The sequence below is a fragment of the Coregonus clupeaformis genome, chromosome 7 (assembly GCF_020615455.1).
Source record: "Coregonus clupeaformis isolate EN_2021a chromosome 7, ASM2061545v1, whole genome shotgun sequence".
Taxonomy (NCBI): domain Eukaryota; kingdom Metazoa; phylum Chordata; class Actinopteri; order Salmoniformes; family Salmonidae; genus Coregonus; species Coregonus clupeaformis.
Window position 1 is genome coordinate 20099231 of NC_059198.1, and position 72089 is coordinate 20171319.

General features: G+C 43.5%; 2 protein-coding genes across 6 annotated transcripts in view; one reads left to right on the forward strand and one right to left on the reverse strand.

The window, feature by feature from the left end:
* Nucleotides 1-8891: 8891 nt before the first annotated feature.
* On the forward strand, nucleotides 8892-53782 carry rbm33a (RNA binding motif protein 33a). Of its 5 annotated transcripts, none has more exons than XM_041881092.2 (19): nucleotides 8892-9046; nucleotides 9598-9676; nucleotides 11433-11481; nucleotides 12038-12108; nucleotides 12237-12486; nucleotides 14103-14207; nucleotides 20005-20185; nucleotides 20410-20642; nucleotides 33471-33810; nucleotides 36043-36107; nucleotides 39737-39872; nucleotides 40504-40883; nucleotides 41585-41890; nucleotides 42123-42434; nucleotides 45215-45886; nucleotides 47952-48119; nucleotides 50847-51053; nucleotides 51501-51589; nucleotides 51756-53782. In XM_041881092.2, exons 1-19 carry the CDS (start codon nucleotides 9028-9030, stop codon nucleotides 51802-51804), a joined length of 3711 nt encoding a protein of 1236 aa, XP_041737026.2. In that variant the 5' UTR covers nucleotides 8892-9027; the 3' UTR covers nucleotides 51805-53782. The 5 variants fall into 5 exon arrangements, with proteins under 5 accessions (XP_041737026.2, XP_041737029.2, XP_041737028.2 ...); XM_041881095.2 differs by having other exon boundaries at nucleotides 41651-41890; XM_041881094.2 differs by having other exon boundaries at nucleotides 40504-40871.
* An 11831-nt stretch (nucleotides 53783-65613) lies between these two features.
* The window catches only part of LOC121569851 (sonic hedgehog protein A), an 8363-nt gene continuing 1887 nt past the window's right edge, over nucleotides 65614-72089 (reverse strand). The window contains exons 2-3 of the mRNA XM_041881091.1: nucleotides 69297-69558; nucleotides 65614-67243 (exon numbers count right to left, since the gene is read on the reverse strand). Coding sequence (XP_041737025.1) covers nucleotides 66549-67243; nucleotides 69297-69558 — 957 coding nt within the window. The 3' untranslated portion in view covers nucleotides 65614-66548. The remainder of the gene's footprint in view (nucleotides 67244-69296; nucleotides 69559-72089) is intronic.

Genomic DNA, 72089 nt, shown 5'->3' on the forward strand with positions numbered 1-72089 from the left:
TCCATCGCTCTGGCTTTCAGATATTGACCTTGTGGTGCTACAAAATGGCCTCTTCCTCACTGCGGGACCCCATAATAAGCCAATACAATGAGGCTTCACTTCACTGCTCACCTGTCTTTGGTGTCTCTAGGGGTCTTTGTTGACGTTTGTCAGCCCTAGAGGAATTCGGGGGTTAGACTTTAGCAGTAGCTGGGTCATTCCACGAAAACAGTGCCTTTTGCATCCCTTTGATATTTTAAGTAGAAATTGTGCACCAATATTGCATTTTAAAAGCCTGATATATTAAATGAATTGCCCTTTAATATAGACCACATGGATAATTCAAGAAATAATTTTTTCATATTTTATTCATGTTTTTAATATGAATAAAGATTTGCTAAAGTGCCAAAATTTTGCATTTTGACAAGTCCCTCCGTGCACCCTCTGTGAATTCTAGGAAGATTTTAACCCACTTAACTCCAGATTTTCTGTATGTTTTCACCATCATTGTAAAGCCCTAGTAATTTTGTTTGACGAAGTCATTACATCATATAGTATGAAAAAAATAAATAAATGTATGCACTCACTAACTGTAAGTCGCTCTGGATAAGAGCGTCTGCTAAATGACTAAAATGTAAATTACTAAAGATAATTATTTATTTAATGTGATTAGTGATTCATTTACATCTGTCCCTTATTTTAAGGTCATCCCTGTTACGTGAACTGAACTCTCGATTTAAAATGGTGAAACCATTAAATATATTTTTCCAAAGAAACATTGAACATCTAATAGCAAAATCAAGTGAGCTGGTTTAACTATTTTTGGCAATTTTCTGGTGTTTGTGGTGGAAAACTGAGTGGGTCGAGCATAACATGTCAACCTTGTTACCCGTAGATAGACATGCTAGAAATGTTTTAACAGTAAAACAAATTGTGAAGCTTGCATTAAATTGCCATTCCCTGTTGCACACAACAAGCTTCCATTCCCCCTGTCACAAGGGGATTCATGGGTGATTTAAGAGGAAATCGTCAACCCTGTTGCGGTCAATTTTGTTACAGTCAACCCTGTTACTTTATTTGGCACTTAATAGCCACTTACTATAGTCATTTTTTTATTTAACCTCTTGAGATGGGAAAACATGTTTTTTATTAAGATGAACATGTGCTCTTTATGACTAACTAGGTGAAATCAAAAGTTATTTTTTGACCAAGTTACACTTCTCAAAAGGCACCGAATTGGTGAAACGACCCAGCTGCAAAGTCTGGCTGAAGAGTCAGGCAGACAACTACTTGGAATCCTTCTTCAGAGCTTAATAGACTCCAGAATTTAGAATGGAAACCAGAAAAAAAGCATGATATGCCAAAACCTTTGTAACGTTAACTGAAAAGGCTTTGGTCCAAAAAGAAGGAAAATCTAAGAACTGACTTGAATCACTTCATGTCACGAACAGAAGAGGACCCAAGAGCGCAAGTTCAAATTCAGAGTTCTTTATTCAAGGTTACAGGCGGGAAGAGGAGTCCCAGGGGTGTCAGGGGTCTTTCAGGGTCCTCCTGTGGGTACCTGTGCTCCGGGGGTCACCAAATGTCCGGGGGGTGTCCAGTCCAAGTGCTTAGTGTGTGTGTTCCCCAGTGATGGAGCGGCGTATCGGGCTGAGGGTGGTGAAACGTCTGGGCACGCTCATCTGGTGGTCGGAGACCGGAGGGGCTGAAGATCGGAGAGTAGTCGAGGTCCAGAAGGCAGGTTGGGATAGACGGGGCAGTAGAACAAGGAGGCAGTCAAGAAAGGATCGGTATCACAAACAGGAGTCAGAGCGCAGACAGGCAGGTTACTGGTCCGGGTTTGAAGACGATCTGACAGGGCTTGGCTGAAAACCAGGGCTTGATATACTGGGAGAGGTAGTGGGGAAATGCAGTTCAGCTGGCAGAGTAATTAGAACAGAGTGAGGCAAGGTGAGGATGGTGAGTGGGAAATGCAGTGCAGCTGGCCAGGTAACAAGAGCAGAGCAGGGCAGGTGGAGCTAGTTAGGCTGAGTAGAGAGAGGGAGGTGAGCAGAGTGGAAGATAATTGAATGCAATTAATGTTGCTACCAGGGAGAGAGAGTGCTCATGACAGGACCCCCCTCCAAGGGGACGGCCCCAGAAGTCCCAAGAACAACATCATGCCGGGAGGGTGGAGGGGAGCAGGCGGCGGGTCAGAACTCCTCCGAGCGGTCCGAGTGAATCTCCTCATCCTCAGAAGGAGCTGGAGGGTCACGGTCGGGAGACAGGACAGGCACTGAGACAGGAGCAGGGCGGGCCGGACGGCTAGGAACCCCTCTTGGACGGCCCCCTACGGATTGCAGGCTGATCAGGATGTAGTCGGTGGAAGTCAGTGATAAGGGTCCGGTCCACTATCCTCCTGGCCGGGATCCAGGTCCTCTCCTCTGGACCATATCCCTCCCAATCAACGAGGTACTGGAGACCCCTACCCCTTCGCCTAGAGCGGAGCAGCCGCCGGACGGTGAAGACAGGACCGCCATCTACGAGGCGCGGGAGGAGGTGGCGCCGGAGCTGCAGGGACCAGGGGACTTTCATGGACCGGCTTGACCTTGGAGACGTGGAAGGTGGGGTGGACCCGCATGGAAGCGGGCAACTGAAGTCGGACCGCCGTTGGACTGATGACTTTCTGCACAGGAAAAGGACCAATGAAGCGAGGGGCCAGCTTTCGTGATACAACCCGCAGCGGCAGATCCCGGCAGACAGCCAGACCTTCTGACCAACCCGGTAAGTAGGTGCTGGGGTCCTCCGTCGGTTGGCACTGACGGCGTAGCTGGTTCCAGACTTCAGGAGCACAGTGCGAGCCTGGGCCCAGAGTGCGGGCGGCAGCGGCGGGCATACGCAAGAGCAGACGGACAGGTGGCATCCGCCTCCTGGCTGGCAAACAGTGGAGGTTGATACCCGTAGACACACTGAAAGGGGGAGAGCCCGGTGGAGGAACTGGTGAGTGAATTATGGGCATATTCCACCCAGAGCAGGTGTTGAGCCCAGGCCCGGGGATTTTGGGAAGCCACACACCTCAGTGCCTTCTCCAGCTCCTGGTTCATGCGTTCAGTCTGGCCGTTTGACTGCGGGTGGAATCCAGACGATAGGCTGGCGGTGGCCCCAAGGAGATGACAGAACTCCTTCCAAAAGGTTGCTGAGAATTGCGGGCCCCGGTCTGACACTATATCCTGGGGTAGGCCATGGATACGAAACACATGTTCCAGGACCACCTGGGAGGTCTCTTTAGCAGAGGGTAGTTTGGGAAGGGGCACGAGTGGGTCATCTTACTAAAGCGGTCAACAATGGTAAGGATGACTGTGTGTCCGTCAGAGGGCGGAAGGCCCGTAACAAAGTCCAGTGAAACGTGGGACCAGGGCCTCTTGGGTATGAGTAGGGGTTGCAGCAACCCAGCAGGAGGCTGGTTGGGAGTCTTGTTTCGGTTACAAGTGGGACAAGCTCGGATGAATTCTCGGACATCCCGTCTCATCCCCCGCCACCAGAACCGCTGGCGGACCAGATGAAGGGTGCGAGTGATGCCGGGATGACAGGCCAGACGGGATTCGTGCCCCCACTGAATCACAGGTGACCTGAGATTTGCTGGAACAAACAGACGGTTGGGGGGCGCTGGTGCTTGGACCTGGCTGGTCCCGAAGAGCCTCCATGACCTGCTTCTCGATCTCCCAGGTGAGGGCCGCTACGACCAAGTGGCTGGGAAGAATGGGAGCTGTCATGGCGGTGGTCTCGTCCTTCTGAAACATCCGGGAAAGAGCATCAGGTTTGATGTTGCGAGATCCCGGCGGTAGGAGAGCGTGAAATTGAAGCGCGTAAAGAACAGAGACCACCGCTGTTGACGGGAGTTCAGCCTCCTGGCTGTTTGGATATACTCCAGGTTCTTGTGGTCTGTCCACACTACGAATGGTTCCTTTGACCCCTCTAACCAGTGCCGCCATTCTTCAAGGGCGAGCTTGACAGCCAACAGCTCGCGGTTCCCAATGTCGTAGTTGCATTCGGCAGGGGTTAGCCGACGGGAGTAGAAGGCACAGGGGTGCATCTTGCCATCCTCAGCTGCTCTTTGAGAAAGCACTGCACCCACTCCCACGTCCGAAGCATCTACCTCCACCACAAACTGCCTTGCTGCATCTGGCATCTGGAGGATGGGAGCAGAAGTGAAACATGTCTTGAGGATATTGAAGGCCTTATCAGCAGCTGATGTCCATTGGTACGGTTGTTTAGTGCTGGTTAGCGCCGTGAGGGGTGCAGCCACTGTGCTATAGTTTCTGATGAATCTCCTATAAAAGTTGGCAAAGCCCAGGAACTGTTGCAACTTCTTCCGAGACTCAGGAACTGGCCAGGAAGTGACAGCCGACACCTTCGTGAGATCCATCTGAATGCTGCCCTCGGTCACCACATACCCCAGGAATGAAACGGTCTTGGCATGGAACTCGCACTTCTCTGCCTTCACGAAAAGAGAGTTCTCCAGCAGGCGGCGCAGGACCAACCGGACGTGGTGCGTGTGTTCTGACAGAGTCTTTGAGAATATTAAAATATCGTCAAGGTACACAAATACGAACGTATTTAGCATGTCCCTGAGGATATCATTCACTAGGGCTTGAAAAACTGCTGGGGCATTGGTGAGGCCGAAGGGCATGACGAGATATTCATAGTGGCCGGTTGGTGTGTTGAACGCTGTCTTCCATTCGTCTCCCTCCTCATCCGCACCAGATGGTAGGCATTGCGAAGGTCCAGCTTAGTGAATACAGTGGCTCCCTGCAGCAGTTCGAAGGCAGACGAAAGTAAGGGCAGTGGGTAGCGATTCTTAACCGTGATGTCGTTCAGACCCCGGTAATCTATGCATGGACGAAGAGAACCGTCCTTCTTGCCGACAAAGAAGAATCCCGCTCCCTGCGGGGGAAGACGACGGTCTAATTATCCCGGAGGCAAGAGAGTCATTAATGTAGTCCTCCATGGCCTTTCTTTCCGGGGCTGACAGTGAATACAGACGACCCTTGGGAGGTGCTGTGCCAGGCAGGAGATCAATCGCGCAGTCATAGGGTCTGTGTGGGGGTAGAGATGTCGCCTTGGATTTGTTGAACACCTCTTTCAGGCTGTGGTAACAGGCCGGAACATTGGATATGTCGGAGGTAGCGCTAGATCCTTCCCGGTGAACGGGCAGGGTGGCCCCCCTTAAACAGGTCTGGTGACAACTCCTTCCCCACTCACGGACTGTTCCTGTCTCCCAGTCGATGTGGGGGGTTGTGCTGACGGAGCCACGGGTATCCAAGAATGAGTGGTTGGCCAGGTGAGTGTAGGAGGTGAAACTGGATGGACTCCTGGTGGTTTCCTGACAGCAGGATTGTCACAGGGGCGGAGATATGAGTGACAGTGCCAAGATGATGCCCATCCAGGGCTCGTGCAGGAATGGGTTGTGTCAGTTGATGATGGTTCACGCCCAGTTGCTGTGCAAGCTCAGGGTCCATGATGTTTGCTTCGGCCCGGAATCCACAAGGGCGGCCAATGTATGAGTCTTGTCAGAAAGCTGAAGGCGGAGATGAAGCAGGGTCTTTCGGATGGAGGGAGACTGAAGGCTTGTTGAGCTCACCCGGATCTCCCCTACACCTGGTGAGCTGCGGCTTTTGCCGGACAAGTAGCGACACGGTGATTCTCGCCACCACAGTAGAGGCAAAGGTTGGAGCTTAGACGGCGCCGACGCTCCTCGGGAGTCAGAGAGGCACGGCCAATCTCCATGGGCTCAGGCTGATTGAGTTGGCTATGGGACTTGACAGGCAGGGGCTGGACAGAAGCGGTATCGACCCGAGTACGGATGGCAGGTTGACTGAGACGGCCCTTCTCCCTCCTCCGGGTCTGTATACGGCGGTCAATGCGAACGGCAAGGTCAATGGCGGCATCAAGCGTTGAGGGCGGGTCATGGGAAACAAGCTCGTCCTTGATATAGTCCGCCAGGCTATGGAGGAAGGCTTGCACCAGTGCCTCTGGGTTAAACGAGCTTTGACTGGCCAGGGTACGAAAGTCAATGGAGAAGTCTGCCACTGTCCGATTGCCCTGACGGATGGTGAGCAGAGCTTGTGACGCTTTCGGCTGTTGGCGAGCCTAGGTCAAAGACCTTTAACATCTCCTCCTCAAAGGCACTGAAGGAGGCACAGGCTGGGGTTTGCCGGTCGAATTCCGCCGTTCCCCACAACCGAGCTCGACCGGTGAGATGTGTGATGACATACCCCACCTTGGCTCCCTCTGTTGAGAAAGTCCTGGGCTGTAGTGCAAACTGGATTCGGCAGCTGCTCAAGAATGGTCTTACTTGCTTCTGGTTGCCATCAAACGTTCCGGGTTCCCAATCCTTGGTTCAGGAGCGTGGGGATCTGGTGGCAGCACTGCCGGGCCTGCAGCATTGGGACCTCCAGCGGAGGGATGAAGGAGTATCGGTGGTACAGGAACAAAAGGACCAGGGGGGTGCAGGTGGAGTAGCCGGGCTTGAGAGTAGTTGCAGGGCTTGGGCTAGCTGTTGTTGCTGCAGTTGGAACTGTTGTTGCTGCTGGTTGAATAGCTGGAGAAGGGAAGCGATGTCGCCAGCCATCCGATTTATGTCTCCCTCAGAGCGTTCCAGTCGCTGTAGGGCAGTCCTCTCTGGCTCTTCCTCCATCGTGGTCAGGAGTGCGCTGGGTCCATGATGGTCAGATCGTTCTGTCACGAACAGAAGAGGACCCAAGAGCGCAAGTTCAAATTCAGAGTTCTTTATTCAAGGTTACAGGCGGGAAGAGGAGTCCCAGGGGTGTCAGGGGTCTTTCAGGGTCCTCCTGTGGGTACCTGTGCTCCGGGGGTCACCAAATGTCCGGGGGTGTCCAGTCCAAGTGCTTAGTGTGTGTTCCCCAGTGATGGAGCGGCGTATCGGGCTGAGGGTGGTGAAACGTCTGGGCACGCTCATCTGGTGGTCGGAGACCGGAGGGGCTGAAGATCGGAGAGTAGTCGAGGTCCAGAAGGCAGGTTGGGATAGACGGGGCAGTAGAACAAGGAGGCAGTCAAGAAAGGATCGGTATCACAAACAGGAGTCAGAGCGCAGACAGGCAGGTTACTGGTCCGGGTTTGAAGACGATCTGACAGGGCTTGGCTGAAAACCAGGGCTTGATATACTGGGAGAGGTAGTGGGGAAATGCAGTTCAGCTGGCAGAGTAATTAGAACAGAGTGAGGCAAGGTGAGGATGGTGAGTGGGAAATGCAGTGCAGCTGGCCAGGTAACAAGAGCAGAGCAGGGCAGGTGGAGCTAGTTAGGCTGAGTAGAGAGAGGGAGGTGAGCAGAGTGGAAGATAATTGAATGCAATTAATGTTGCTACCAGGGAGAGAGAGTGCTCATGACACTTCAATAAGATTAACTTCAGTTCTGGAATTGCATAATGACTAGACCTCAATGTAAATTGCATGTGTTTATCTAGAAACATCAAGTAAAATACAATCTATTTACATTGGTCATGTTTACACCAGTCAGTTACTGACCTAAATAGTATAGATCTGAGAGTGATTGATAACCTCAAGTTATTCCCAAGGGACTGAGTCCTTTGTTAAGGATATTTCACTTTTTATTCACAATTCCACTCCAACATCATTGTGACAAACCCAATATCCTCAAAGTATTTTTGTGACATTTCCCCTCTCTTAATTCCTAAAGCTGCCAGTGAGACTGATAAGCATTGTCCGTTTCCTATCCAAATCACAATCCCAGAGGAAAGTCTCTATGCAGTCAGACCACAAATTAAATTGATGGGATGCTTCAACGCAGCACTAAGCATGATACAGAAAATAAGACAAGATCGATGGTGCTACTGCATGGTTTTGATGAGAAAGCATATTAATCAGTCACAATAATGCTATCAAGCAATAGTGAAACCTGATAGCATTGAAAAATATATATTCAATATGCATGTTGGAAAACTGAAAGGTGCCATATCTTCGGTAGAAAAACAATATTTTAGAAGAATGGGAAATTGGGGTAGAAGGGTAACGTGGGGTAAACAGCCCCCCCCACCCCACCCCAAGGTTAGTCGAGGTAATTGAGGTAATATGTACATGTGGGTAGAGTTAAAGTGACTATGCATAAATAATAAACAAAGTAGCAGCAGTGTAAAAGAGGGGGTTGGGGTGGGGTGGGGTGGGGTGGGGGAGGGCAATGCAAATAGTCCGGGTAGCCATGATTAGCACTTTCAGGAGTCTTATGGCTTGGGGGTAGAAGCTGTTAAGAAGCCTTTTGGACCTAGATTTGGCGCTCCAGTACCGCTTGCCGTGTGGTAGCAGAGAGAACAGTCTATGACTAGGGTGACTGGAGTCTTTGATAATTTCCAGGGCTTTCCTCTGACATGTAAGAGGGACCTTACATCAACATCTCATCATAGTGAGGATATTAATAGTGAGACGTGCAATGCCATTTTGTAAAAAGTGTAAACTCTACCCACTTATTTCCCTTCATAGTTTGTTTGCCTAAAGCATGACCATCATCCACATACCTAATTTTTTTACCAAACTTTGTTTTTTTGTGTCAGCAATTGGACATTGTTCTTAGTTACCCCACGTTACCCAAATTACTGATATTGAATAGCTAGTGTATTGTAGGCTATATTTCATGTTATGGTATCTCCTACTCTAATTAAGAAAATATGTGTACTTTTACAGTTTCATGCATTATTCATACATGTAATTAGATCTCATGCATACTTATTGGGTCTCATGAACTGCAGAGGTTTACCAAAAGATCTAAGATCGGTTTATCCTACACACAAAAATTAAATCGATAGGTAGTAGGTAAGATAAACTGACTTTGGTTCAGCGCTTAGGAAGAACATTATTCTATCCCAGAATGCATCAGATCTCATTCACTCTGCAATGGTTATGTTCTGATTCTCTGCGGATTGTGGTAAACAACGTTAGCTGTAGCATTAGCTTGATTTTAACACAAAATAGTAAAGATTTCAATGTATTCTTCAATTGTATAGAATTTCGCCTACACTGAGGAAACCGTCTTGCGTAATGGCGGACATCCCCGGAGGTATAGTTACCACAATTATTTCGGTAGACGTTTGGTTTGCTAGCAAGATGAGATAGGCCGCATTGGCCTAAAATGTAGCTAGCTACGATAATTAATCTGTAAACACTATGACTAGGCGTCACACGATACAAGTTCATTCTGTGTAGTATTTAGTTCCAACGTTTGAATGTGCATGTTACCGTGTTGTCTAGTGTGCTGATATTTTTAGCTAACAACTAGCTACCGTTAGCTAACTAACGTTGCATTTCTTGCAGTTGGCTAACGTTAGCTTGTTGCTACATTTTCATTGCTTTGAACTATCTAAAAGAGCCTAAATATCATTAAAAATACTAAACCCTTGTTGCTTAGTAAGCTGTTATAGTTAGTTAGCTGACCACATCAGTCATTCATTGAAACAACAGTGGTTGTCAATTGCGGGATTTCGTTTCTCTAATTGATCAATTCATGTTATTGATTGGCCTGAGTTTTCACACCGGGTTTCCCACGTCTTAATCATTTGCCAAGACCCTGACAGCAAACAAGTTAACAGAGCCTTGTCTTTTTGTTTTCAGATTATGACTTTGAAGATTATGACAAGCCAGGTGCAGAGAGATCACGCAGGAGGAGAGGCGAAGATGATAATTTAGACAGGTATCTCTGCTGCTTGGTGTAATAATAATAATAATATGCCATTTAGCAGACGCTTTTATCCAAAGCGACTTACATTTACATTACATTTTTGTGTATGCACGCATGGCATACTGTAGCTCTCAAACTCTAGGCAGCATTATGCCTTCTCCTTACAGTTCTCAGCCATTCGCTTCGCCCACAGATGCCTCATGTGAACTACAATCCCCCCGCTGTGTTTTAACGTTTAGAAACATCAATAATCAATGCCTGTGATACGGCTTTCGAAACGTATGGCCCTTATCTTTCATCAGCGAGAAAGAATACTTCTTTACTCATTTCATATGTATATACTGTATTCTATTCTACTGTATTTTAGTCAATGCCACTCTGACATTGCTCGTCCTAATATTTATATATTTCTTAATTCTATTCTTTTACTTTAGATTTGTATGTATTGTTGTGAATTGTTAGATACTACTGCACAGTTGGAGCTAGGAACACAAGCATTTCGCTACATCCGCAATAACATCTGCTACATATGTGTATGTGACCAATAAAATGTGATAAAAAAAACATTTACATTACATTTACATTTACATTTTAGTCATTTAGCAGACGCTCTTATCCAGAGCGACTTACAGTTAGTGAATAATTTATTTATTTTTATACTGGCCCCCGTGGGAATCGAACCCACAACCCTGGCGTTGCAAACGCCATGCTCTATCAACTGACAATACACTTACTGTAGCAGTTTTGCACAGATCCATACAGCTAAGGGTGTATCCATCTGACGCAACTACACTTATGCTACACTTCCAGAGTTATGCTTACACACAGGTGTTCGGAGCATGCTAGATGGCTAATTAGCACAGGTGGTCGGTCGCCTCTTGTCTTCCGTCTGTTTTTCCGTAAACAAGCGCTGTATGGCCGAATGGGAACACTAACCCTGTAAAAGTTTTTAAAAAAGAAAATATTTTCTGCAGATATGAAAGATAAGGTCCTTATGCTTCCAAAACCATACCGCAAGCGATGCATGTTAATGTTCAGACCTAGCGTCGGGACTCTAAACAAAACTCCCGCATACAGAAGTTGCCTTCGTCCAATGACTCTTATTTGTAATGTAATGGAACTGAGAGTCATGATCAAGGGCTAGGTTTTGCATGCGTTTTCCCTTTAATGTCCTCTGACATTAGGTTATACTAGTACAGTAGTTCCTTACTCCATCTATGAAGCCCATAACTCATGCACAAAATATAGTCCTAAAATAGATTTTAGGCAGAGACTTTCTGTTGTGGAGACCTTGTGACAATGTCATCACATATTTTTCCCAAGTGTGTTCATGAATGGAGCTGGGCGATATATACAAAAAGTATACTATTGTAATTTAGACTAAATCATTTTCACAACAATATAAGAAACAATATAATGAGCTTATGATCTGAATATGATGTAGATTTGTATGAGAATACCTAGTAGGAGAGAAATTGACTTGGTACATTTGAAGTGCTTGCTCCTGTTTGGGACCAACCGAACATGACCCAGGAACGATACAGTGACTGCAGCCTATGAGAACAACATTTGTATCTGGCCTTGCAGAGTCAGGCCTAGTGTAAATATTGTGGAACATTGGCATTTGCTTATCATGCTCATGAGAATGATAATTTAGGCTTCATTAAATAATCCTGTCTAGACTAGCTGTAAACGTGCATAGAGAGTAGACCAATACCTAGCTTTGTAAAATGAGCTATGCTGACTTGGTTTATCTCTTCTCTTAAAGTGATCTTGAGAGTGATTTGCTCGAGGAGGATTGGCTGACAGCCAAAAAGGTAAGACTAACTCTCCATCGCTTCTGTTTGTGATTACCTTCATAGCATTCATAGATGCCTCTGCCATGCTAACCTATTATGCATGGATTTATTAATGTAGCCTACCAGCTGTAGGATAGGTGAAATAGCCTAGATCCCATAGATTGAATTCACAGTGATGTTGAATTTTGCAGTAGGCTTGTGACAGGGGGCTCCTCCACAGGGGCATTTATTGATGTGAACCAGGAGCAAGTACAGTAGGCAAAAAGAAATTATCTTAATCTGCTCAGATTGACTTCACACATAGGAATAAAGCATCATTTTGGACTGGAGGAGATCCCCCCCATGTTTATTTAAACTCACTATTTTATTGATTCAAGTATTTATTTAAAATCTGTGATTAGCAATCCGATTTGAACATGTGTAGGCCTACACATTCAATCATAATATCACTTTTGGTTGATATTCTGTAGTTGTACAATAGTCGACCTTGCCATTTAAAGCCTGGGTGTGCAAGGAATGAACAACATGAGCTAAAACATACTGATCCATTCTGGGTTGTTTTTCTTGTTTTTAGAATCCCTCAGAAGTGTCAGATGAGGAATTGAACGATGACCTTCTACAAAGTGATGAAGAAGATCAAAACATGTAAGTTCATTGTATCCACGTTGTCTGATCATGCTAATAGCATTTCCATACTTAGTCCTTTAGACATGATGTGTCAATTTTTGAGCTACAGTGTCCTTTGTTTATAATTGTATGTTTTTGCCTTTCAGCGGCCAGGGTGTTAGCCTCAATGCTACTCTATGCGAATTTGACCAGCAGGTGAACCCCATAGACTACCCAGAACACCTAGGAGATGTAGAGGGGGGCTACCAGCAGGAGGGGGGAGAGTACGTGGACGAGTACAGCCAGCCCAATGACATGGAGATGCCAGACGGCCAAATGGAATACTCAGGAGAACAGGCTGGGGGCGACGGAGTGTTAGACATTCAAATCAATGAGCCTCTAGACGATGAATTTCAAGTGAGTCCTCGTCTCCCCTCTTTCTGTTTTACTCCATTGTATCTTGAAACTATAACGTTTCTTCCCCTGTCTTGGGTTTCAGGGGGCACGTATCAAATATATTCAGTGGATGCTAAAGGGGATGTGCTTTGGGTAGGGGTTGAAGGTGGGGGTGGGATTCATTATCACTCTCCGCCAGTTGATTTCTCCTTTCACTGACATCTTGTTTGGCAGTAAGTAGGTAATGCTCTGGTGTCTGTCGGCTGTGATGCTTGGTGCCGTTGGGCCCTGTATCTTTGTCTGGCTAAAGAGCCACTTTGTGCGAGGAAGACGCACTGCCAATCGGCAGTGGTTAACGCGGGGGGCTTTTATATCGGGCACTCGACTCAATCTGATAAAATCTCACATTGGTGGAAAGATTATTGACCTTCCTATGGACACCCCATACAGTCCTGAAATGATTGATGCAATTTCCTCCTTTATTTCTTTCCCAGACCTCGTAGCCAAGAGTGAAGAGGGGAAAAGATAAGACTAGATCCATGTGACGTCTGTAATAGTCCTATTTACTAAGGTGTGATGGCTGACAAGACATCACTTTTTTTACACACTAAAGATAAAGCCTTTGATATTCTAAGTAGGGTTGGACAGTTCTACTTCATACTTACTTAGAAAAACCCCAGTGAGTACGTAGAGCACTATTGTTTGTAATAACTATGTTTACAAAGTCACTCGACTGCCTGGGCTTAACACTTCTGTTTGCGGTGGTATTCAGAGGTAACATGTGGAACAGTTTAAAGGATTAAGCCCTTTCTGTTCCCTCTGGGTAGTCTGTCTATCCTTCTGCTGCAACGGGTATTTGTCTGCAATATTATGTTTTGGGTTGGCAGGTTAATGGTGCAGAACACCAAACACTGTCCTGTGACCTGTCTTTTGACAGTCATGAATCACCTAGTGGGTTCTCACTGAAAGTGTGCTTTGAAATTAGCGCAATTACGCGAGTTGTGACCACATGGTATATCAAGTACACGTTGGATAGCCAACATTTGTTATTACCGGAATTATTGTATAACTGGAATCCCGGATTTCGGCACCATGAAACTGTAGTCAGCTTCCTGTGTGTGTGATGTTCCTCCTGGCATTGAGTCGTGAACTTCTAGAGTGGGACAATAAAGCAGTAGCTAGCACAATTATATTTTCACCGTCACTGATCCAGAGGTTGTTTTTATCTCCCCCCACATTTCTGTATATCATGTCAAACATTTACATCTCATAGAATTTCAAATGCTGTCAGGAATTGGTAATGAAGCCTGCTCCCACTGTTATGGTAATTCAAGAGGCTCCCCCTTTCTAACCCCCCCATAACATTTCAATGTTTTCTCCTTGATGCTCGCTGTTAATATTTTCATTAAAAGGAAACACGCCAGTATTTTTGGCTCAACCATTATTCCTTTCACATCATTTCCATGGGGATAAAGTTAGGCTAAACCCACACAGGCTGTAATCTCAGGCCAGTGTTAATATCCTGCTAACATTGACAGTAAATATGGGCCATAATAGGATGGTAGAATGTACAATACATCTATGACACTTAGCCTATTTTGAATATTGACTCTGGATCTCTCCACTTGTTGTTGTAGGTGGATGATTACTCACCAAGCTATGGAGGTGGAGAACAGCAGGCAGAGCAACAGGAAGCCCCAGAGGGAGAGGAGGAGGAAGTCTCTCAGCTCGCAGACACAGAGGTATGAACAGAACGGGTCTCCCTCACTCACTGGTTGCATCCTAAATGGCACCCTATTCCCTATATATTCCCTATACAGGACTTAACATTTTTAGCCAGTTGTCCTTTGGACAAGTAGGACTTTAATAATAATTTTATAATAACTTGTCCCCCCAAAAAAAAAGGTCTGTAACACCATTTTTACATCATTGTATGATGCAAGATAAAAGGCTACACTCTGCCTATTGGCTTCTTATATTCAAGCTTGTCTCAAGATACAACACTGCCCCTTTAAGGCTCTCTTGGAGGATAGTTTGCCACCCTTGGTAGCCTATAAAATATTGCAACATTATAATTACAACCCAAAAAAATATGTCTACGGTTCAAAACAGACTCTGGGACGACAGATCCACACAATACCCCCTAATGACAAAGTGGAAACATTTTTGTATGATTTACATAAGTATTCACACAAGTCTCTAAGAGCTTTGCACACCTGGATTGTACAATATTTGCCCATTTATTATTTTCAAAATTCTTCACGATCTGTCAAATTGGTTGTTGATCGTTGTTAGACAACCATTTTCAAGCCTTGTCATAGATTTTCAAGCAGATTTAGGTCCAAACTGTAACTCGGCCAAATTCACTGTCTTCTTGGTAAGCAACTGCTGTGTAGATTTCGCCTTGTGTTTTAGGTTATAGTCCTGCTGAAAGGTGAATTCATCTCCCAGTGTCTGGTGGAAAGCAGATTGAACCAAGTTTTTCCTTTAGGATTTTGCCTGTGCTTAGCTCCATTACATTTATTTTGTTATCCTGAAAAACTCCCCAGTCCTTAACAATTACAAGCATACCCATAACAAGTCCCGTGTAGCTCAGTTGGTAGAGCATGGCATTTGCAACGCCAGGGTTGTGGGTTCGTTTCCCACAGGGGACCAGTATGAAAAAAAAAAAAATGTATGCACTCACTAACTGTAAGTCGCTCTGGATAAGAGCGTCTGCTAAATGACTACAATTTTAATGTAATGATGCAGCCACCACTATGCTTGAAAATATGGAGAGTGGTACTCAGTAATATGTTTGGGGCAAATCCAATAAAACACAACACTTTGTATTCAGGACAAAAAGTTAATTGCTTTGCCACATTGTTGCAAAGAGGATGCATATTTTCCATTTTTTAAAATTCAGTATAGGCTTCCTTCTTTTCACTCTGTATGTTAGTATTGTGGAGTAACTACAATGTTGTTGATCCATCCTCAGTTTTCTCCTATCACAGCCATTAAACTGTTTTAAAGTCACCATTTGGCCTCATGGTGAAGTCCCTGAGCGGTTTGCTTCCTCTCCGGCAACCGAGTTAGGAAGGATGCCTGTATCTTTGTAGTGATACATCATATAAAGTGTAATTAATAACCATGCTCCAAGCGATATTCAGTGTCTGCTTAAAAAATGTTTTACCCATCTAACAATAGGTCCTCTTCTTTGCGAGGCATTGGAATACCTTCCTGGTCAATGGTTGAATCCGTGTTTGAAATTCACTGCTCGTCTGAGGAACCTTACAATTATCTGTATGTGTGGGGTACAGAGATGAGGTAGTCATTAAAAAATCATGTTAAACACTATTATTGCGCACATGCAATGTATTATGTAAGTTGTTCAGCAAATTTCTACTCCTGAACTTATTTTGTCTTTTCATAACAAAGGGGTTGAATACTTATTCACTCAAGACATTTCAGCTTTTCATTTTTGATTTGTAAAACATTTCCTAAAACATAATTCCACTTTGGAATGTTGTGTGTAGGCCAGTGACAAAAACATCTAAATTGAAACCATTTTAAATTCAGACTGTAACACAACTAAATGTGGAAAAAGTCAAGGGGTGTGAATACTTTCTGAAAGCACTGTCAGACGTACTTCATAAAATGATATAAAATGTCCAGGTTTTAAACAATTAAGTTCATGGTTAAATAATTTTCTAAATGCTGACAGCCTCCGCTCAGATTCAATGTGGGTGATGTGTGGTGCGCAACAGGCACTGTCCTTCACTCTCTGGTCTTGTGACCATTTAGACGTTAATGTTAATTATCCTTCATTATATTTGTCAAACATGACTGGCGTTTAGCCTATATTTATGTAATTAAAAATCTCATTAAAGTTTGGCTACATTTTCTGGGCCTCCCTCATGTCAGCATCGGTTTGGACATGAGGCTGTAGCCTGTATGCATATCACCTACACTTTGACATGGAGGCTTTTTTATTTATGTACATGAAAAATAGATTTTGAATATTATTCCAATGTTTGCTTCTCTGATCCAATTTTTTGGCTTCTCTGATCTAATAATTGTTAGATTGTTATGATTATTTAAAGAATGGTACTTGTCTATTTGAACAACTGAAATCTATATTATTTATTAGATTGTCTGGAACTCTATTGGAGGGATGCGACTAGTGTTGCATGGTATACCGGTAACGCGGTAATATCACAATACCAAAACGTCATGATACTTCCGATACCAATCTTTTTTTGGTACCGTTTCATATGATACTACCATATTTTTCAGAACCTGCTGGTGCCTGTTATGAAATGTTTTTAAAGGTGGTCCTCTGTAGCTCAGCTGGTAGAGCACGGCGGTTGTAACGCCAGGGTAGTGGGTTCGATCCCCGGGACCACCCATACACAAAAAATGTATGCACACATGACTGTAAGTCGCTTTGGATAAAAGCGTCTGCTAAATGGCATATTATTATTATTATAAAGACAGTTTATAAATTCTGTTGAATTCAAGCAATAGCCACTAGTCTCTTGTATGGGCACGGCCAATAATATCCACTTCACTTTCATGTGCATATCACGTGTGGCAGCTGTAATCAGCCAGCCACATCCCGTACCAGCCCTCACTCACCTGTTTCTCTCCGTCTGCTCTTCATGCGCATATATTCCTCCATCAGCTTTTCAAATATACATGGAAAAAAAATATGAACGCAACCTCAAACAATTTCAAAGATTTTACTGAGTTACCGTTCATATAAAGAAATCAGTCAATTAAAATAATAAATTCATTAGTCCCTAATTTATGGATTTCACATGACTTCACAGAATTCAGATATGCATCTGTTGGTCACAGATACCTTTAAAAAAAAAAGTAGGGGCGTGGATCAGAACCTGTCAGTATCTGGTGTGACTGCCATTTGCCTCATGCAGCGCGCCACATCTCCTTCGCATAGAGTTGATCAGGCTGTTTGATTGTGGCCTGTGGAATGTTGTCCCACTCCTCTTCAATGGCTGTGTGAAGTTTCTGGATATTGGCGTGAACTGGAACACGCTGTCGTACACGTCGATCCAGAGCATCCCAAACATGCTCAATGGTGACATGTATGGTGAGTATGCAGGCCATGGAAGAACTGGGACATTTTCAGCTTCCAGGAATTGTGTACAGATCTTGCGACATGGGGCCGTGCATTATCATGCTGAGAGGTGATGGCAGCGGATAAATGGCACGACAATGGTCCTCATGATCTCGTTACGGTATTTCTGTGCATTCAAATTGCCATCGATAAAATGCAATTGTGTTCGTTGTCCATAGCTTATGCCTGCCCATACCATAACCCCACCGCCACCATAGGGCACTCTGTTCACAACATCCATGAAGAGCACACTTCTCCAGCGTGAGAGTGGCCATCGAAGGTGAGCATTTGCCCACTGAAGTCGGTTACAACCCCGAACTGCAGTCAGTTCAAGAACCTTGTGAGGACGACGAGCACACAGATGAGCTTCCCTGAGACAGTTTCTGGCAGTTTGTGCAGAAAATCTTTTTGTGAAGACCCACAGTTTCATCAGCTGTCCGGATGGCTGGTCTCAGACGATTCCTCAGATGAAGTAGCCAGATGTGTATGTCCTGGCATGGCGTGGTTACACGTAGTCTGCGGTTGTGAGGCCGGTTGGACTTACTGCCAAATTCTCTAAAAAGATTTTTGGAGGCGGCTTATGGTAGAGAAATGAACATTCAATTCTCTGTCAACAGCTGTGGTGGACATTCCTGCAGTCAGCATGCCAATTGCACGCTCCCTGAACTTGAGACATTTGTGGCATTGTGTTGTGACATTTTCGAGTGGCCTTTTATTGTCCCCAGCACAAGGTACACGTGTAATGATCATGCAGTTTAATCAGCTTCTTGATATGCAACACCTGTCAGGTGGATGGATTATCTTGGCAAAGGAGAAATTCTCACTAACAGGGATGTAAACAAATGTAAGCACAACATTTGAAAGAAATTAAGCTTTTTATGCTTATGAACACTTTCTGGGATCTTTTATTTTAGCTCATGAAACATGGGACCAACACTTTACATGTTGCGTTTTATATTTTTGTTCAGTTTAATTTAGCCGTGATGGCGAGCGGGATGCAGACCCAGATGAGTGTTCGGTTGTTAGATTTGTACATTTGTTACATTGGAGCAGCGCGCTCAGTGAGCAATGTTGATATATTTTATAATTTCATCACCTGTTATAACCAAGAGCAAAGGTCAGTCTGATTAGACTTTGCAAGATCACCTTCATGCAGCCTCTGAATGCCAGAGGAAAAATGGACAGGCATGCTTGCAGCTTTACAGCAAAGAAAACTAGCCTAAATGGTAAAAAATAATATGACCCATATTACCAGAGATGCCTTTTTTTTCTATCGGGATTCGCGCACATTTTATATAATTTCACAAACCATGTCGTGGGCCGTTTCTAAACTAATCCCTGGTCGCTAATTATTGGTTTGATAACAAACGACGTTCAGTCATGTTACCTAGCTAGCTAACAACCTGGTAACTTGACTGTAGGTTTAGGAAAATTTGATTGGCACAGGAAGAAAGGAAAAGGGTCTGCTACTCATGAGATGTGCTTCAAAGGTAGGATTCATATAGGTCTAAACTATATTACAAATCAATTTCTTTCTGGTGCTCCTATAAATTCTGTTTGGTGCGTAATGTAAATGTAAAAGTTGGGAGCAGTGTGTGTTTGTGGGAGAGAGAGAGTGGTGAGTTTATGAGAGCAAGGGAGATGATGTGTGAGGGAGGGTGTGTGTGTCTGTTTTCCCCTTAGTGCCACAATGACATGCAGGTCATTATGTATGTGTATTAATATATTCCTTCCTCCCATTCCTCCAGCCAAATCCCAGGTACGCCTTTGCAAATATGAGCAATCAGCTCTATGCAGTATTCTATTATACACTGAACAGTGTGAAGTTAAATTCAATGTTGTATTGAGTAGAAGAGTGACTTTCAGTGAGACTTTCATTTTGTGTAGTACATATGCATGATGGGGGGATGGGGCGAGCAGGACGCTAGGCCACTGATATATATATATTTTTTACCCCATGGTACCGTGATACTTGGCCTGGTATCGTATCGTTAGTAAAGTGTTGGTATCGTGACAACAGTAGATGCAACACCATTCTTCCATGAGAAATTCCATAATTTGGTGTTTTGTTGATGGTGGTGGAGAACGCTGAGACGGCCATGGCATATGGTTTACATTATTTTCATGCTCATCAACCCATTCAGTAACCACTCCTGCCTTGTGGATGGGGGCATTTTCTTCCTAAAATAATAATATTGCGCGAAATTAATGGCCTGCCCAGCATTTGTATACATGAGCCTAAACATGATGGGATGTTAATTGTTTAATTAACTCAGGAACTACACCTGTGTGGATGCACCTGCTTTCAATATACTTTGTATCCCTAATTTTCCCTCAAGTGTTTCCATTATTTTGGCAGTTAGCTGTATCTAATGGGTTGTTCATAATTGATGGCTAAGATGATTCCTATATTTCCAAAGGCTGAGAATGAACCAGAGCCAAAGGAAGAAGTGAAGGAGGAGGAAGACGAGGATGAAGAGGAAGACGATGATGGAGAGTCTGGCCGGTTGCGGTTCAAAACAGAGCGTAAGGATGTCACGTCTGGTGTTGTGCGTCTGGCGGATGCAGCAACCAAAAGAAGAAACATTCCTGAAACATTAGGTACATTTTATTATTTTTATGCAGTGTTATATAAACTGTAATAGATTTTGTGCTTTGTTTGGTTGCGTTGCTTATGGTTGAAGGGCATTTCAAGTTTAACTCATGCACCTACACAATTTGGATCAAAAGAAAATGCTCAAGTGCAGTTTGAGCAAGTCTTACTGAATGGGTTGTATTTGAATGTTCTAATGTTCACCTCGTGGTGATTGTGTTTTGCCCACCAGAGCTGTCTGAAGAGGCCAAAGCAGACCTGATGGAGTTTGAGGAGAAGGAGCGCCAGAGGAAGCAGGGCCGCTTTGGGGGCCGAGGAGGAAGAGGAGGAGGAGATAGAGGAGGATTCAGAGGTCGAGGATTAAGAGGGAGGTTCCCCGGATTTGGGATGGGAGACTTCGGTGGAGGAAGAGGACGAATGAATGACCTGAGGCTCCCAATGGTGCCTCTACATATGGGCATGCAGGTAAATTAAAATAATCTGACACAATAGAAAAGGATTATATATCTCTTGATATTCTGTAATGTCACTTTTATATTATAGAATTGTTTACGATTAGCTTACTTGAGTGTATGTGTATAAGATAATTTGAAGTTATGCTTGCTTAATATTGTCGCAATGTTTACCTGCAGAACTAATAAGGCACAGCCATGTAGGCTATTTGGCACATATGCCGTTGTCATCATGGCCTATTGGATTTAGTTTCTCATGGCCTTTTTTATTATTAGACATCTCTTGAAGCATATAATCCGTTCATTTAAGTTGTTCATCCATTTATGCAACGCTTTTGAAGGTTGAACGTCAGTTGTTGAAAGCGTAAAGAGGGAGAGGTCGGTTTGATGTTTTAAAAGTATCTGAAAAATTGTTCTATTGAAAAAGTTTGGTTACTAGTTACCTTTTTTAATTTTGATCCTGCAACGCATTTAGCCTCAGTTGCTGCGACCACTATATCTGTCCAGGGATCCTGCCTACCAAAAGTTAGAATGAAGAGCTGCTTGGTGTAGCAGCTAGCTAGCTGTTAACTAGCTAGCAAGGTTTCTTTTAAAGCTTGAACACAGCCCGCGATGCAGTTAGCCATTGTGGCTGAGACCGCTATAGTGGGCAGTAATATTTGATATGTTTTTATACAGTATATTATATATACATAACATGCGACTCGTAATAAGACTAAGGAATTAGCCTATTAACATTTGTATCTGACTCCATAAATATATAAAAATATACAAGCAAGCATTATGCAATGAGTTGACGTTGACTATTAAGAATTGGTCTATATCAAAGGCAGATATTTAATTAACATTGTACAAAGAATGGATTCACATGCAAGGCATAAAGCATTAACAAGCATTACAAGGCATTATTCTAAGCATATAGATCCTAAGGTTAACTTACAGGACAAAGCATGAACAAAGAGATGCTTACTAGCCCAGAGGCCTGGAAGCCTAGGGAATGAGAATTGATCATACAACCTTCCTCCATGGTTTGGAAACAGGATAAGAGAGAACAAAGGCATTTCATTCAATTTATAACATCTGAAGGTGTAACCTTTCAACCCAAAACCAACAACTAACGACCAATCAAAATGTAAGTACCTTAAGAACAGTTTGCAGTTCTCCCAGGTAGAGGTGGATGTCCTGAAAGAGTCATGCAGCAAGATGACAAACTGTAAGTCCTCTCAAGATGACATCAGCAGTCTGTGAATCATGATTAACAATGACTGGGGAAACAGACTATCTAGAGGGACAATCCAGGAGGAATAACATCGTTGTGGATGGCATACCAGAGTCTCCACATGAGAACTGGGCCGAGTCTGACGAGAAAGTAAGAAATTATCACTGAAAAGCTGCAGATGGATCATACGTAGATTGAGATGGAGCTTGCCCACAGGTCTGGAAAACGTATCTGAAGCTGTGCGCCAGAGGCAGAAAGAACTTATCCCAGCTATGAAAGCTGCCAGAGAGCATGGGAACATTACTTACCTCCGCTACAACAGGCTCATTGTCCACCCTCCCTCTCAAAAGCCTTGGAGGAATGAGAGCGCCAAGCCTCCGGGTCAGTAGCTTCAACCCAACATCTCAGACACAGTCTTATTTATTTAGTCTCCATATTATGTATGTCTCCAATAAGCTACCAAGAAAGGGCTAAGAATAGCCCATAGCTTTACAAATAAGGTTAATGAAATCTAACTTGCGAACATCAGGTAACATTCATATACTGGCCATCTCTGAAACTCACTTAGATAATTCCTTTGATAATACAGGAGTAGCAATACAGGGATATAATATCTACAGAAAAAACAGGAATGCCTATGGGGGAGGTGTTGCTGTATATGTTCAGTGACATATTCCTGTAAAGCTTAGAGGATCTCATGTCAAATGTTGTTGAAGTGTTGTGGTTGCAAGTTAACCTGCCACATCTAAAGCCTCTTCTTTTGGGGTGCTGCTATAGGCCACCAAGTGCGAACAGTCAGTATTGGGGTAATATGTGTGCAATGCTTGATAATGTTAAGAGTTCTATTTTCTGGGTGACCTGAACATTGACTGGTTAGCAACTAGCTGTCATCTCAAGAGGGAAGCTTCTGTGACTAATGCCTGTAATATGACCCAGGTTATCACTCAACCAACTAGAGTGCATACCAATAGTGTTGGATCTGTGACATCCACTTGTATTGATCATATCTTCACTAATGCTGCAGAGTTTTGCTCCAAAGCAATATCTGTTTCCATTGGCTGTAGTGACTATAACATTGTGGCAATAACAAGGGAAGGCAAAGTGCCAAAGTTTGGGCCTAAAGTAATTTATAACAGATCATACAACATGTTTTCTCAGGATTCTTTTGTTGAAGATGTAAAAAATGTATGCTGGTCTGATGTGTATGAGGAAGTGAATCCAGATGCAGCACTGGAAGTATTTGTACAATTATTCATGCCAATTGTTGACAAGCATGCACCTGTTAAGAAACTAACTGTGCGAACTGTTAGAGCCCCCTGGATTGATGATGATAAAAAAGATTGTATGGTTCAAAGAAATGAAGCATAAGTTGGCAACAACTCAGGCTGCTGGTTGGTTGACATACTGTAAATTGAGAAATGTTGTGACTAAACTTAACCAAAAGACAAAGACATATTACCAAACAAATATAAATGAGATAAAACACAATGGGAAAAATATTTTGGACTACCTTAAATGTTATCATGAGCAGAATCCAATTAATCTCCATCATTCATTGAAGTTGATGGGTCATTTTATAATTAAACCTTTCGATATTGAAGAAGAATGGTGCCGGAGGGGATGGCTGACGTTTTACGGGCTCCTAACCAATTGTGCTATTTTGTGTGTTTCGCATTGTTTGTAACTTATTTTGGACATAATGTTGATGCTACCGTCTCTTATGACCGAAAATAACTTCTGGATATCAGAACAGCGATTACTCACCTCGAACTGGACAAATATTTTTTATTTAATGAGTCTGACACGAAGGATATAATGTTGCTCCCAAACAAGGCCCAAATCCCCGTCATTCGCATGAAGAAAATAAGGAAATACAGGGGGTGCAGAACAGGGTGCCTTGTGAGAATTCGTCAGTGAGTGGGTAACCCGCTCTCTACCATCCGTTCTATTGGCCAACGTGCAATCACTGGAGAATAAGCTGGATGAGCTCCGTTTGAGACTATCCTACCAACGGGACATTAACTGTAATATCTTATGTTTCACCGAGTCGTGGCTGAACGATGACGCGGATAATATACAGTTGCCTGGGTTTTCCGTGCATCGACAGGACAGAAGAGCTACGTCCGATAAGACAAGGGGTGTGGGTGTGTGTCTTTGTCAATAACAGCTGTGTAAGGCCATAAGCAAACAAGAAAATGCTCATCCAGAAGCGGCGCTCTTAGTGACCGGGGACTTTAATGCAGGCAAACTTAAATCAGTTTTACCTAATTTCTACCAGAATGAAATGTGCAACCAGAGGAAAAAAAACTCTAGACCGCATTTTACTCCACACACAGAGATGCGTACAAAGCTCTCCCTCGCCCTCCATTTGGCCAATCTGACCATAATTATATCCTCCTGATTCCTGCTTACAAGCAAAAACTAAAGCAGGAAGTAACAGTGACTCACTCAATACGGAAGTGGTCAGATGACGCGGATGCCACGCTACAGGACTGTTTTAATGGCATAGACTGGAATATGTTCCAGGATTCATCCAATGGCATTGAGGAGTATACCACCTCAGTCACCGGCTTAATCAGTAAGTGCATCGACGACGTCGTCCCCACAGTGACCGTATGTACATATCCCAACCAGAAGCCATGGATTACAGGCAACATCCGCACCGAGCTAAAGGCTAGAGCTGCCGCTTTCAAGGAGCGGGAAACTAATCCAGACGCTAATAAGAAATCTCGCTATGCCCTCAGACGAACTATCATGTGAGCACCAGCTGTTCCGGACAACTGTGTGATCACGCTCTCTGTAGCCAACGTGAGCAAGACCTTTTTAAACAGGTCAACATTCACAAGGCCACGGGGCCAGACGGGTTACCAGGACGTGTACTCCGAGCATGCGCTGATCAACTGGCTAGTGTCTTCACTGACATTTTCAACCTCTCCCTGACTGAGTCTGTAATACCTACATGTTTCAAGCAGACCACCATATTCCCTGTGCCCAAGAAAGTGAAGGTAACATGCCTAAATGTCTACCGCCCCGTAGCACTCACGTCGGTAGCCATGAAGTGCTTTGAAAGGCTGGTCATGGCTCACATCAACGCCATCATTCCGGAAACCCTAGACCCACTCCAATTCGCATACCGCCCCAACAGATCCACAGAATACGCAATCGCACTCCACACTGCCCTTTCCCAACTGGACAAAAGGAACACCTATGTGAGAATGCTGGTCATTGACTACAGCTCAGCGTTCAACACCATAGTGCCCTCAAAGCTCATCACTAAGCTAAGGACCCTGGGACTAAACACCTCCCTCTGCAACTGGATCCTGGACTTCCTGACGGGCCGCCCCTCAGGAGACTGAAAAGAGACTGGCATGGGTCCCCATATCCTCAAAGTTCTACAGCTGCATCATCGAGAGCATCCTGACCGGTTGCATCACCGCCTGGTATGGCAACTACTCGGCATCCGACCGTAAGGCGCTACAGAGGGTAGTGCGTACGGCCCAGTACATCACTGGGGCCAAGCTTCCTGCCTTCCAGGACCTATATACAAGGCGGTGTCAGAGGAAGGCCCAAAACATTTGTCAGACTCCAGTCACCCAAGTCATACAGTGGGGAAAATAAGTATTTAGTCAGCCACCAATTGTGCATGTTCTCCCACTTAAAAAGATGAGAGAGGCCTGTAATTCTCATCATAGGTACACGTCAACTATGACAGACAAATTGAGGAAAAAAAATCCAGAAAATCACATTGTAGGATTTTTAATGAATTTATTTGCAAATTATGGTGGAAAATAAGTATTTGGTCACCTACAAACAAGCAAGATTTCTGGCTCTCACAGACCTGTAACTTCTTCTTTAAGAGGCTCCTCTGTTCTCCACTCGTTACCTGTATTAATGGCACCTGTTTGAACTTGTTATCAGTATAAAAGACACCTGTCCACAACCTCAAACAGTCACACTCCAAACTCCACTATGGCCAAGACCAAAGAGCTGTCAAAGGACACCAGAAACAAAATTGTAGACCTGCACCAGGCTGGGAAGACTGAATCTGCAATAGGTAAGCAGCTTGATTTGAAGAAATCAACTGTGGGAGCAATTATTAGGAAATGGAAGACATACAAGACCACTGATAATCTCCCTCGATCTGGGGCTCCATGCAAGATCTCACCCCGTGGGGTCAAAATGATCACAAGAACGGTGAGCAAAAATCCCAGAACCACACGGGGGACCTAGTGAATGACCTGCAGAGAGCTGGAACCAAAGTAACAAAGCCTACCATCAGTAACACACTACGCCGCCAGGGACTCAAATCCTGCAGTGCCAGACGTGTCTCCCTGCTTAAGCCAGTACATGTCCAGGCCCGTCTGAAGTTTGCTAGAGTGCATTTGGATGATCCAGAAGAGGATTGGGAGAATGTCATATGGTCAGATGAAACCAAAATAGAACTTTTTGGTAAAAACTCAACTCATCGTGTTTGGAGGACAAAGAATGCTGAGTTGCATCCAAAGAACACAATACCTACTGTGAAGCATGGGGGTGGAAACATCATGCGTTGGGGCTGTTTTTCTGCAAAGGGACCAGGACGACTGATCCGTGTAAAGGAAAGAATGAATGGGGCCATGTATCGTGAGATTTTGAGTGAAAACCTCCTTCCATCAGCAAGGGCATTGAAGATGAAACGTGGCTGGGTCTTTCAGCATGACAATGATCCCAAACACACCGCCCGGGCAACGAAGGAGTGGCTTCGTAAGAAGCATTTCAAGGTCCTGGAGTGGCCTAGCCAGTCTCCAGATCTCAACCCCATAGAAAATCTTTGGAGGGAGTTGAAAGTCCGTGTTGCCCAGCGACAGCCCCAAAACATCACTGCTCTAGAGGAGATCTGCATGGAGGAATGGGCCAAAATACCAGCAACAGTGTGTGAAAACCTTGTGAAGACTTACAGAAAACGTTTGACCTGTGTCATTGCCAACAAAGGGTATATAACAAAGTATTGAGAAACTTTTGTTATTGACCAAATACTTATTTTCCACCATAATTTGCAAATAAATTCATAAAAAATCCTACAATGTGATTTTCTGGATTTTTTTTTCTCATTTTGTCTGTCATAGTTGACGTGTACCTATGATGAAAATTACAGGCCTCTCTCATCTTCTTAAGTGGGAGAACTTGCACAATTGGTGGCTGACTAAATACTTTTTTCCCCCACTGTAGATTGTTCTCTCTGCTACCGCACGGCAAGCGTTACCGGAGCGCCAAGTCTAGGTCCAAAAGGCTCCTTAACAGCTTCTACTGCTGAACAATTAATCAAATGGCCACCCGGACTATTTATCATCTATGCATAGTAACTTTACCACTACCTACATGTACAAATTACCTCGACTAACCTGTACCCCCACACATTTACTCGGTACTGGTACCCCTTGTATATAGCCTCATTGTTATTTTATTGTACTTTTTATTTTTTTATTTGTATTACTTTAGTTTATTTAGTAAATATTTTCTTAACTCTATTTTCTTAACTGCATTGTTGGTTAAGTGCTTGTAAGTAAACATTTCACGGTAAGGTCTACACCTGTTGTATTCGGCGCATGTGTCGAATAGAATTTTATTTGATATTGCCAATCATTTCAATGAATTTCACTAGTAAAGTGGAGCAACTCTGAAGTGAAAGGACATTGAACAGTGAACCATCATATATTTTTGTATAAAATACCAGGTATAGAAAACCTTAATGGGAAACTATGGAGAATGGTAGCAGACTGTATTGCCACCCCTATTTGCTATATATTTAACCAAAGCCTAAAGGAGTGCGTGTCCACAGGTGTGGAAGGGAGCTAAAGTAATTCCACTACCTAAAAATAATAAAGCACCCTTTGCTGGCTCTAACAGCTGTCCAATCAGTTTGCTGCCTGTACTTAGTAAACTGATGGAGAGGAATGTGTTAGCCCAAATAAGTTAGCTACTGACTTTGAGCATGAATATAGGGCACTCAACTTGTACTGCACTGACTTAGATCACTGATTGGTTAAAATAAATGGGTAATAAGATGATAGTTGGAGCTGTATTGTTAGATTTTCATGCAGCCTTTGATGTTATTGATCATAAATTATTGACAACAACTCACTTGCTATGGCTTTACATCGCCTTCCATCACATGGTTGGAGAGTTATTTATCCAATAGAACCCGGAGTGTGTTCTTCAATGGAAGCTTCTCTAATATCAGATATGTACAGTGCGGTGTCCCTCTGGGCACTGTTATCTTCTCTATTTTTACAAATTATTTTCCACTGGTCTTACACGAAGCTATACTGAAAGAAAATATAAATGCCATATAAAGTGTTGGTTTCATGAGATGAAATAAAAGATCCCAGAAATGTTCCATACGCACAACAAGCTTATTTGTCTCAAATCTTTGCATCCCTGTTAGTGAGCATTTCTCCTTTGCCAAGATAATCCATCCACCTGACAGGTGTGGCATATCAAGAAGCTGATTAAACAGCATGGATTGTCCACCACAGCTGTTGCCAGATAATTTAATGTACATTTTTCTACCATAAGCCGCCTCCAACAGCGTTTTAGAGAATTTGGCAGTAAGTCCAACCGGTCTCACAACCGCAGACCACGTGTAACCACGCCATCCCAGGGACTTCCACATCCTGCTTCTTCACCCGCGGGAATCGTCTGAGACCAGCCACCTGGACAGCTGATGAAATTGTGGGTTTGCACAACCAAATAATTTCTGCACGAACTGTCAGAAACCGTCTCAGGGAAGCTCATGTGTGCTCGTTGTCCTCACCAGGGTCTTGACCTGACTGCAGTTTGGCGTTGTAACAGACTTCAGTGGGCAAATGCTCACCTTCGATGGCCACTGATGAATCCCAGTTTCAACTGTACCGGGCAGATGGCAGACAGCGTGTATGGTGTCGTGTGGGCGAGCAGTTTGCTGATGTCAATGTTGTGAACAGAGTGCCCCTTGGTGGAAGTGTTTCAGCATGATAATGCACGGCCCCTTGTTGCAAGGATCTGTACACAATTCCTGGAAGCTGAAAATGTCCCAGTTCTTCCATGGCCTGCATACTCACAGGACATGTCACCCATTCAGCATGTTTGGGATGCTCTGAATCGACGTGTACTACAGAATTCTCCAATTCCCGCCAATATCCAGCAACTTTGCATAGCCATTGAAGAGGAGTGGGACAACATTCCACAGGCCACAAACAACAGCCTGATCAACTCTATGCAAAGGAGATGTCGCGCTGCATGAGGCAAATGGTGGTCACACCAGATATTGGCTGGTTTTCTGATCCACACCACTACCTTTTTAAAAAGGTATCTGTGACCAACAGATGCATATCTGTATTCCCAGTCATGTGAAATCCATAGATTAGGGCCTAATGAGTTTATTTAAATTGACAGAATTTCTTGTATGAACTGTAACTCAGTAAAATCGTTGAAATTGTTGCATATTGCGTTTATATTTTGTATTGTGTAGAATTACTATGTATGCGGATTATTACATAGCACCCAAAAGCCAGTGAGCTCACTGAAATTTTAAATAAGGAGTTAGTCAGTATCAAAATGGGTGATTTAATAATAAATACATCTAAAACTAAAAGCATTGTATTTTGTTCAAAACATTCTCCAAGACCTAAACCTCAACTGGAGTTGTACATGAAGGGTGTGACCATTGAGCAAGTTGAGGAAGCTAAACTCCTATGTATAACATTGGATGGTCAAGTATCATGGGCAAGTCATATTGACAAAGTTGTTGTAAAGATGGGGAGGGGTATGTCTGTTTATAAAAATGTTTTGCGTTTTTGACACATTAACTGTATTAGTTGTTCAGGCTCTGGTCTTGTCCCATCTTGATTACTGTCCGGTAATATGGTCAAGTGCAGCAATGAAAGACCTAGAAAAGCTGCAGCTGGTTCAAAACAGAGCCGCACGCCTTGCCCGTAACTGCACATACAGAAATAACATCAACAACATGCAGGCCAGTCTTTCCTGGTTGAGGGTTGACAAGATATTAACAGCTTCTCTTTTAGTTATAAGAAATATTACTGACACAAATTCCACATTTTCTGCATAATCAAATAACATTCAGCTCAGACACCCATACATACCCCACAAGACATGCCACCAGGGGTCTCTTCACAGTCCCCAAGTCCAAAACAAAATCACGGCAAGGTGCAGTTTTAGACAGAGCCTTGATGGCATGGAACTCCCTTCCATCTCCAATTACTCAAGCAAACAGCAAAATTACCTTTCAAAAAACAGATTACAAAATAACTTGTGGAACGACTGGGGCTATGAGGGGACACACTAACAGACACACCATTTTTTTATTTGTACTGTTTGGATTATTTTTGTTGCGTTGTTTGTACAGTGAGTGTACAAACCATTAGGAACACCTTATTATTGAGTTGCACCCCTTTTTGCCCTCAGAACAGCCTCAATTTGTTGGGGCAAGGCCTCTACAAGGTGTCAAGCATTCATTTACATTACATTTTAGTCATTTAGCAGATGCTCTTTTCCAGAGCGACTTACAGTTAGTGAATACATATTTCTTTTATACTGAACCCCCCGTGGGAATCGAACCCACAACCCTGGCGTTGCAAACGCCATGCTCTATCAACTGAGCTACATCCCTGCCGGCCATTCCCTCCCCTACCCTGGACGACGCTGGGCCAATTGTGCGCTGCCCATGAGTCTCCCGGTCGCGGCCGGCTGCGACAGAGCCTGGATTCGAACCAGGATCTCTAGTGGCACAGTTAGCACTGCGATGCAGTGCCTTAGACCACTGCGCCACTCAGTTGACTGCTGGCCCATGTTGACTCCAATGCTTCCCACAGTTGTGTCAAGTTGGCTGGATGTCCTGTGGGTGGTGGACCATTCTTGATACACATGGGAAACTGTTGAGCGTGAAAAACCCAGCAGTATTGCAGTTCTTGATACACTCAAACCAGTGCGCCTGGCACATACTACTGTTAGGTTCTAAACAAACAGAGTAAAAACTCGAACGACTTGAAAAAGTGCTAACCAAGTTTAGTCATACAGCTGCAAAGACAACATACAAGTCACACAAACACATCTTTATACCTTCCAACTAGGCGGAGTCACCTCCTTGCATGTCTAAGATAACCAATCCTTCTTACTGGTATTGTCATGGCCCTTGCCTAACTCTAGGACCCTCATGGGCGTGGAAGTGAGTGTACACTACCAGTCAAAACTTTTAGAACACCTACTCATTCATTATTTTGACAATTTTCTACATTGTAGAATAATAGTGAAGACATCAAAACTATGAAATAACACATATGGAATCATGTAGTTACCAAAAAAGTGTTAAACAAATCAAAATATATTTGAGAATCTTCAAATAGCCACACTTTGCCTTGATTACAGCTTTGCACACTCTTGGCATTCTCTCAACCAGCTTCATGAGGAATGCTTTTCCAACAGTCTTGAAGGAGTTCCCACATATGCTGAGCACTTGTTGGCTGCTTTTCCTTCACTCTGCAGTCCGACTCATCCCAAACCATCTCAATTTGGTTGAGGTTGGGGTATTGTGGAGGCCAGGTCATCTGATGCAGCACTCCATCACTTTCCTTCTTGGTAAAATAGACGTTACACAGCCTGGAGGCTGTGTGATAGTCCCACTAAGCCCAAACCAGATGGGATGGCATATCGCTGCAGAATGCTGTGGTAGACATGCTGGTTAAGTGAGCCTTGAATTCTAAATACGTCACAGACAGTGTCACCAGCAAAGCACCCCCACACCATAACACCACCTCCTCCATGCTTTATTGTGGGAAATACACATGCAGAGATCATCCATTCACAAACACCGCGTCTCACAAAGACACGACGGTTGGAACCAAACCTCTCCAATTTGGACACATTTCCACTGGTCTAATGTCCATTGCTCGTGTTTCTTGGCCCAAGCAAGTCTCTTCTTCTGATTGGTGTCCTTTAGTAGTGGTTTCTTTGCAGAAATTCGACCATGAAGGCCTGATTCATAGTCTCCTCTGAACAGTTGATGTTGAGATGTGTCTGTTACTTGAACTCTGTGAAGCATTTATTTGGGCTGCATTTTCTGAGGCTGGGAATGAACTTATCCTCTGCAGCAGAGGTAACTCTGGGTCTTCCATTCCTGTGGTGGTCCTCATGAGAGCAAGTTTCATCATAGCGCTTGATGGCTTTTGCGACTGCACTTGAAGAACTCAAAGTTCTTAATGTTCCGTATTGACTGACCTTCATGTCTCAAAGTAATGATGTACTGTCATTTCTCTTTGCTTATTTGAGCTGTTCTTGCCATAATATGGACTTGGTCTTTTACCAAACAGGGCTATCTTCTGTATACCCCCCCTACCTTGTCACAACACAACTGATCTGCTCAAATGCATTAAGAAGGAAAGAAATTCCACAAATTAACTTTCAAGAAGGCACACCTGTTAATTGAAATGCATTCTAGGTGACTACCTCATGAAGCTGGTTGAGATAATGCCAAGAGTGTGCAAAGCTGTCATCATGGCAAAGGGTGGCTATTTGAAGAATCTCAAATATAAAATATATTTTGATTTGTTTAACACTTTTTAAATTACTACATGATTCCATATGTGTTATTTCATAGTGTTGATGTCTTCACTATTATTCTACAATGTAGAAAATAGTAAAAATAAAGAAAAACCCTTGAATGAGTATATGAATAAGTATATTTCAAGCTAGAATCCAACACTACCATACCCTGTTCAAAGACACTTCAATATTTTGTCTTTCCCATTCACCCTCTGAATGGCACACATACACAATCCATGTCTCAAGGCTTTAAAACCCTTTTTTAACCTGTCCTCCCCTTCATCTTCACGGATTTGAAGTGGATTTAACAGGTGACATCACTAAGGGATCATAGCTTTCACCTGCATTCACCTGGTCAGTCTATTTCATAGAAAGAGCAGGTGTTCCTAATGTTTTGTACACTCAGTGTATATCGTAGTTTAAATTTGTGTGAGTTATAAATCAGTCTTTTTGTTATTTTTCATGTTTTTGTGGACCCCAGGAAGAGTAGCTGCTTCTGCAAAATCTAATGGGGATCCAAATAAACAAATCAATTTCAGTTATGAAAAAGGGAAGTTATTTTTAACATGTATTCTAAGTAGGGGGATCGTCAAAGTAGCTATGCTTTTTTAAGAGGTACTGGAGAGATAATGGAATGCTCAGTTGGACTGCAATATTCAATTTCTCTTGTCTATGAATCATGCTATTAATTAATTGTAGGACCAGTCTTAATGTATTTATCACTTAAAGCATAACCGCATACATTAATTCATACATTTTAGTGAAGATGGACTGTGTGATGAATAACTGAAAATATCTTGGTTTAGAGTTCATACATTGGCTGGTCAACGGGTAATAAATTAACTATTCACGTTTCCTCATCTAAACGTTTATCTCAAGCTCACATACAATTACTAATTGTATGTGAGCTAAAGCTAAATAAATAGGTGAGAAAACAGGTATATTTTATTGAGCTCATTTACTGTGCTATATATAGCCTCTGTTTCTCGACATATCTGACTTGTTGTGTCGGTCTTTCCTCTCTTCTCTCTCATTACCTCCAATTAGCAGTCTCCCTCCAGAATGCCTCCCCCTCACCACCACCAACATCATCATCCTCAGCAGCACCATCACCAGGGTGGCCCTCGAGGGCCCTCCTTCCAGGAGCACGGTGGTGGCCCGCTGGCCCAGCAGCCCCTGCAGCCCCTCATCCCCCTGCACATGGCCCAACGCGGGGCACCAGTCAGGCCCCAGATTGACCCACCGCCCCGCATGATGAGTCCCCCTCCCTCACACAACCACCAACAGCAACAACAACAGCAGCAGCAGCAGCAGCAGCAGCAGCAGCAGCCCAAGAACATCCACATCAACCCCCATTTCAGGGGCCCTGCGTCCTCCCCTGCGCAAGGTAGGTCTGTACATTGGGCTGCTCCGCATGTTTGCAGGGCCAAATGGAACCGAATTCCCTAGATACTGCACTGCTGTTGGCCCTGGTCAAAAGTAATGCTTTATAAAGGGGATAGGGTGCCATTTCATTGGGTTCTGACTTATTGTAATGATAGTACCTCTTCTGTTGAATGTTGTGAATATTTGCAAATTAGGTGAAGGCATGAGATGCAATTTGGTTTGCAGTTATCAGTGCACTGCTTTGAAAAGTGTCTGGATTAGAATGTCATGTTGTTTGGTTGAATGACAAGAGGATACGTCTCTCAGCCAGTAATAGGTTCGTCATTTTTTGGCAGCATCTCCATTCCTCAATCTGTTTATCTGCCCTGTCTTTCCAGACTGATGTTGAAGAGTGTGTGTGTGTGTGTGTGACAGAGAGAGACTCTGTGTGTGTGTTGAGGGGAAGGGGGGTGGACAGGATAACAGGAGTGTTTTACAGTTGTTGGCAAATGTCCCTGAACCCATACAGTGCATTCGGAAAGTATTCAGACCCCTTGACTTTTTCCACATTTTGTTATGTTACAGCCTTATTCTAAAATGAATTAAATAGTTTTTTCCAGCTCATTAATCTACACACAATAACCCATAATGACAAAGAAAAAACAGGTTTTTAGAAATGTTTACAAATTTATAAAACTAAACTAAAATATAACAGTTACATAAGTATTCCGACCCTTTAATCAATACTTTGTTGAAGCACCTTTGGCAGCGATTACAGCCTCAAGTCTTCTTGGGTATGACGCTACAAGCTTGGCACATCTGTATTTGGGGAGTTTCTCCCATTCTCTGCAGATCCTCTCAAGCGCTGTCAGGTTGGATGGGGAGCGTCGCTGCACAGCTATTTTCAGGTCTCTCCAGAGATGTTCAAGTCTGGGCTCTGGCTGGGCCACTCAAGGACATTCAGAGACTTGTCCCGAAGCCACTCCTGCGTTGTCCTGGCTGTGTGCTTAGGGTCTGAGAGTCCTTTAAGTGCCTTTTGGCAAACTCCAAGCAGGCTATCATGTGCCTGTTATTGAGGAGTGGCTTCTGTCTGGCCACTCTACCATAAAGGCTTGATTGGTGGAGTGCTGCAGAGATGGTTGTTCTTCTGGAAAGTTCTCCCATCTCCACAGAGGAACTCTAGAGCTCTGTCAGAGTGACCATCAGGTTCTTGGTCACCTCCCTGACCAAGGCCCTTCTCCCCCGATTTCTCAGTTTGGCCGGGCGATCAGCTCTAGGAAGAGTCTTGGTGGTTCCAAACTTCTTCCATTTAAGAATGATGGAGGCCACTGTGTTCTAAGGGACCTTCAATGCCCTTCCCCAGATCTGTGCCTCGAGACAATCCTGTCTCGGAGCTCTATGGACAATTCCTTCGACCTCATGGCTTGGTTTTTGCTCTGACATGCACTGTCAACTGTGGGACCATATATAGACAGGTGTGTGCCTTTCCAAATCATGTCCAATCAATTGAATTTACCACAGGTGGTCTCCGATCAAGTTGTAGAAACATCTCAAGGATGATCAATGGAAACAAGATGCACCTGAGCTCAATTTCGAGTCTCATAGCAAAGGGTCTGAATACTTATGTAAATAAGGTATTTCTGTTTTTTATAAATTTGCAAAAAATTCGAACCTGTTTTCGCTTTGTCATTATGTAGATTGAGGGGGAAAATTTTATTTAATAAATTTTAGAATAAGGCTGTAACGTAACAAAATGTGGAAAAAGGGAAAGGGTCCGAATACTTTCCGAATAACTGTACATACAACGTATTGTCCTTTTTTAAATGTATTTCTGTCATTGGAAATTAATCAGCATTACCAGTTGCAACTCAAACTGATTATGAATTGAAAATGTATGTAATATTTACTGAAGTCAAGAAGCCTAGCTAATACATGTACCCATCCACCTTAACCTGTGGTCCTTAAGAGAACTACAACCGCATGCTTTTACTATGTTCATTCCTCTGTCCAGATGTGTACAAGTGTGAGCCCATTTCGGAGGTGAAATATAAAACAGCGCTCAGACGAACGCTAGATCCACATTCGGTGCGACGTGTGAGCCTTAAGACGTGCCTGTATAACAGCTCACAAAGAGGTGTCTAATGGACTGCCTCTCCTTCTCCCCACACTCGTTCTCTCTCTTCCTATTCTAATTTCTTGACTCCCCCCCCCCGGACCCCCAATCTTCTACATCGTTCTCTCTCTCTGTCTGCAGTGCCCTTGATGCCTCCTGCCCAGAGCCAGCCACCCAGACCTGCTGTGGGTCCTCAGAGGTTCCCTGTGAGTAGCAGCTGCTCCCCCATCTCCGTTAACCATGTGGACCTTTTTGTGAGAGAAATGTCATTATGGCAATTAGATGCCCACTTGGGTCCAAATACTGTTAGAGCAAATCTGTAAACACTGATACCAAGTCTGTCTGCACAACTGGAAATGGTTGATAGGGGCTTTAGGCAGTGGCTATGGTGACAGGCTTAGTTTAGTTTGCACTCTTCATGGATGTGCTAGGGCTCAGACTCTGAGGTTGGCATCATAATGGAATCCTGAAATCAGGGCTGCGTCCCAAATGGAACCCTATTCCCAACATAGTGCGCTCCATCTGACCAGAGCCCTATGGGAATAGGGTACCATTTGGCATGCAGCCCAGGATAAAGCCTACTACCGCCAGTGAAAATACCACTTTTTATCTGCCAGTGAAAATACCACTTTTTAGGACAAGTTTGTCCCAAAGCAGAACAGTCCTTTAGAAGGCTGTTTGAATGGATAAAACATGCCCAAAATATTGTTTTTGTTTCATACTCAGGGCTAAATAGATAGTCAGGTAGTCAAAGAAAGGAATCTATAGTCATTGAAGAGCCTCTGAGTAAACTAGAACCTATTGCAGAGATGACAGGAAAGGAATGCCTTTTAAAGTGATTACAACATTGTGGGGGAAGTGGATTGGCCAGGCAGCCAAATATGCCTCAAGTTACTCAGTGTGCATCCCAAATTGCACCCTATTCCCTACATAGTGTGCTACTTTTGGCCAGGGCCCATAGGGCTCTGCTCAAAAGTAGTGCACTATGTAGGGTATAGGGTGCCATTTGGGATGTAGGTTCAGTTCTCCCAGCTAATGATGCCCAGGCATCAGGTGGCGCTGGTGCTGACTGACACCTTCCCGGGAAGAGTGTTTTATATGGATTCATGCAAATCAGCTATAAAATCTAAAAAAAGAAGGGCTGCATCCAATTGCATTTGGTGAAAGGTTTATAAACCTTGTCAACAAATGAGCCAGGGTCTCGCGTTAGTCTGTTATTTGGAAATTGCCAACATTTTATTCTGTCTTCCTCGTCTACTCTCCATTTCAATTTTCCAGTGCCAGTTTCCATCAGTCTGTGATGGTGGTGGACATTGATAGCAGAGAGAGTGCTCCAGTGTGTGTAGCAGAGCTGTTTTTCACTTTTGTACGAGTTTGAGCGAGAGGGAGAGGCTTAGCTGACGTCTAGCATGTTGTTGGTTTCCCCAGCTGTCAATCGCGTTTAGGCTACTATTGCCACAGACACGATTAGAAATACAGGTCACAAAAAGCCCAGCAACATCCATGTACCATTGGGCACCAGATTACGGACGATTATCATACATTATCATATTATCAAATGTAATTGTTCAAGAAGGGGAGGGGGAGATTCTTCACCATCTGTAATATCGTTATATAAAAAATATTAATCAGGGGTTCCAATTAAGAGCTCATTAGGGGGCTATAATGATAAAAAAATACAGCTAGTCAAGAATAGATGTTTGTTTGTAATTTGCATGTAGCAGAAATAGTATACATTATATCAAGTGCTTGGTGGTGCAGTACCCTATATTCATTTAGCAGTGGCTGGCCGCCTCTTCTAAATCATTGCAGGCATGCCAAGAAATATAATTTTATAAAATATTGCAATGGTAAAACGTTGTCAGTGTAAACGTAAATGACTAAAACCAATATGAAGTATATAGAAAAGATAAAGGAGCTATATATTTTTAAACAAGATAATCTGAGAACTAACGATCGGCAATAAAAACTAGACAGTCAGAGAATCTAAAATTCAAAAAATGTCGTGGCATTGATTTTGTTATGTTTGAGTCAGTCAGATGTCATTAAAAAACGCCATAAGCCATGGCAAAAATGTGTAGAATTGCAGGAAACAAGCTTTTAAAACTAAAATGTTCTCTCTGCCCTGTGGCAAAATGTGTAGAATTGCAGGAAATTAACTTTAAAGCAGGCAAATGTTTTCTCTGCGGCCAAGAGGATAGCCTTTAAAATCTTTGGTCGGAGACCGCGCAATTGGCCATGCCCACTACCACACACCCCCCACGCTAACTTTGCCACCGCTGCTGAAAAAAATCCTTATATATGTATCATTATATTTAGCCATTTATTCATCAGGTTAGATATTGATAACATGAAAGTAGCCTTGGTTCCACATTGACCAAGCTACAAAGAACTTTAAACTGTGACATTGAAGTCACATCGGGCAAATGTTCTGTCTGATGGTGGAGGCACTTATCTAACATGTCTTTCAGCCTCATTGGTCAACTGTACCATTGTCCTTAGAAAGGTGAAATCCCTCCCTCATCAGTGGCAACAATATGCAATTTGTACAAAACACTATGTCCAAAGAGGGAACGACCAAAACAAATGTCACTTCTAATCCTCTTCATTTCCATTTCTCATTGAATGGTTTGACATTTGGCCCGGTCCATTGTATGACATTTGTCTTAGCTAGCCCTCTCTCTTTCCGAGGGGGATATCTGCAGCATCAGTTACACATTGAGCACCTCTCAGCCTGTTTATCAAGGATTAACACTCAGATGATGAGACGCGTTATCAAATTCATACAAATTTCCAGAGGTATTATGTAGACAACCGAGCCTCCATTGTGCATACCGGACTGACCTTTGAAACAGAGCGTTAATGTCCAAACTAACAATGTGATCCGCTCCCTCTCCTCCTCTGCTTCGTTAAGCCCTGTTGATTAACTTTCTGTTAAGCAACTTTGGTGACTCTCTCGCCCTTCCAGCATACAAAACACCCCTCTATCCCTCTCTAAATGCCGTCAGTCTACCGGCGAATCAAGATGGATTAAGCTTAGATAGCATCTTAAGTCATTTATAAAGAGGCGAGGAGGAGGGAGGTCTAAGCACCCCATTTGTGGAAGTGCAACATGTTGAGTTGAAGGTTAATTTTTCAACAGAGACTCATGTTTAAGAGAATAAAGGAGAGACTGGCTATGAGGGGGCCTTTTTATTCCGAGGACGGATTACAGGATCGTTATCTGCTGCTTTTCCTTGAAGTTAGATTAGATGCAGCACGGTGGGGGGGATTGTGTGCTGTGTGGAAAGCTGTTGTACATACAAAATAGGTGGCTGGAACAAAGAAATTAACACTGATTTAACCCAAGCCCAAAATGCATTGCCGTCCTTGTTCCCGAAACGCGAGCAGGTCACCTCAGTCAACAAAGTTCTATTTATGCTTTAGTGCAGGTTTACCATAGCGATCCTGTAATTCACAATGTTTTATACAATATTTTACAATATTTGAACCGTTTCTCGAATGGAAGTTTTCCTGACCAAAATGGCAAATTTTTTGTCATGTTGCTAGGATCCATTGACTACTCTAGTGAATTATAGTGGTTTACTCTCACTTATTCTCAATGGTATTTTCTCTGAATATGTGTGCGCACATTGATACATTTTACGCAAGTCAACATCATGCCTAATGAGAATAATCCTAGCCATTAAATTCTGAGCACTCACTCCCTTTCTAGTATAATATTATTACCCGAAATGCCCTTTTTTGGGTTTTTTAATTAGTTTGTGATTACAGTGGTTCTCAATGTGGAATTAAATGCATGAGCGTTTTTGTGTGCACCTCTCCCCCCTCACAGGGACCGGGGGACTTCCAGCAACAGCACATGCCTGGTAATTTCAGCCAGCCGCCCCAGAGGCCCCCCCATCACATGGAGCCCTGGAGGAACCAGCCTCCCCCCACCCCCCAGGACAGAGAGCCCTTCTTCATCGGGGGTAAGACCACAGCCTTGCGTCCCAATTGGCACCTTATTCCCTATTTAGTGCACTATTTTGTCCCAAATGGCACCCTATTCCCTACATAGTGCACTACTTTTGACCAGCGCGCTCTGGTCATAAGTAGTGCACCACATAGGGAACAGGGTGCCATTTGGGACGCAAGGGTGCCATTTGGGACGCAAGGGTGCCATTTGGGACGCAGCCCTCCTTACCTAGCCCCACACACCCAGCTCACCCACCCATGCTTCCTTCCCTGCCTTTAAGGGGTTACATCTTCTCTCTTAGTTTATCTAACCCTTCTGGGCATTAACCCCTCACAATACACCTTCAGGGTAAGCTGCAAGCGCAATTGCGGAGTTCCATTAACTCAATTAATGTTATATGTATGTGCACATACATGCATTCGAATGAGTCGGGGCTCCTAATGTACATGCGTATCACTTCTCCATTTACTGCTTATGTGGAATTAAAATGCCATCAAATATTGGTGTCATATTCTGTTAAAATAGATGTATGGCAGTCGCTGTCTGATGTATTGAAAGTGAGTGGAAATGCGGCGACACAGCAAACAACTTGACGTCTCAGTTGTGGTTCTTTCCTCCCTCCTATTTCCCCTCCTGTTCTATAGAGCCAGGGCGGTTCCCAGGGCAGCAGCTGCTCATGTTCGATCACCAGAACCCTGGTTTGCTCATGAACAGTAACAACCACCAGCTCCCCGGCCAGGGCCACATGGCCTTCAGTCAGCCAAGCCCAGGAGGGTTCAACCCGCCAGGCCAGGGTCCAGGGGGCCAGCTAGGGATGTTCCAGAGAGAGCCCCCCAGACCTAACCTGCCTCCCCAGGGCCACCCCCAGAGCCACCAGGGCATGGCCAGCCTGACTGGGCACAGCGGACCCACCAACACCAGGCTCTTCATGGGTCACCGTCAGCCCGGCTTCCCCCAGCAGCAGGGGACTCCCGGGCCCTTCCCCTCACAGCAGCTCCAGTTTGGGATGCAGGTACGGATGAGAGTAAGTGAATCTACTACCAATTAACGTGTGTGGTGGCCTTTGCTCTGCCTGTGCATGAGGTGTACGGAATGATTCAAGCGTTGGTCCACAAATGGGTATGTTATCTATTTGTTAATTCATTTGTTTAGCATTCACTCGGCATGGAAGGGAATCCGTTCAGTTTGTATCGTAAACTATTGCTTTCTCCAAGCTTCTTCACAATCCGTGATTATACAGTACCTGTTAGGATGCATGTCAAATGTGAAATATGGGCCTTTTTTTTTTTCTAAATCAATTGTGTATTTCAGCCAGTTTTCTCTCGATTATTAAAATGTTGGAGACCCGAGTAATGATCACATAAATAAGTCAAGCTCGTTGAATATTCCCCGTTAGTGAAGCAGTCATAAAAACAGCTCATATTTCTGAGACCTCCCTCCCATGCGGTATGTATGGTGAGCCACAGACAAGAGTGCCCTCTAGTGTACCACTCATAGTTCTACCTCTGTTACCGCGGCTATTTGAGGACACCGATTGGAGGTTAATGAAATGCATGTAACAGTTTCTCCTTGAAAAAGCTTGAATCGTGTGCGGACGACAACTCAGAACTGTGGCATTTAAAAAAATTTTGTAATTATTTGTCAAAACAGTACATCTTTGACCCTGTCAAAGTTAAAATCACTCACTCTGCCCACTTTGTCTTTTTGTATTGAAATTAAAACTAGGGCTTGATGCAGCACGGCCTTCTCCACTCGCAGCTCCAGCATCATGACTTGCCTCTATCCCATCAGCAGCAACAACAACATCAGCAGCACCGCAGACAGGACCTGTCTCAGCCTCACCCTCAGCACCACCCTCACCCCCATCCCAGCGAGCAGCGGCAAGGCCCCATGATGCACCGCGGCGGGCAGGGCCAGCCCCCCTTCCACCAGCAGCAGATGCAGCAGCACGGCAGCCCCAGACAGATGCACCCTAGCGTGCCCCGCCCCCAGAACCTCCAGCAGCGCAACGCCCTCATCAGACCCAGGATGGTGAGCAGCCATGTTTTGTTTTTCCCTTTTTGTTTCAGAATTGTGAAATGATTGTGCTCACAGTCGGTCATAGGACTGTTTGGGTTTATGGCAAGTTCCAAATGATTTAGAAGGAATTGACATGCTTTACTTTCAATCAAAAACCCAAGGGGCACAAAAAGAAAATCACATTGGTTATATTGGCTATGCATATCAAGCAAATGTCAATACAAATCATTCCCCCTTTCCACAGAGCCCTCCTACCCCCAAAGTTATTCCCCAGCGCAACAGCAACCTCCGCGAGCTCCCCGTGGCACCTGGCAACCAAAACATGAACAATGTCCGCCTTGCCTCTGCGCCAAACGCCTCCAACGTCAGGCCCGTTGCCAGGGCAATGCAGGGGGGGGTGCGTCCAGGCCTGAACGCTCGGCCGGTACCCGGCGGTGGCAGAGGAAGAGCCCAGCCTACTGCTGCCAACAAGGCTGCAGCACAGCTTCCTGGGCCACCTGAAAGAACGGTGGTTCGCAGGGATTCCACAGGCACTCGGCCAAACACAGCAGTACAGGTCAGTTCTGCACCACATGTAAATGGCACCCTATTCCCTATATAGTGGAATATAGCTCTGATCAAAAGTAGTGCACTATGTAGGGAATAAGGTGCCATTTTGGATGCACCCAAAAGGAGTGTCTAAATAAAACAGTGTTGAAGTCATGCTAAAACAGGAAAACAAAGGCAAACGGCTGGGATTTCCATGTGCGACTCATTTGCAAAATAGAAAGAATTTAGAAAATGGCCTTTAAGTTTTATTTCATTAATCGTTTTCTCTGTTGTATCATCACATATTCAAGGCATGGAGATCATTTGAGAATGTTTTATTATTTTGACAGACGGTGTGCCTGTAAAATTCAGTAACCTGAGATAATAAGCCGAGCTAAGCCCACCGTGATCTTAAATGGGGTAGTTCTATTTATTAATGGCCCAATCATAAGGTTATAAATGAGATGAGAATCGTTCACGGAGTCCATTAGAAAATAAATCAATACCATCGTAGTATATTTCTCTGGGGTATCGCTTCTCATTGCTACTGTGAATGTCACACCAATTTAGACGGTTCCAATGGTAAATGCTGCAGCTCTGTGGCTGTGTCTCAAATGGCACCCTATTGCCTATAGTGCATGGCTTTTGACAAGCGCTAGTCAAAAGTAGTGCACTATAATGGGAATAGTGTGAAGTTTTGCCATTGACCTCACAATATGATATGTATTGCTATTCTCACGATTCTAAACTCAGCAAAAAAAGAAACGTCACTTTTTCAGGAACCTGTCTTTCAAAGATAATTCGTAAAAATCAAAATAACTTCACAGATCTTCATTGTAAAGGGTTTAAACACTGTTTCCCATGCTTGTTCAATGAACCATAAATAATTAATGAACATGCACCTGTGGAACGATCGTTAAGACACTAACAGCTTAGACGGTAGGCAATTAAGGTCACAGTTATGAGAACTTAGGACACTAAAGAGGCCTTTCTACTGACTCTGAAAAACACCAAAAGAAAGATGCCCAGGGTCCCTGCTCATCTGCGTGAACGTGCCTTAGGCATGCTGCAAGGAGGCATGAGGACTGCAGATGTGGCCAGGGCAATAAATTGCAATGTCTGTACAGTGAGACGCCTAAGACAGCGCTACAGGGAGACAGGACGGACAGCTGATCGTCCTCGCAGTGGCAGACCATGTGTAACAACAACTGCACAGGATCGGTAAATCCGATCATCACACCTGCGGGACAGGTACAGGATGTAGCTCAATTGGTAGAGGATGGCGCTTGTAACGCCAGGGTAGTGGGTTCGATCCCCAGGACCACCCATAAGTAAAAATGTCTGCTAAATGGCATATTATAACAACTGCCCGAGTTACACTAGGAACGCACAATCCCTCCATCAGTGCTCAGACTGTCCGCAATAGGCTGAGAGAGGCTGGACTGAAGGCTTTTAGGCCTGTTGTAAGGCAGGTCCTTACCAGACATCACCGGCAACAACATCACCGGCAACAAGGTCGCCTATGGGCACAAACCCACCGTTGCTGGACCAGACAGGACTGGCAAAAAGTGCTCTTCACTGACAAGTCGCGGTGTTGGATCGGAGGGTGAAGGCTAGGGCCATTTCCCCCAGAAATGTCCGGGAACTTGCAGGTGCCTTGGTGGAAGAGTAGGGTAACATCTCACAACAAGAACTGGCAAATCTGGTGCAGTCCATGAGGAGGAGATGCACTGCAGTACTTAATGCAGCTGGTGGCCACACCAGATACTGACTGTTACTTTTGATTTTGTCCCCCCCTTTGTTCAGGGACACATTATTCAATTTATGTTAGTCACATGTCTGTGGAACTTGTTCAGTTTGTCTCAGTTAGTTGAATCTTATGTTCATACAAATATTTACACATGTTAAGTTTGCTGAAAATAAACGCAGTTGACTGAGAGGACGTTTCTTTTTTGCTGAGTTTACAAAACATTAGGAACACCTGCTCTTTCCATGACATAGACTGACCAGGTGAAAGCTATGATCCCTTATTGATGTCACTTGTTAAATCCACTTCAATCAGTGTAGATGAAGGGGAGGAGACAGGTTAAAGATGGATTTTTAAGCCTTGAGTCATGGATTGTGTGCCATTCAGAGGGTGAATGGGCAAGACAAAATATTTTAGTGTCTTTGAACGGGGTATGGTAGTAGGTGCCAGGTGCACCGATTTGAGTGTGTCAAGAACTGCAACACTGCTGGGGTTTTCATACTCAACAGTTTCCCGTGTGTATCAAGAATGGTCCACCACCCAAAGGACATCCAGCCATCGTGACACAACTGTGGGAAGCTATGGAGTCAACATGGACCAGCATCCCTATAGAACGCTTTCGACACCTTGTAGAGTCCATGCCCCAATGAATTGAGGCTGTTCTGAGAGCAAAAGTCTGCTGCGGAGGGACGAGAGAGCTATGAGAAAACGAGTTTTGATCAGTCATGGAAATAAAAGTGCTGAAAACAAATGGGCTCATTATTTAAAAAGAGCAAGCTATGAAGGAAAAATACTGGAGTTTTGGTACAGCAAACTAGCGCAAAAATAATTATGCAATATTGTAAAAAAGATACTATACAATATATCGCCAAAAATAATATCACGATATGAAACTATCAATTTCTTTCCCCATCACTATTCTGAGGGCCAATAGGGCTTTGGTCAAAAGTAGTGCACTATAATGGGAATAGGGTTCCATTGTGGATGCAGACCATGTTACTAGCACATGGTGAGTTTGATGTGTCTTTGGGATGTTTCTCATATTGTTCGGTTGGTTGTAGGATCCGGACGAGGACGAGGAGACGCGGCAGTACCGTCTGAAGATCGAGGAGCAGAAGCGTCTCCGGGAGGAGATCCTGAAGAGGAAGGAGATGAGGAGGCAGATGCAGGCCAGCGTCCGCAAGAAAGAGCTACTGGAACGCATCAACGGCCAAGGTGACCCACCACAACAACAGCCGCAACACCAACAACAGCAGCAGCGTCAGTTTCCTCCTAAACCTCAACAGCCCCAGCAAGGCTCTACTGCCTTCCCTCCTAACGGCAGGGAAGCCCCACAGACGCCCCTCGCGCTCCACCAGAACGTCAAGACCCGCCTGACCAAGGGCCAGGGTCAGCAAGCCCCGGCTCCAGGCTGGCAGGGCGGCCAGCAGGGGCAGAACACTGGCCCCGGGGGCCCCGGTCCCAACCCTAACCAGCAGGTCCAGTGGCAACAGCAACACGGGCAGCAGAGGTGGAACGTTACCCAGCTGAACCCTATCAGACCAGGGGGGGCCCCTCCCATGGGGAACATGCCCATGCAGGGAGTCCCGATGGCGGGTTTGGGTTCAGGCCAGGCCCAGTCTCTGGGGCCTAAGTCAGGGGTGAAGAGAACTGTGATGCAGCGAGCCAATAGTGGAGACGGAGCAGGGCCGCAAGTCCCACAGAAAGTCAGAGTGGTCAAGCTTCTAGGAGGGGTGAGTTCCTGGTTTGGTGATTTGCTTTTGGACTGACAGACATAGGGTTGCAAGATTCCCAGAATCTGGAGGGAATAAACAGGAAATCCTCCAACCAGGATGTCTGGGAATTTTAGAAAATCTACCTGAATTTTGCAGTCCTAAACAGTGTCTTTGTTTCGTTTTGTCTTTGTTTTGTCTTTGTTTCGTTTTGTTTCGTTTTGTCTTTGTTTCGTTTTGCCTTTGTCCTGCGGTACGTTCGGTACCTTCTATCGTTTCCTTGAAAGTTAATTCAACCCAAGAATTTCCAGATACTTTTAAATGTCACCCACTCCCTAGGAGGACCACATGTTTTGTAACCTATTTGAGTGGTGGTATTGAAGATGCTTCCACACCCATCTTTACAATATTAAAAGGCACGAGTCATTAAAGTGAACTGTCTGGCATTTATCAGACTTTTATCAAATGTATTTGGTGTTAGAGACACCAGTTCACTGCTCCTAAAGTTTGGTGTCTGTCCTTTTTAAAGGCATCCCTATATTGTCTTTAAAATATATAGACACGGGAACTTTAAGTGCGAAACAGGCAAGACAGTTATGAGCCAACTGGGTCCAGATTCAGAAATCAGTTTATGATCAGTTTATTCACATTGGTTCAAATCACTACTGCCGCCTTAATTATGAATTAATCTCGGGTGTAAATTGGAAAAGGCTTTGTGTTAAAACAGTCATATCTGTCGTTGATGAGGCAGTTGTGAGATGTGATGTATTTTGGAGTAAGCTGCTTTGCTCCCATCCCAGAGGATTAGGCTGTAAAGGCTGAATCGCAGGCTCTCTCTCTGCTGCCATAAATTAAGATAACTGAGTGTCAGCCACGTTAGTAGAAACCTGTTCCGAGCTATCTGAAGTGCTGCATCTCCGAGGGAGAGAGGGAGCCCATAGCTGTGCTGAAAAGCAGATTCTCCAGATACTTTCTCCTCCACCACACATTGTTCCGCTGTCATCGACGGCAGCCTGACAATGTTATCTCTCTCCCTCCCTCTCCAGCAGCCGCCTCTCAGGTGTGTGAGCCATAGAAACGTTCAACGTCAACTCACGACTCGCGTCAATTAATCTTCCCTTAGCAGGGCGGCTCTGCGCCATAATACCTGTGTAAGAAAGAGTCGCCACTTTTGAGGGAATTGGATTTGTATAGTTTAGGCAGTGCAGATAAGGGGGGGGGGGATTTAATCAGGCAGAATAGGGCCCAACAATGGAACACGCAGTACAAAAGCCAGGGGGGTGGGGAGGATAGGGGGTGGGGTAATGGGACGGGGAACATGTCAAGCCGGTGTCACTCAGGTGTAATGCAGCTTAGCATCTGATGGGTGCAATCAGCAGCTGTAGATTTCTATAGGAGGATTAATCCATTTACTGTGGGATGACAGCAGGAGACCGGTCAGAGTCAGATAGCACTGCTGTCTTTCTCTCCTTTTTTCCCTCTTTTCCCAGTATTGATCTGTCACATTAAGAGGAGGAGAGGAGGAACAACCTTCATCTCTTTCAGCCTGTGTGTGTGTGCTTGTTTGGGTGTGCATGTGTGTAAGCTATACAGCCCTAGCTATCTGTAACTATTTAATAACCAGAGGGTAACCATGTTGGATCCATTCTCAGCATGAGGCCCACAGTGCTCCGCCTCAAAGCTAATGTCTTCATGGGTATTGTGGTGTGAGAATAGGAAAGCCAGACTCGCTTCAGACATTGCTCAAGGGCGCATTTCGACAGGACCATTTTCAACCATTTTGGTGTTCGATTTTATGTCTGGAATCCTTGATCGGTCTGTGTTCTCTGCATCGCCAGGCCCCTGCATTGAATCCAAGGACTCCAGCCAGACTACACTGTGTAACTGTGTTAAAACCGAGAAATTAGTAGAAAGTCTGTTGATCAGAGAATGTGTCCCAAATGGCACCCTATAGCCTGCGATAGTGCACTACGTTGTCACCCCCATAGGACTCTGGTCAAAAGTAGTGCACTATATGGGGAATAGGGTGCCATTTAGGACACAGCCCTGCAGTCTATTTATTTTCCCTGTGCTGTGTGATCTCTAGGGAGGAGATGTGAGTGGTGCCAGCGCCCCCATCCAGCAGCAGGCCACCAGGCCAGCCCTCCAGCTCCGCCAGGGCCCAGTGAGGAAGGTAACCCTGGCCAACCCCCCCGTCGAACAGCCCATACAGGGCCTGGTCACACAGGGGGGCAGAGGGGGCATGGGCAACAGGGTAGGTTGTTATATCTACTCACACCTATCACCGTTACCAGCACTACATTAAAAAAAGACAGTGTTTGTGTCCCAAATGGCACCTTATTCCCTACATAGCCATTTGAGGTGCCATTTGGGATGGAACCGGTGGACTCTAAACAGGGCCTAGCTAACATGCTATAGCGTTACTTACCAGGGTCTGCAACTAGGTTTTTGGTCCACCAGCCAATACTGTAATATTAAGGGCAGGTGTAGTATTTTTGACAGGAGCGCTACATAGAACTTTCCTCTTAAATATAGATGTAAGAAAATCCTCTCTGAATACTATTCGCTATGTTTTTTATGCCTCTGGCATTCCCCTGCCATTTATATTAGTAGCTGTACCATTGGAGTAGCTCTGGTAATAACTTAAGACAGGACAGTATGCCAGGTGTAGTAATGTTGACAAGCTGAGAGTCGACGTGACACGGCTGCTACACGGGGTCCCCTGGCCTCTGCACGCCTGTCACCAGCCTGCCGTCTCGGGGGACCGGACGGACGCTCTCTACTCGGCGACACTGACAGGGAAAGGCAGCCACCATGACGCCTGGTTGGCTGGCTCTCTCCTTCTTTGTACTCTGGGGTCGCTCCCTCTCTCCGCCGCGGTGGCTGACGAACGAACACACCACTCCCTCCCTCCCTCGCTCTCGTATGAAGATACAACAGATGCGCGCAGGCAGCAGTCATCATGTTTTGACGTTGATGCCGTATGTAGAAATATGATAAATCAATCAAGCAAAAGCACCAGCTCAGCAGCCTGGAGGTGTTTATGTGAAAATTGAGAATTTTTTTTCACTCATGCTGAAAAACGGTAGACCCTGGTAGATGTGTGGTCCTCTGTAGCTCAGCTGGTAGAGCACGGCGCTTGTAACGCCAAGGTAGTGGGTTCGATCCCCGGGACCACCCATACACAAAAATGTATGCACGCATGACTGTAAGTCACTTTGGATAAAAGCGTCTGCTAAATGGCATATTATTATTATTATTATTATTATCATCTAAGTCACTCTGGATAAGACCATCTGCTAAATGACGTACATTTACAGTGCATTCGGAAAGTATTCAGACCCCTTGACTTTTTCCACATTTTAAGTTACAGCCTTATTCTAAAATTGTTTAAATTATGTTTTTTCCTCATCAATCTACACACAATATCCTATAATAACAAAGCCAAAACAGCTTTTTAGAAATTTTTGCAATTTTATAAAAAAACAATAACAGGAATAGTATATAGTATTCAGACCCTTTGCTATGAGACTCGAAATTGAGCTCAGGTGCATCCTGTTTCCATTTATCATCCTTGACATGTTTCTACAACTTGGAGTCCACCTGTGGTAAGTTCAATTGATTGGACATGATTTGGAAAGGCACACACCTGTCTATATAAGGTCTCACAGTTGACAGTGCATGTCAGAGCAAAAACCAAGCCATGAGGTCGAAGGAATTGTCCGTAGAGCTCCAAGACAGGATTGTGTCGAGGCACAGATCTGGGGAAGGGTACCAAAAAGTTCCTGCAGCATTGAAGGTACCCAAGAACACAGTGGCCTCCATCATTCTTAAAATGGAAGAAGTTTGAAACCACCAAGGCTCTTCCTAGAGCTGGCCGCTCGGACAAACTGAGCAATCGGGGAGAAGGGCCTTGGTCAGCGAAGTGACCAAGAACCCGATGGTCACTGACAGAGCTCCAGAGGTTTTCTATGGAGATGGGAGAACCATCCAGAAGGACAACAATCTCTGCAGCACTCCACCAATCAGACCTTTATGGATGAGTGGCCAGATGGAAGCCACTCCTCAGTAAAAGGCACATGACAGCCCACTTGGAGTTTGCCAAAAGGCACCTAAAGACTCTCAGACCATGAGAAACAAGATTCTCTGGTCTGATGAAACCAAGATTGAACTCTTTGGCCTGAATGCCAAGCTTTATGTCTGGAGGAAACCTGGCACCATCCCTACGGTGAAGCATGGTGGTGGCAGCATCATGCTGTGGGAATGGTTTTCAGCGGCAGGGACTGGGATACTAGTCAGGATGGAGGGAAAGATGAACGGAGTAAAGTACAGAGAGATCCTTGATAAAAACCTGCTCCAGAGCGCTCAGGACCTCAGACTGGGGCGAAGGTTTACCTTCTAACAGGACAATGACCCTAAGCACACAGCCAAGACAATGCAGGAGGCTTTGGGACAAGTCTCTGAATGTCCTTGAGTGGCCCAGCCAGAGCCTGGACTTGAACCCGATCGAACATCTCTGAAGAGACCTGCAAATAGCTGTGCAGCGACGCTATTTAAACTCCCCAAATACAGGTGTGCCAAGCTTGTAGCGTCATACCCAAGAAGACTCAAGGCTGTAATCACTGCCAAAGGTGCTTCAACAAAGTACTGAGTAAAGGGTCTGAATACTTCAGTAAATGTGAGATTTCATATATATATATATATATATATATATATAAATTTTTATTTTATTTTTTACCTGTTTTTGCTTTGTCATTATGGGGTATTGTGTGTACATTGAGGGGAAGAAACAATTTGTCTGTAACGTAAAAAAAATTGTAAAATTCAAGGGGTCTGAATACAATGAGACGCGCTTTCCGAATTCGCGCCTCATTACCACTCGGCTGGATGCGGAATTAAAACATCAACACCTGCATTAGAGGTTCAAGCAGTTTCCTCTCTTTTTCCCCCTCCCCCTTTCTTTCCTCCCTGCCTGGTGCAGGTGGTTGTCCCAGGGCGTGGCAGAGCCAGAGGGGCAGCGGGGGCTGGAGGAGCGGGTCAGCTGGGGCGTGGGCGCCTGATTCCCACCAGACAGAGCCAGCGAGGGGCAGGGGACAGCCAGGCCTGTACTGTGTCCATAGACGGCCTCTCCACATCCACCACCGACGCGCAGCTCCGAAACTTGCTCAACTCAATCGGCCCCATCCAGGTAGGCCTTCTCTCCTTGTCTCTCTCCGTGCTGCGTCCCAAATGGCACCCTAGTATTCCCTAGATAGGGCACAACTTTTGTGTGTATGTGTGTGTGTATATATATATATATATATATATATATATATATATATATATATATATATATATATAAAAGTAGAGCACTCTCTAGGGTGCCATTTGGGACGCATTCCCTACTCTCCCTCCATGCTTCCCTGCTCCACCGGTGGAACCTCTTCTATGCTCCGTCTCATATTGGTGGACTGTAATGTGGATCCGATTGTGGTCTGCTAGCACCCTCTAGCTACAGAATGTAATATAACCACACATGCCTCCCCCATCTGCCCATGCTCCCTCTTGTGGGAGAGAAGAGAAGCTTGAGATGGGGGTAGCAGCAACTTGCTCTAAACACGCCTGATCTTCCCTTGTTCTGCTTATGCTGCTGCAGATGTTCAAAATGCTGCCCCAGCAGAGGAAAGCCATTGCCAAATTTCACAATCCCCAGCATGCCTTGAGTTTCCAAGTCAGCTTCAACAGGTAAATAAACCACTTTGTTTCACTCTCCCTTTTTAAAACCCACAATCCTCTGTCACTATTCTGAAATTGTAGTCTCCCCAAAATGCATCATTATGAATAGGGCTTACACCTAACACCAAATTAGAATGCTTACTCATCGAGGCATCTTTCTTTTGGAACCATACAGGCATATGATAGATTTGTCCCATATTGACGTGTCACTGATTGATGTCTGAAGCGCGCGGTAGAGGGAGGTGTCGAGCGCCCAGTGCAGGACGTCACGCCTGGCGCTCATGCGGCTTGGAGGCTTCCGTGTACAGATCCACAGCCCTATGGAACGCTAAGAGCCTACACCGCACCCTCATCCTCCTCACAACAAGCACCCCTGACTGCCTCACCTGCTGACTATCTACTGTGGAAAACGTCAACACAAAGCAGCATGTTTTGCTCATGGTTGAATTGCCGTCAAGGGGGAGGTTCAATGCCGGTTTCATGTGACAATATGTTTATGGTCGCTGGTCTGGACACTTGGACAGACGTGACTCTAGAGGGAAGATACTGGATAGTCTGTGAAAAGATGAGAAAAGGTTTGAGTAAAAGGTTTGTGCATCGGGCACTAACGACAACAAGAAATAGTGGTTGACACTGGATAATGGTTGCTCCCACGCTCAGCTCAGTTGTGAACACCATCGATATCAACGATTAGGGAGAAGAGTTTTGGAGATCTGTGTATAGGCTATTTAACTTGTACCTGGAGATTTTGCAAATTTTCTGAACAGGTGTTTTTGATTCGAGGCAAGCTGCTGATGTAGGTCTTGGCTGAATGAAACGGGTGTAGAATAGGTGCGAGGCTTGCCACTACATATTTTCCATTCTGGAAGTGCCATTTTCCTTCTATAGATGGCAGCATTTCATAATTATTGTGGATTGGAAACTATGGGGTGGCTTTTCGTATAGAGCCCTTCCTCAAGCATCATTTAGTTTCTGGGTAAATGGCACTGCCTAGTGGAGAACTTAAGCCATTAAAAAAACAATCTGTTCTAATGCAGTTTGACGGTGATTATGGTGATCATTCAAACTTGCACTTGCACCAGGTAACGATTCCAAGGATTTTTGTTCAAATAGAATCTAGATTGATTAGCCATGCAACATTATAGGAAGTTCTTAAACCTATTCCTAACATAATTTCACTCTTCTGTTAAAGAAAGCCCTTGTTTTGACTGGCCACCATGTCTTCACCTTTCAGTTTCGGAGGAATACTAGGCTAGATGACATGGATAAATAGTGTGTATTTGTTAGGTTTTCTCTACACTGAAGTTCATTGACGTTACGCAGAAAGACTGGTTTAATTGTCCTTCTCAAGCTAGTGAGTCTATTTTGACCGGTAGCGTTACTTGATCATTAGAAAAACGTGTACTTTAATAGGGAGCCGTTCGTATAGTCTTTTTAACTGGGTAAACATGAATAGGGCACCTAAGTTTGATCTCGGAATGCGTTTTAGACATTTTAATTTTGGGGATGCACTCAACATGTTTAGTTTTGTATATTGTTGGCATTTCTGATTTCATTGGTACATGTCCGGTTTAGTGGGTTTGCTAGCTCCAAAATAAATCATCATTACAGATTAATTTTAAAGGTTTGTCAGTGTTTCCCCTAGATTTTGTTTTAGCAGTGGTGGCAACTGTCGCGGAAGGTGGGTGGGGGGTCAGGCAAGGTTTTTCTGGATCAAAAAGGGGTTTATCTGGTGGGCGTGTTGGGGGGTGTGGTAATGGGCGTGGACGGCCCATTGCCACAGCTTCATTCGATCCAGAATTGGCGGCGGAGAGACAAATGTGCTGTTTTTCAGCTAATTTCCTGCAATTCTATACATTGCATTTTGCCATGGCTGTTTTCTTATGCTCACACATTATAACAAAAGCAATGGGTACCCTAATCGGGGGCCCTAATCGGGGGCCCTGGGTATGTGCCCTGCGTGTCCGGTCAGTAATCCAGCCATGCCAAAAATACTCCTAAATTCATCGTTTTTAGAATTTTCTGTTCTCCCTAACTGTCTAGCTTTTATTTGAGAGATTTCTAGTTCTCAAAGATTATATTATTAAAAAATATATATGTAAATTATAATTTCTACATACTTTGTCTGGTTTTTGTCATTTAAGTTTACACTAAAAAAAATTTCCCGTCCCACTTTTTAAAATATATTTGGTGGGGGGGGGGCAACAATTTAGCAGCACTCTTACTTTCATTTAATAGTAAACTTTAATTTAATAGTACATTTTACTTTGATTCAATAGGTAAACAAGGATACTGGATTGTTTTGTGTTTCGCCACAATTCAAAATGTTGTAGCAGTCTTGCCAATCTATGTTTTTGTAGTTTAGCATTCTGATGATAACACCAAGCTGCAAAAGGAAAGTTCTGTTAAGTTTTTTTTACTTAAAAGAAAAATACAAATTTACAAACTCATTCTATACGAAGTTATTATCTAGATAATGAACGTATACATACATACATACATACATACATACATACATACACACACACACACACACACACACATACATACATACATACATACATACATACATACATACACACACACACACACACACACACACACACACACACACACACACACACACATATACTTTTTTTTATTTTTATTATTGATGGATTTCAGGTTTACTCAAACCTGGTATCTGGTGCAACAAAGGCATATTTGCATCAGTGGACAACATATAGTACCTTTCAGTATTGCTGGATCAAGGCTTGGTTAGGTTTTTATTTTATTTTGCTTCCAAAAGTGACAAACCTTCCATAATAAGAGATCAGAATAAAACAGTTGCAGTATAATTACATTATTTAGTATAATTTCATTCAGGTCATTTAGCGCAATACATGTTCCGCTTCGGAAGGTGTGGGGGCAACCATTGTCAGTGTATTAGTAATCATGTACATAACACCAAACAAGTAGAACTTTCACCGAATGTTTATCATTTTTCCAAACGTTTTGAGTTCTCATTATGTGCTTTGTATCAAGTTAACCGTTTTATATATATAAAAAAAAAACGGATGTGTCCAGACTATAATTATTCTACAAGTGTTTCATTTGTATGTAGAACGAAAACTAAAGGGAGCCTGAACCCTGTTTCTGTTCGTAGATATTTGAAGACGTTTTAAAGGGAAAATAAAATAAGGCCTATATATACCATGAAAATATGGGTATGTGACGCCGATTTAACTATTCTAGCCCACAACTTTGTCTGTGTGTCTGATGTCTTTGTCTTTACGGTGAGGTAGCTCAATTCGGATGCCAGCTGTCATTCATTGTGATCTAATATTTTTCTTAAGGTAATGGTTAGTTTTTATCCTCCCTGGTATTGTCTCTTACACTGACTCCCCTCCCTGTGCTGTTTTACCAAATCCTTTAACAATTGCTTGTTGCACAATAAAACTTGAACTAGGTGTATCAGTAAGATTAGGTAACTTGTACTTTTGAATGTAGGCGACATAGTTCCATTACATGCCAGTTTGGTACAATCTGCAATTATTTCTGGCAATGAATCTTCATTTTTTTTGTCAAGTATTTGAGTATCTTTATACGTAGTATATGAGTGTATATATTCATAGTTTACATTTAATTACCTCCATCCTCCCCAACACACAGCACTGATAATAAATAAAATATTTAAGATGCCATAGTATTAGCTGTAAGCATAAGGAGGAAGAGCTGCATGTGTTACCTGGCGGTTTCCTGTAATCCTTGTAAGTCGTACAGGGCTGCATGTTACAATTGAGTACAATTTAAGTTGTTTTGTTTGTCATTGTTCCCGTTTCGTGCTTTCTCTTTGACTCTACTGACTAAGGTTTTGTTTTGTTAGATGTTTGAACTGGCCACTTCTTTGCACGTGGGTCAAGGTTTTTTGTGTTGAATTTAAATTATGAATCCTATGGATTTGAAAAGTATTGGCAATGCCATTTAAGTCGCATTAGTAAAAGACATGAAGGTTATGTCTGGTAACAGAGAACCAGGTTCATATTGGACCTATTTGTACCTTGTTTCTAAGGTTTTTATTGCCATTGTACTTGCATGTACTTTATGATGAACGTTTTGCTTTTTATGTCATCAGGTTTGGAGCACTCCTCTTTAGCTGTTTAATGTTGATGATTTTTTGAAAGCTGCACTAATTTAGGTTTTAAACAAGATGCTACATCTACTGATTGACAGATTTGATCTGCTCATATCGTCTAATTGTTTGTTTGCTATTGATTATTTTCTTTTAAATGTCAATGGTTTTCTAACATATAACTACTGTATATGCTGCTTAAAATGTTAACATGGCCCCCAAATGTATGACCGTTGGGTTGAAGACACGCCTGATGTTTAAAAGATCTCCAAACTTTGAATCTACTAACATTTCTCATTCTTCACTTAGGTGTTTTGGATGGGATCCAGAAGCGCATTTGTTTTTTGCAGGACCACAGCTGAATGTCCATAGTTGACTCCTTTTCTCAGTTTCAGGTTGAATCCCGCAGACTGACGCCTTACATCAATGCTAACACTGTTTGGTTGTTTGCAGGTCCTGTGAGAACACGATTGACTACTTTTTCCTCTTGATAATTCAGTTTATTTTGCAGCATGGTTTTGGGCCTCAAACCCCATTGGCCCAGACTTCTGCTTCTTCCAACAACTCCTTTTCCTGTAACCCTATCCTTCCAACCTCCAAGGTTGGCATTGACTCAGTTGAGGTGTGTTGTTATTGTGGTTGTTGCTGCTCTTAACCCTCTGTATCAAGCAGGGGCCCTGCCTGGATTACCTTTGTTTGTTAGCCCAATGGATGGAGGTTAACATCTCTGTGACGACACCCGGGTTCACAGATCAGACACGCTTAAAGCCACACGCTTCCACTCCACCCAAGTCATGCCAGCTATGCTCGGCATTCAAATGTTTGGTTGGATCGTAAAAAAGACACCACTGATTTCTTATACCGTGTACGGTGTGATATTGTCAAGCACTGAAAAAACTGACTTGAATTGTTGCAAATATACCAAAATGTATGTTTCACATTTGTGTTGAAAGAAATGTTGATCAATCAAGATTGTACAACCCAAAGTTTTGACGCAACGATGTTCAAAAATGTCAGTGTTTGTCCGTGAAATGTTTGCTTGAGATGCATTTGTAAACTGAAATGCAACATGTTGAAAAATTCAATTATTTGACAAAATATACAAGTTACAATGTACATTGTTGAATAATTAAGTGATGCCATACCTAAATAAACACCAATGTATTTTATCTTTTGGTTTTCTTGAATTAACTTTGAAATTAAAGGCAGTGCGATTGATGCTTAGTATGATGTGCTAACTATAAGTAGAAAATAATTATGCTCAAGTCATGCTTATGATTATAAAAGTATGCCTATGTACAGTGAGGGGAAAAAAGTATTTGATCCCCTGGTGATTTTGTACGTTTGCCCACTGACAAAGAAATGATCAGCCGGTAGGTTTATTTGAACAGTGAGAGACAGAATAACAACAAAAAAATCCAGAAAAACGCATGTAAAAAATGTAAAAAATTGATTAGCATTTTAATGAGGGAAATAAGTATTTGACCCCTCTGCAAAACATGACTTAGTACTTGTTGGCAAAACCCTTGTTGGCAATCACAGAGGTCAGATGTGTCTTATAGTTGGCCACCAGGTTTGCACACATCTCAGGAGGGATTTTGTCCCACTCCTCTTTGCAGATCTTCTCCAAGTCATTAAGGTTTCGAGCCTGACGTTTGGCAACTCGATCCTTCAGCTCCCTCCACAGATTTTCTATGCGATTAAGGTCTGGAGACTGGCTAGGCCACTCCAGGACCTTAATGTGCTTCTTCTTGAGCCACTCCTTTGTTGCCTTGGCTGTGTGTTTTGGGTCATTGTCGTGCTGGAATACCCATCCACGACCCATTTTCAATGCCATGGGTGAGGGAAGGAGGTTCTCACAGTACATGGCGCCGTCCATCGTCCCTTTGATGGGGTGAAGTTGTCCTGTCCCCTTAGCAGAAAAACCCCCCCAAAGCATAATGTTTCCACCTCCATGTTTGACGGTGGGGATGGTGTTCTTGGGGTCATAGGCACCTCCTCCTCCAAACACGGCGAGTTGAGTTGATACCAAAGAGCTCGATTTTGGTCTCATCTGACCACAACACTTTCACCCAGTTCTCCTCTGAATCATTCAGATGTTCATTGGCAAACTTCAGACGGGCCTGTATATGTGCTTTCTTGAGCAGGGGGACCTTGCGGGCGCTGCAGGATTTCAGTCCTTCACGGCGTAGTGTGTTACCAATTGTTTTCTTGGTGACTATGGTCCCAGCTGCCTTGATCATTGACAAGATCCTCCCGTGTAGTTCTGGACTGAATCCTCACCATTCTCATGATCATTGCAACTCCACGAGGTGAGATCTTGCATGGAGCCCCAGGCCGAGGGAGATTGACAGTTCTTTTGTGTTTCTTCCATTTGCGAATAATCGCACCAACTGTTGTCACCTTCTCACCAAGCTGCTTGGCGATGGTCTTGTAGCCCATTCCAGCCTTGTGTAGGTCTACAATCTTGTCCCTGACATCCTTGGAGAGCTCTTTGGTCTTGGCCATGGTGGAGAGTTTGGAATCTGATTGATTGATTGCTTCTGTGGACAGGTGTCTTTTATACAGGTAACAAACTGAGATTAGGAGCACTCCCTTTAAGACTGTGCTCCTAATCTCAGCTCGTTACCTGTATAAAAGACACCTGGGAGACAGATCTTTCTGATTGAGAGGGGGTCAAATACTTATTTCCCTCACTGTTCAAATAAACCTACCATTAAAATTATAGACTGATCATTTCTTTGTCAGTGGGTAAAGGTACAAAATCAGCAGGGGATCAAATACTTTTTTCCCTCACTGTAATTACCACTTCCTTTGAACATTTGGAGTTATGTACTCTTGCACATGTGCTATTTGAGGAAGAGCCTGTGTAGCTTTTTCCAAGTTACTACCAACCATTTACAGTGTTGCAGAGACACCTATTGGTTGTTGGCCACAGCAGATGCAATCCATCAGAAGTGTCCACAATAAAATGTATGCAAACTTCCATTTTCAAGCAGCCATCATTGTCCCTGCCATTGCAGAAACGTAACCCCTAAGAAACCAAGTTGTGTTTTCCAAATTGCCAGATGACTGCTCATGTTTGCAAATGTCCCCAATTGTTGAATTGGTTGTTCAAACTGCAGCAGGCAGCAGTCAAACATGAGGCCCCCACAGGGATTAGAGAGAGCTTTATTTACCTGCTCTGCGGAATGCTTTCGCTCAGCCGCTTTTGTATCTGCCAGAGACCCAAGGTCAACACTCTGGAGGAGACGTGCCGCTTTGTCTCTCCCAAGTTTCCGCCTCACAATATCAACAACAATACACAATGTAGGTGACTCTAGAGAAGGAAGTGGAATTCCTAGTCGTGTTGCAACAGTGGTCAGACTTCAGAAACCTTGCAGTGGCCCTACCTCTTTTCGAGACTTGGGGGGCATTTACTCTGTACTTCTAGTCTTCGTTTGCTCTAACACTCTGCTCAGTATAAGATGTAGAGAGCTACTCAGTAGTACAGCATTAAACATTTACCAACCATACTGTGGCTCTATAGACCTTTTTATCACAGTTCATTCATGTAATAGGTTAATATGCCTACAACAATTTATTCAAGAGAGTGAAGCCTAATCTTAGTATTTGTGATCGATCAGCCTCTGAAAGTCATTTAAAAAAAATGTTTAGTCATTTAGCAGACGCTCTTATCCAGAGCGACTTACAGTTAGTGAATGCATACGTTTTATTTTTGTTGTTTTTTCATACTGGCCCCCAGTGGGAAACGAACCCACATCCCTGCCGGCCAAACCTTCCCCTACCTTGGACGACGCTGGACCAATTGTGCGCCGCCCATGGGTCTCCCGGTTGCGGCCGGCTGCGACAGAGCCTGGACTCGAAACAGGATCTCTAGTGGCACAGCTAGCACTGCAATGCAGTGCCTTTGACCACTGCGCCACTCGGGAGTCATCATTCCTTGTCATCATTCCTTGTCTGTTACCTTTCGACAACACTTTCTATTAAGGGGGTATAAATAACGCCTTTGAGTGTTGCAGAATCATTCACAACATATGAATTCAACATAAGTGGTATTCAAAATAAAAGTCCCCTCAAGTAAAACTTTATTCATCCATTTTACAACTGAAATGTGTGTTCTTAGTGTCACAGTACCCAACCTCCTGACAAACTATTCACGCAGCATGTTGGGAGAAGCACGGGGTCAGCCTTAAGGGCATTACCTTTGTAACAGTTTTGAGTGTTAAATGCCTTGCTAAAGGCCACAATGGCAGTAGGGGATGGCACCAGCTCTGGGTGTATCTTTGAAATACACTAAACAAAAATATAAACACAATATTACAACAATTTCAAAGATTTTACTGAGTTACAGTTCATATAAGGAAATCAGTCAATTGAAATAAATTCATTAGGCCCTAATCTGTGGATCTCACATGACTGGGAATACAGTCACAGATACCTTTAAAAAGAACGAGGCGTGGATCAGAAAACCAGTCAGTATCTGGTGTGACCACCATTTGCCTCATGCAGCGCGACACACCTCCTTCGCATAGAGTTGATCAGGCTGTTGATTGTGGCCTGTGGAGTGTTGTCCCACTCCTCTTCAATGGCTGTGCGAAGTTGCTGGATATTGGCAGTAACTGGAACACGCTGTCGTACACGTCGATCCAGAGCATCCCAAACATGCTCAATGGTGACATGTATGGTGAGTATGCAGGCCATGGAAGAACTGGGACATTTTCAGCTTCCAGGAATTGTGAACAGATCCTTGCAACATGGGGCCGTTCATTATCATGCTGAAACATGAGGTGATGGCGGCGGATGAATGGCACGACAATGGGTGTTAGGATCTCGTCACGGTATCTCTGTGCATTCGAATTGCCATCGATAAAATGTAATTGTGTTAGTTGTCCGTAGCTTATGTCTGCCCGTACCATAACTCTACCGCCACCACTCTAGTGGCCACGACGAGCATGCAGATGAGCTTCCTTGAGATGGTTTCTGACAGTTTTTGCTGAAATTCTTCGCTTGTGCAAACCCATAGTTTAATCAGCTGTCCGGGTGGCTGGTCTCCGATGATCCCGTAGGTGAAGAAGCCGTATGTGGAGGTCCTGGGCTGGCATGGTTACATGTGGTCTGCTGTTGTGAGGCCGGTTGGACGTACTGTCAAATTCTCTAAATCAACGTTGGAGGCGGCTTATGGAAGAGAAATTAACATTCAATGCTCCGGGCTTTAACCCACCCAGTCAGTAACAACAATAACCGTCTGGTTTACTCCCACCAGATTTTTCTACTAATATAACTTTTTGTATTATAATAAAAACTGAGTTTTATTTTGAAGAACACTTATGAATGATATTGAATAAATGTGTTATGAATGTTGTATGAATGCTACTGCAACATACATGAAGGTATTATGAATGCCTTACGTATACCCCATTCATGTAAATTGTTAACTACCATTCACCTGGGGTGTGTATGTGATGTACAGTGAGGGAAAAAAGTATTTGATCCCCTGCTGATTTTGTATGTTTGCCCACTGACAAAGAAATGATCAGTCTATAATTTTAATGGTAGGTTTATTTTGAACAGGGATAGACAGAATAACAACAACAAAATCAAGAAAAACGCATGTCAAAAATGTTGATTTGCATTTTAATGAGGGAAATAAGTATTTGATCCCCTCTCAATCAGAAAGATTTCTGGCTCCCAGGTGTCTTTTATACAGGTAATGAGCTGAGATTAGGAGCACACTCTTAAAGGGAGTGCTCCTAATCTCAGTTTGTTACCTGTATAAAAGACACCTGTCCACAGAAGCAATCAATCAGATTCCAAACTCTCCACCATGGCCAAGACCAAAGAGCTCTCCAAGGATGTCAGGGACAAGATTGTAGACCTACACAAGGCTGGAATGGGCTACAAGACCATCGCCAAACAGCTTGGTGAGAAGGTGACAACAGTTGGTGCGATTATTCGCAAATGGAAGAAACACAAAAGAACTGTCAATCTCCCTCGGCCTGGGGCTCCATGCAAGATCTCACCTTGTGGAGTTGCAATGATCATGAGAACGGTGAGGAATCAGCCCAGAACTATACGGGAGGATCTTGTCAATGATCTCAAGGCAGTTGGGACCATAGTCACCAAGAAAACAATTGGTAACACACTACGCCGTGAAGGACTGAAATCCTGCAGCGCCCGCAAGGTCCCCCTGCTCAAGAAAGCACATATACATGCCCGTCTGAAGTTCTCCTCTGAATCATTCAGATGTTCATTGGCAAACTGGGTGAAAGTGCTGTGGTCAGATGAGACCAAAATGGAGCTCTTTGGCATCAACTCAACTCGCTGTGTTTGGAGGAGGAGGAATGCTGCCTATGACCCCAAGAACACCATCCCCACCGTCAAACATGGAGGTGGAAACATTATGCTTTGGGGGTGTTTTTCCGCTAAGGGGACAGGACAACTTCACCGCATCAAAGGGACGATGGACGGGGCCATGTACCGTCAAATCTTGGGTGAGAACCTCCTTCCCTCAGCCAGGGCATTGAAAATGGGTCATGGATGGGTATTCCAGCATGACAATGACCCAAAACACACGGCCAAGGCAACAAAGGAGTGGCTCAAGAAGAAGCACATTAAGGTCCTGGAGTGGCCTAGCCAGTCTCCAGACGTTAATCCCGTAGAAAATCTGTGGAGGGAGCTAAAGGTTCGAGTTGCCAAACGTCAGCCTCGAAACCTTAATGACTTGGAGAAGATCTGCAAAGAGGAATGGGACAAAATCCCTCCTGAGATGTGTGCAAACCTGGTGGCCAACTACAAGAAACGTCTGACCTCTGTGATTGCCAACAAGGGTTTTGCCACCAAGTACTAAGTCATGTTTTGCAGAGGGGTCAAATACTTATTTCCCTCATTAAAATGCAAATCAATTTATAACATTTTTGACATATGTTTTTCTGGATTTTTTTGTTGTTATTCTGTCTCTCACTGTTAAAATAAACCTACCATTAACATTATAGACTGATCATTTCTATGTCAGTGGGCAAATGTACAAAATCAGCAGGGGATCAAATACTTTTTTCCCTCACTGTATACAGTGCATTCGGAATGTATTCAGACCCCTTGAATTTTTCCACATTTTGTTACGTTACAGCCTTATTCTAAAATGTATTAAATAGTATTTTCCCCCTCATCAATCGACACACAATACCCCATAATGACAAAGCAAAAACAGGTTTTTAGGATTTTTTGCAAATGTATTAAAAATACAAAACTGAAATATCACATTTACATCAGTATTCAGACCCTTTACTCAGTACTTAGTTGAAACACCTTTGGCAGCGATTACAGCCTTGAGTCTCCTTGGTTATGACGCTACAAGTTGGCACACCTGTATTTGGGGAGTTTCTCCCATTCTCTGCAAATTCTCTCAAGCGCTGTCAGGTTTGATCGGGAGCGTCGCTGCACAGCTATTTTCAGGTCTCTCCAGAGATGTTCGATCGGGTTCAAGTCCGGGCTCTGGCTGGGCCACTCAAGGACATTCAGAGACTTGTCCAGAAGCCACTCCTGCATTGTCTTGGCTGTGTGCTTAGGGTTGTTGTCCTGTTTGAAGGTGAACCTTCACCCCAGTCTGAGGTCCTGAGCGCTCTGGAGCAGGTTTTCATCAAGGATCTCTCTGTACTTGGCTCCGTTCATCTTTCCCTCGATCCTGACTAGTCTCCCAGTCCCTGCCGCTTAAAACATCCCCACAGCATGATGCTTCCACCACCATGTTTCACCGTAGGGATGGTGCCAGGTTTCCTCCAGACGTGACGCTTGGCATTCAGGCCAAAGAGTTCAATCTTGGTTTCTTCAGACCAGAGAATCTTGTTTCTCATGGTCTGAGAGTCCTTTAGGTGCCTTTTGGCAAACTCCAAGTGGGCTGTCATGTGCCTTTTACTGAGGAGTGTCTTCCATCTGGCCACTCTACCATAAAGGTCTGATTGGTGGAGTGCTGCAGAGATGGTTGTCCTTCTGGAAGGTTCTCCCATCTCCACAGAGGAACTTTGGAGCTCTGTCAGAGTGACCATCGGGTCACCTCCCTGACCAAGGCCCTTCTCCCCCGAATGCTCAGTTTGGCCAGGCAGCCAGCTCTAGGAAGAGTCTTGGTTGTTCCAAACCTTTTGCAGAAGTTTTTTGGTACCCTAACCCAGATCTGTGCCTCGACACAAACCTGTCTCGAGCTCTACGGACAATTCCTTCAACCTCATGGCTTGGTTTTTGCTCTGACATGCACTATCAACTGTGGGACCTTATATAGACAGGTGTGTGCCTTTCCAAATCTTGTCCAATCAATTGAATTACCACAGGTGGACTCCAATCAAGTTGTAGAAACATCTCAAGGATGATAAATGGAAACAGGATGCACCTGAGCTCAATTTCGAGTCTCATAGCGAAGGGTTTGAACACTTATGTAAATAAGGTATTTCTGTTTTTAATTTTGTATATTTTTGCTAAAAAAAAAAAAGTTTTCGCTTTATCATTATGGGGTATTGTGTGTAGATTGATGAGGGGAAAAAATAATTTCATCAATTTTAGAATAAGGCTGTAATGTAACAAAATCTGGAAAAAGTCAAGGGGTCTGAATACTTTCCGAATTCACTGTATGTCAAATATAGGTAATATATTTTGTGTCCAATACCATTGCACCACTTTCCCAGCTAGAGCCTTTTACAGAACATGACCAACAATTTAGCATCAGCTATCTCATCTACAGTATAGTCTTCTGGGACATCGTACCAATTTACCAAAAGTTGTGTTCCTATTCTTGCTGCTGGTCCATTTTGTCTAGTCACTCCTTCATTGGAAGATTAAAGAATGTTTAGACAATTGAGAAGGTCAATATGAAGTTGGTTTTAGTCATGAGGGTTGTGTTGTAACCTAGATAGAACCTAAGTCATGGGGGTTGATGCTTTTGTCCCCCCAATGCTCTGTCACCTGAGTAAGGAAACATTTCAAGTACCTAAACCACATGGTGTCGCACTTGTACATGTTAACAGATTGACTTGATGCCACCGTTTTCATTATGTTGAGTCAAAATCATATCTATTTTATGTATCTCGATAATCCAATGGGTTATGATGATCAGAACACAGACGTTGAATAGATTTAAGGCGGCAAGTAGCCTAGCGGGTAAGAGCGTTGGGCCAGTAACCGAAAGGTCGCTGGTTCGAATCCTCGTGCCGACCAGGTGAAATATGTCGATGTTCCCTTGAGCAAGGCACATCGCTCTGGATAATAGCATCTGTTAAATTACTCAAATGTAAATATAATCATTTGCCAGCCTATCATTCAGTTGTATGACCATAATGTGTGAAGTAAATACAGACCGTATTCCATGCGTTGGTGGGCAGCCAGCAGGACTTATAATACTGCGCCATTGTCTGAGCGCATCAGTCGCTGTTCCTTGAGGCATTTGTGTATTATGTGACAGTGAACTCTTCATTGAGCAAATATTTGATTTAACTACGTTTCCTCACAGTCTTCAAGCAGGTTTAGGGCTAACAAACACGGTTCTGTCTGTAAATTTTTCAGAAGTTATTTGCGAAAGGCAATCCTCGTTAAATTTGACATAGGGTCTCTACATTTCACAAGCAGACATTAGGCAGTTCAAAGCAGAGCGGAAACCTTGCAATTTTATCTCGATATGTTAAACTTCACATTTCATTTGAGCAAAATTCAAACATAATTCATAGCTATACACCAAACTATTCCATGGGTCGAGTCATAAACGCGCTTAACTCGCATTTTAGACACATGCATTGGTGTCAAAGGGAGACTTGCGCCAAAGTTATGCAATTGAAGCAACAGTTCGAATTCTGATTTTCACTTTGGTAGTCTAGGTTCCCCTATGGACCCAGAATGTCAATTTCCAAGAGCTATTAGAAAAAGACATGTAACAACTGCAGGTTTTAATATTTTCTTTATCTCATTTTGTAATAAACATATAAATAATAAACTCTAGACATTTCTGACACATCGCCCTGTTATGAAAGTTAACTGGAACGCTATAAACTATCCAAACTGTGCATATGCCGCATGTAATTTCTATAAAACTATTTCCCTATTACAAAATATGAAAAGAAAAATACATTTTAGTACATTTACAGGAGTTACTTATTAATTTATTCAACGAAACGTTTTGTTCTATAGGCTACTACTTATACTGTTACTGAATTGTCAGAATGTGCATTTCACATTTTCTCAAAGAAAAAAGAAATACAACAAAAGCAGAGGAAATATACATGAGGCAGAATATCTGTCCCACACTGACAATTTAAATGAAACTTTTCCAAAATAATAGAATTCTTAATAAACAAAACAATACAAGATTTCCAAGACTTTTCCCAACTATTTAAATTAAAATATATTCTCGTATCTTACACTATTTCAAATAACGAAATGTGATTCGGTAACGAGCTGTCAAAATCTAATTTACAATTCTGTGTATAAAAATATAATTTATGGACCCCCACGAAGTTTGTTTATCCCCAAAATAGAACAGTCAGTTGCACATAATATGCACAGAACATTGCAACCTGTCAAGAAGTTTGCTGCTTTTTACATGGTCTTCTTTTTCTTTGCGGTTTACTTGAGATATACAAAAATAGATTCTGCACAATTTGCTGGTCACACAGTTTTAGAATCCATCCGTGTGATACCAGCGAGTTCACATGAGAATAAATTATTCAAAGAAAACTTTTAAGGCTCCATTCATTCTTTGAAAGGGACACATGTAAAAGTCACTGAAATAAATATCCCAACTCCGCTGGGGTCTCTTTTTTTATTCTACTATTGTTTATTGTCCTACATAAGTCTTATTTTGCTTTTCCATATGAGGTTTCAACTTGAGTTTATTGACATCCCCAGTGGGTGAAGCGCGTGGCTATCCAAGAGCCACGTTCCTAATTTATATAGAATCTTGGAGTACCAGTGCACTCCGTCCTCGTGTAAGGTGGCGTTGGGCATGGAGTAGACTTTCGGGGATAGCAACGAGGACAGCCAGTAGCTCATTCTGACAGGTGCAAACGCCAGGTGCGCAAGATTGTGGTCTTCAATTACCGCGTAACATGATGCAAGCACCTGATCTACCACGATGGTTCCTTGAACCGTCACAGGCGCAAATGACCCCTCGTGCTCCTCCCTGTAAATCCGTTCTACGGTGACCGACTTCAGTTGGTTATGCAAATCATCAAAGACGACCACCTTTTGTCCAGGTTTGACTTTGCTCGCAAATACTGCTGACATGCTGTGGAGATCATCCGTTGAGTTGTTGACCACAAAGAGTAGATGTGCAGCAGTAAGGGTGATTTTCTGGGCTGGTTCTTTAGTCTCTATCACATAAAACACTCTTCTGGTTGCAGAGTCCTGGTCCACGAACATGATGAAGTCGCTATATGCGAGGTTCCCATCACTGTTGGCTGCCAGCACTTTGTCACCAACTCTGAGGTCTTTCACTGCCTTCCTGCTTCCATCTTTGAGAGTTACAGAAGCGGTGCCTGGGAAGCAGCCTCCTGATTTGGCAGCAACTGAGTTTTCTGTTGAAATAGAAGAGATTGTATTAGTAATTGTGAATATATATCCATATATTATTTGATTTACCCATGAGAGCAGGGCGAGTTTTGAGCTCAGCACTGTGGAATATGTTTATAGCACATGGGCCTAATAAGCCTATGAATTAACCACTGTCACATATAAGCTTATTGGCTATATCCATACTTTTTAAAGGAAAGAGGAATGAAAATTGTGATTTTAGGCGCATTTATCAATATCATTTAGGTTACATTATATATCCCCCCCAGCCATATGCTTTCATTTGGCATTATGTGAATGTGGAACTCCTTCACAAAAAACGAAGGCCTATTGGCTGCTTCTTGTTGTGTGAGATGAGAAAACCGAAAGCCCTGGGTCTTCTAACGTTAATTAAAAACCAATATAGAGCGGACATTGTCATTCTAAATCAGCTTGTGGACCTAGCCATTCTTGGAAAAGAACACTTGCGCCTTTCCCAGCTTCTCTTCCCATATTTGCTCAGGTGCAGAAACCTCTATGTGACAATTCACACAAATAGCCTAGTACTCTCAGAAAAAAACCAAGGGCGCCGCAAAGACTATTTACCCAGTGGAGACACTTTTCCAAGCCTCTCAAGATGCATATTTGAATTTAAATGAGGGCCCAGACTCTAAATGCTTGCAGTCGACCAACATCAATGTCCCTTCTTTTTACCACCTCTCCCCCGCTTTGTTGTCAATCTTGATGACAATAATTCGGGCCTTGGGAGAACTCTTTACATTCCGATCTCCAGGATCACACTGTCAGTAAACACACACAGCCACAGAATAGAACCGACCCTCTCTGAATTTCTGGATCTAATCTTCTTTTAAGATTCTGTGGCATGAAGTATGGTGACAATTGAAAACTAGATTTGCCCCAAACGAATTCAACATGTGTAAGTCTAAATCCCTTTGGTAAAGTCACATGACCCCTAATGACACGGACTATATGATCTCAAAACGAGTGTGTTGAATTTTAAATAGATTTTCCATTAAATAAAAAACGCAAATGTTCTCTTCGGAAGAATAGGCCTAAGTCGATTTCCATATGGTTTTTAGGAAACTCGAGATGATTTTAATCCAAAAGATTTGTCTAAAGTACTTTGGTAAAATTCATATACATTTTGGAAGGCCAACACTGATCCAAACATAGGCCTAGAATAGATTGTTTCGATCGAAAAATAATACAAATCTACACATCTAAAGCTGTAATGTGTTTAGTTAACTCGAATAGCCTTCTCTTAACATGCAGTGATTTTGAAGTCCATAGCCTATCAGTTAGCTTACAGGAACAGGGCACAAAATGAAAGTATAGGCCATGGCATTTTATGAGTGTGGGGATAGATTTTGTGAAATATAATGTCGTGGTTCCATCGAAGAGACGGTGTGAGGCGATATAAGGTCATGAAAAAGTATGGTAGGGCCTATGCATTAAACATGAACAGGCAGCAATTACCCATACATAACACAACTACTATAAATAACTAAAAAATATGGAGTAGGCCTACTTATTTGAAATCTAGAAAGGCCTATCAATCTAGAATAAAATTGATGGGCCTAAAATGAAGGGATAAGTGATCACGGTATAACAAGTGAATAGCGAGAGGACACATTGTGGGGAACTCTGGAGGTTGGCTAACGAGAGAGCATCAAATAATATCCTAGAAACGTTGTTTATTTCTACAAACGTTGTTTATTTATATCCAATAATCTATGTTGATTAATTATCTAGCTGGAGTAGCATAATGTAAAAAAAAAAAAAAAAAAAAAAAAACTTTATCATCAATGTCATTATTCGTTAATCGGTGAGGAATAGGCCTTTAAACAACGTCCATGCAACTTATTGTGTGGGTTTGATGTAGGCTAATGTAAGTAACTGGAATTCAGACAAATGAAATGTGCGAGTTTAAATCGAACATAATAATGTTTTGAAGGGGGAGGGCGGGGGCTATATTCCCTGTTATTACCACGTTTCCCATTCACATTCGTTTTTAATGTCAGTGATGGCGACAAACGGCTTCTTGACTTCACACCCTACCTGCTTTGACAGAACAGTGGATGTGGGCCTTGGACTCGTAGTGGACCCAGTCGAATCCAGCCTCCACTGCTAGTCTGGACAGCGTGCCGTATTTGCTCTTGTCTCTATCGGAGGTCGTGATATCCACTGCCCTTCCCTCGTAGTGTAGTGACTCTTCGAAATGGTGCCCATCCTCGTCCCAGCCCTCCGTGACGCGGAGCTTTACCCCTGGCCACTGATTCATGACGGAGATAGCCAGGGAGTTCAGCTTGTCTTTACATCTCTGGGGGAAAGAAAATGGACCAGTTAGTCGTCTATTAAGATGTATCAAATTCACTAATCATGCTCACTAGATGCTAATACCCTTTCATGTATATCAGGCCTGGGTATTAAGCCTAAGTAATAAATTAAGCTAATATTTGAGCCTGATATGATATTAAGGATTATGTTCCAGACAGTGTATATTAATATATTGGCTCATAATCTTAATTCAAAAGCCTGAAGGTATGGGCTATTTTGTAGATGCATGGTTCGAGGCCAAAACCCTTAACCTATAGAGTTGCCATTTTCCTATAGTTCAAGGTCTTCAAAGGTCTTTCCAAAATGCAAATCATTAAATAGTTAACATTTCATTACATCTGTTAAACCTGAATATCTCCAAGATTCCACCACACTAAAGGTCAACTGAGATTCAATCAATATCGTCCATCATGTTGTTCTATGGAGTGATATGTGATGGGATATATGCCTACTCACAACAATGTGAATGGTTTGTTTGAATTACCTAAGCTCGAATGTTCTGTGTGAAGAGCAGCGTTAGAGGGCACATCTCAGAGAAGCTTGTGATGAAAAATTGATAAGGCATTGCATTCGCTTCACTGGCCTAAAACATATAGATCTGGTCCTTGGACAGGTGCGACCGCTCAATGGCCTATTTGTACTCTCTCCCAAGATGCTATAAGATGTGATAGACTCCAATAAAATGAAATGCTGGAATTAATTACATATTTAAAATGCATCTGAATGGGAAGAATATATCACTTTAATGAACCCAAGAGACTTTAGTAGGCTAAGCTGTGTGTTTTCTTTGAATAAATAATTGATATTAAGGATAATCTTCAGAAATAACTGAGTTATAAAATAGTTTCCTATAATTGGAATGTTGCACTCTAACCTATCTCGGGACCCTTTGTGAGATGCTTGGCCTTCTCCAAGACAACCCTTCTCAACACTTAACCAATAGGGTCTATGTAAAATAAAACATCACAAAGTGTATTTTCACCGCAACCAGAGGGAAAGTTTAATTATTCTCGTCGCCCAAGTTCTTGGGACATGACAGGACTACTCAACTGGAGGTGGTTTGGTTCTCTTCCCTAAAAAACGAACTATCTATATAGAGCTAGTAAGACACACGCACACACACTAACACATGGGCCACCACTCCATCCTTTCCCGTTTGTTGGCAAGGATCCCCAAGACATGCTGGTCATAAGGTTAGCCTTCCAGTGATATCTCAATTAGCCTAACCCGTCTTTCCTGCGAAACGTCAAAACAAACCAACATTATACTCGCACTTGTAGCATGCAGTGGGTGAAAAAAGCAAAGGGGCCATTCCAAAACCTTTTCCTGCACATTCTGAGTACGATAGCCGGAGTCAAGAGCCGTGAAGCCTAAACTATTTATTAATTCATTGGGTCGTGTGCCGCAAATCAAGCCAAATTCTGTTCATTCACCGTGAAGCCCAGCAGCATCCCTCCGCGGCGCTTTGTGCTCAGACTAAAGTTGTTCAACAAGCCTCGCCCGCAGCCTGCCTCTTAATCTTCTCACAAATGAATTGGTTAGAGGAAACACTTATCAGGTACCTGTCAGTGCAAACAACCCACTGGTCCGTCTCAATATCGCCTCGTTTGCCTGGCTATATTCAGTTCACATTAAGCTGTGCTTGCTACAGACGACCATGTGATGTATTTATTCCCGACAGACTCTTCGGGGGCTGCGCGCTAAAAAATGTCTGTAAAGCGAGGACGTCATTAACTTTCCTCGAAACGAACTTGTCTTTGTAGTTGAGGGGCTGCTTGGTTAACCCGCTCACTCAAAATGAGTTGTCGCAGCCTGGGGCATCACGCTTTTATAGTCATCACTTTACCTGGAGTTTTATTTACATTTATGAAACCACAACAGACACACGTTTCATCTACGTTGACATTACGGTTTGATTAAACAATAGTGAGACTATTCCAGGAATCCATCATATAGCCTACAACTTTCAGTGCACCTGTGCACCCACAGTGCGTCCGCGCCGTCCCTACGACAGCCCACTGGATTGACCTTTACGCACAACAACCATCCAATATAGACGATGGCAAACATATTCTAGATGCTAACCATTAGCTCTTCATATTATTCAGATATTACGTTTGTTTATCTCTAACTCGTGCTGTTGTTGCAGGTGCATCTATACATTAGGGCTAGGCAGTGCGCCACTAAACAGCAAATAAGTACTTAGCACTCCATACTTTAATACATGTTTTGTCTGAACTTTGTTTAAGCTTCCTCTTCTCATTGACCAAAGGTCATACGTTCAAATGCTCCCGCTTATGTTTATGAGCCTCCTTTGCCTTGCCTGGTTTATCTATTGCAAATATGTCCTATTTCAAATAATTCAACTTTCTTTGAATTATAGCCTAGCACAAGGCAGAAAACAATTACCTTATTTTGTAACTCATAATGCCATTAATATGTTGTTTTTTATGGTTTGGCGCATTTGTTTATGCAGTGATATCAGAATTAAACCAAAATACTTCCTCTACTCTA

Bases quoted from the DNA above. Each gene is read 5' to 3' on its own strand.
- rbm33a (XM_041881092.2), top strand. The intron at 20,643-33,470 runs GTAAATTAAAAT...ACCTCCAATTAG, and splicing joins CTCTACATATGGGCATGCAG to CAGTCTCCCTCCAGAATGCC. The intron at 41,891-42,122 runs GTGAGCAGCCAT...CCCTTTCCACAG, and splicing joins CCCTCATCAGACCCAGGATG to AGCCCTCCTACCCCCAAAGT.